The sequence below is a fragment of the Gobio gobio genome (assembly GCF_949357685.1).
Source record: "Gobio gobio genome assembly, chromosome: 14".
Taxonomy (NCBI): Eukaryota; Metazoa; Chordata; class Actinopteri; order Cypriniformes; family Gobionidae; genus Gobio; species Gobio gobio.
In genome coordinates, this window is record NC_137107.1 from 16,125,455 (window position 1) to 16,197,543 (window position 72,089).

The 72,089-nt window shown below is 38.7% G+C and overlaps 1 protein-coding gene and 1 long non-coding RNA gene across 2 annotated transcripts; one reads left to right on the forward strand and one right to left on the reverse strand.

The window, feature by feature from the left end:
* The first annotated feature begins 32,733 nt into the window (after positions 1-32,733).
* On the forward strand, positions 32,734-35,399 carry pou4f4 (POU class 4 homeobox 4). The gene is made up of 2 exons (XM_079834867.1): positions 32,734-33,033; positions 33,412-35,399. Exons 1-2 carry the CDS (start codon positions 32,914-32,916, stop codon positions 34,324-34,326), a joined length of 1,035 nt encoding a protein of 344 aa, XP_079690993.1. The 5' UTR covers positions 32,734-32,913; the 3' UTR covers positions 34,327-35,399.
* A 2,059-nt stretch (positions 35,400-37,458) lies between these two features.
* On the reverse strand, positions 37,459-39,609 carry LOC307137413. Its single transcript, XR_013817906.1, has 2 exons — positions 39,517-39,609; positions 37,459-39,043 (listed from the first exon to the last, which is right to left on the reverse strand). It is a non-coding gene; the product is annotated as an uncharacterized lncRNA (long non-coding RNA).
* Positions 39,610-72,089: the final 32,480 nt, after the last annotated feature.

Here is a 72,089-nt window from a genome sequence, read left to right on the forward strand (position 1 = left end):
GCAATTCCTCCATTGTGATTCAGATCCAGTCTGAGGACTGGTCTGTCACGATGGGTCTGAAGAGGACGCATACTTCCCTGTATCCATCCTTCTGTGTCACAAGAAGTTCCTGAGGTTCGCTTTTTGGGGCAAAGCGTACCAATATCGGGTTCTTCCAGGCGGCCTAGCCCTTTGAGACTCTACACGCAGTAGCGTGTTGACGCCTTCTCAGAGAACTGTGTTCCTGGGAGTCGTATGGGATTCTCTACGTTGTGGGCACAATTGTCTCCCGAACGTATCGAGTCCATACGGGCGGTGGTCTCTAAAATGAAGCTAGGCCACAGCATCACTGTGAAGCAGTTTAAGGTCTGCTGGGGCTCATTGCGGCTGCGTCCAACAGAATATCTCTTGGCCTGCTGCATGAGACCCTTACAGTGGTAGCTGGGAATCAAGGGGTTTTCCTTGGGGGGAAAACCATTCTGTATGATCAGGGTAACGTGCAGATGCCTTCATTCCCTAGTCATATGGAAGAAACCTTGGTTTCTGTCCCAGGGGCCAGTGTTGGGAGCGTTCTGTTGCCGGTAATCAGTTTCAACAGGCGCCTCCCTCACTGGCTGGGACGTGGTTATGGGGAGTAAACCAGGTGGCTTTCCTTGAGGGGAAATCCATTCTGTATGATCAGGGTAACGCGCAGTGGCCTTCGTTCCCTAGTCATATGGAAGAAACCTTGGTTTCTGTCCCAAGGGCCAGTGTTGGGAGCGTTCTGTTGCAGGGAATCCGTTTCAACAGACGCCTCCCTCACTGGCTGGGACGTGGTCATGGCGGCCGCTTTGCGAGAGGTCTGTGGGAGACCAGGCATTTCTCCTGGCACATCTAATGCCTGGAAATGCTGGCGGTCTACAAAGCTCTGAGGAGCTTTTTCCCGGACCTCCGCGGCCACCATGTCCTGATACGGAAGTAAACCAGGTGGCTTTCCTTGAGGGGAAATCCATTCTGTATGATCAGGGTAACGTGCAGTGGCCTTCGTTCCCTAGTCATATGGAAGAAACCTTGGTTTTTGTCCCAAGGGCCAGTATTGGGAGCGTCCTGTTGCCGGGAATCCGTTTCAACAGACGCCTCCCTCCCTGGTTGGGGCACGGCAGGGGGGTTTGAGGTTGCGCCCTCTTTGCAGACTGGCGCATCACATCCTCCTGTGGTCCCAAGGGAAACACTGCATGAAAAGTGGGATTTTCGTCAGTATGTGACACTGTAGATTGCCGTGAAACTTCAGGTTTACGACTGTGCACGGCAATTTGCAGGCAACACCGAAAACTGCCGTAAATTGTCGGAAATTGACGTGGGCCTTGCTTGGCAGTTGTCCCCCCATGACCCCCCCTCCCCTTAATTCTCGGGGAGGCTTTATCATGTAAATGAAGATGCTGTGAGCTACACAAATGCAAATCAGAGTAGCAGCAGGGGGAGTTTTATCTAGGTTCTGAATTTTTTTTACTAAAACAAGTTTAAAGTTTAAGTTAAAATGTTAACTTAAATTTAAGTTAAATGTACTCGTTTTAGTACACATTACTACATTTTTAGGGCAACCAGTTTGCTCCAATTTTTTAAGTAGATTCAACTTGTCCGGGCTCACAGTGTAGATTAATTACTCTGTCATTAGCAATAACCAATGTTATGTAAAAAAAAAAAAAAAATACAGGACAGCAGTTCATGTCTTCAACCTTTAGAGAGGTTATGTGATGCAACAAGACAATGAACCAAAGCACACAAATAAATCAAGTAAAGCATACAGTTTACATACCAACATTAATTTTTCCACCCTGCACTGTGAATGATTTTTTAAATGGCTATTAATCATAAATGTGAAAAGTACAAGTTTGTTTGTTTATAGTTAAGTCAGATTGTGTTTTTCTGTAATTGTCATTTAAATTGAGCTCACACCACATTTTATGAATTATCAATGCAGATTTTCAAGAGGTGGTTTCCTGGACAGGGTTTAAATTATGCCAAGAGTAGGCCTAAATCTAGTTAATCGTGAGTTAAAAAATTGTTGCCTGGAACAAAGATTAAGCACAGATTACTAACACCTGGACTATGAGTCCTGAACTAAAATAAACTGGATTCATTTACAGTTTTATCTAATTGCTTACACACAATTTCTGAAAATATGGCTCCATTTCTTGTAACTCTACACACAAAACATCAGACATCTCTTGCAAAAGCAACACTTTGTGCAAAACTATTTTAACTATTTCCAACAATGTTGTTTTTGCATATAACTACACACAAATATGCACAACTGAGGAATTTACAGTTGAACTGAAATCAACTGAACTGAATCAACACTGAAGTCACTTGAGCTGAATATTGACACTATATTGGCTTGTTAGAGCCGGTTTACAGCAGAATTTGTTTTGAACTTGTTACTGAAGCTGCTATGAAACAATATATTTTGTTGTATGCATATTCTTTCTTTCTCAAACCTTAGTTTTGATTTCTAAGTGATCAATTTATGTATGTGTTTTCACACATGATCATTGGCTGTATGGGTCCTCAGTAAATGAATGTGGCATTTAAATGGCAAAAGTTATTCTTGTCTCTATAACTTATGGCTTCCTAAAGACACGTTTATGGGTAAATAAAATATTAATAATATAAATAAAATGAATATCAAAACATATTTTAAATATAATGAAGTCATTTTATTATAGCACTCATCAGATGTTCCTGGAAACAAAACAGAGACAGAACAGTATAAACAAACTATACAACAAACTAAATACCAAATTACAAAAACATTATTATGTGAAAGTGAATAAAGTTGTGTGTGTTTTCAGTTATAAATATGTGCTGTGTAAATTAGCCTATACTTTTAGAAATTATATATAGCCTAACTTTAAAAAACAAACAATAACCCATATAGATAAATTATAATAATTGTATAATATTAAGCATTTACTTAATATACATTGTAACATTAGGCTACTTTACTCTAGCACAGTAGTCAGTTAAGCAATTAATTAATATCTTATATTAATATGTATGTAGCCTAGGCTATATCTAAAAGTAAGTCTGCTTTAAAAAAAAAATATTACACTTCGACATGTACAGAATGTGCGCGTTAAGAAACACGTTCAAATGTTTTTCTTAACATGTTAAAACTGTGCGTGAAGCGGAAAACAGGGCGTGTTGAAGGTTGAAACGATCATAAGTCACGCGTTTCGTATAAAGAGATTTGGCCCCGGGCGCGTTCCATATCAGAGCCCTAGTCCAATGAGGTGCGAGGTCGAGGTCATGGCCATGACGCGTAGAAGACGAGCTTTAAACTATTTTTTAAATGTTTTTTTGCTGCTTTCCTTTTTCGTGATCAACAATGACAGGACACCGTCTTCAACTCAATCTCTGCATGGACGCGACGAACTTTTTGGACTCATTTTCAGGAGGCTGTCTTCGTCTTCACAACTCTGAGGCAAACTGCAGGCGTTATGAACCACAGCATGGGTAATGTAACGTTACGATTTAAAGAATATGCTTTTATTCAGCTGTATAAGGAAATGGATGTGTTAATAGATCCGAGCTTAAAACTGCACATTTTGTTTACACAGACTATCCTCGCCTCATAACGAAGCCGTGAGCTCTTATCTGCTTGGAGCGATTTCCGCGAGTCCAGATTTAACCGCTGATCATGACGAAATTGTGTGTAAGTAACTTCTAATGTGTTTCTCATTCCTTGTTTAATTTTACCGTGACTGTTTTTATTAATACCAGTCTCATGTAATTGTTTTCCAGCTGCCTGTAAGACGTATTATGAATCGACACGCCGCAGCTTCAGATACAAACAACCTGAAACTGCAAAGTTTAGCTCGGAGTCGATCAAGAAGAAAAAGGGGAAGATTTATTATATTAGATCCGTTTTTTGTCAATGTGAGTATTTTTCAGGTTGCTTATTGTCTTTATGGATTGTATTACAGTTGCTGGAAGCGAGAGTGTGCTGGGTGAGGTGGACGTTTGGAAGTGCGCGACCATTGAACTCATATCTGACGAGGAAGACGGCTTTGTTGACGGGGTGTCTGGATGGATTGTGCGGCCACCGCCCTCTCGCAGCCTGGAGCTCGACGAACTTTACTTTACGAGACATTACTGCTGCACTGTACATAGTTGTGTGTTTAACAATAAAGCTCTCTCTTTGAGTAAACCGCTGTGTTTTATAAATGAAGCCCTTTCTTTGAATGAACAGCTGTATGCTTATAAATGAAGCCCCTTGTTTGAATAAACGGCACGGTCCGTATAATTTTCCCATATATTCCTTGATGGTATGAATACTTCATAGCACAATAACATTAATATAAAACAAATTATTACAACATAAATTATATATTTATTATTATTATTGGGGTTTACATTTATAATGAGCCAGGGGGGCCAATAATGATTGGTTTGCAGTGATCTGCCAACCAATCACGAGGGATTTTTCTTTTTTAAATGTAGTGGCTTCAGCCAATAGTGAGTGAGTAATTTCAAGTCTGGCCGTTGACTCTCTGGTTTCGCTGCTATTCATATGCAAATTAGAGGTGTCGCACCTCCGCGGGCTCTCTCAGCGGGGGCTCTCCACCTACGTCATGGTTCGTTTACGACAATTTGTGGCACAGACGAACGCGACGTTCGCTGCCTCTAAATTGTCGAAAACTGCCGAAAATTAGGGAGATTTCCAGGAGTATACAGGCGTTTACGGGGTCGAAAATCCCACTTTTCATGCAGTGAAACTGTTGTCCATCAGGGCAATGTATGTCCCGGGGGTCCAAAATCAGGGAGCAGACATCCTGCCGAGGCAGGGGCTGAGGCCCGGGGAGTGGCGACTCCATCCAGAGGTGGTGGAGGCCATATGCAAGAGGTTCGGCCCAGTGGAAGTGGATTATTTGTGTCTCGAGAGACGTCCCACTGCCCACTGTGGTTTTCCCTCACGCATCCAGCCCCGCTGGGGTTGGATGCCATGGTTCAGACGTGGCCGAGGCTGTGTCTGTGCGCATTTCCCCCGATTGCTCTGCTCCCGGGAGTCCTGGAGAGGGTCAGGCAACAGGGGGTCAGTCTACTTCTGGTAGCACCCCGTTGGCCGACTCGAGTCTGGTTCTCGGATATCATAGCTCTGCTAGCAGGTCAGCCGTGGGAGATTCCTCTGAGGAGGGATCTCCTATCTCAGGCGGCGGGTACGATATTTTACCCCCGCCCGGAGATTTGGAACCTATGGGTCTGGCTCCTGAGGGGACCAGGTACATAGAGGCTGGCCTATCGGCAGAGGTGATAGAGACCTTGCTCAGTTCTAGGGCTCCGTCTACGAGGAGACTGTACAGCCTCAAGTGGAATGTATTTTCCACTTGGTGCAGGGAGCGTGAGGTGAACCCAGTTAACTGCCCAGTGGCTTCAGTGCTGGAGTTCCTCCAAGATCGCTTCTCTGCAGGGCTTACCCCGTCCACACTCAAGGTGTATGTGGCTGCCATTGCGGCTTTCCACACTCCTATGGGTGATGGGCCTCTGGGTAGGCACCATCTGGTTGTACAATTCCTCTGTGGGGCTCGGAGGATGAGGCCTGCGGCTCATTCCAGAGTCCCAACCTGGGACCTGGCAGTGGTTCTCGAAGGTTTGGCTGAGGCCCCCTTCGAGCCATTGGAGTCGGCCGAACCTAAGAACCTGACCCTTAAGGTGGCTTTTCTCCTCGCCATTACCTCTCTTAGGAGAGTGGGAGATCTCCAGGCCTTGGCGGTAACGCCAACCTGCCTGGAGTTTGCCCCGGGAGGAGTAAAAGCCATCCTACACCCTAGGCCGGGCTACGTGCCTAAGGTGCCATCAAGGGGGGTCAGGTCTTTGGTTCTGCAGGCATTTCATCCTCCGCCTCACGTGACGGCGGAAGAGGGGAGACTTCACCTACTCTGCCCGGTTAGGGCGATCAGAGTTTATTTGGCGAAGTCTGCACAGTGGAGGAGATCACAACATCTGTTGGTGTGTTTTGGTTCACCTAAGAAGGGATTGCCTGCGTCTACTCAGACAATCAGTAATTGGATTGTCCAGGCAATTACCATGGCCTACCAGGTGCGCAGTTTGCCTTCACCTGTGGCCGTGAGGGCTCATTCCACCAGAGGCATGGCCTCTTTGGTGGCCCTTCTTTCGGGGGTCCCCTTGAGGATATCTGCGAGGCGGCCGGGTGGGCTACCCCACACACATTTATCAGGTTCTATAGCCTGGATCTCCCTACAACGCCTGGTGCTAGGGTGCTCCAGTCCTAGCTGTGCCCGGTCTCCGGCTTCACACTAGGGCAGGTGCTACCCTTCGGTGTGGCCTAGTGGGTACTCGTTCCCCAAAGTGTCGTTTCGATGCAGTGCGAGTTCCCTCGAAAGGGAACTGCTCGGGTTATGTATATAACCCTTGTTCCCTGAGAAGGGGAACGAGCACTGCATCCCGACGCCACACCTCGGCGCGCCTGGAGCGCATGCTTCAGAGCGATTACTGCCGACATTAAGTTCCAGCTCCCCTTTTATACTTCCGGGTATGCCGTCACGGTTACGTCATCACGCACGCCAATCGGATTGGCCTAGTTGGCATTCTGGTTTCAGATTCGCTGATGCTAAGGGAGCATCCCCAAAGTGTCGTTTCGATGCAGTGCTCGTTCCCCTTCTCAGGGAACAAGGGTTATATACATAACCCGAGCAGGTTTGTGCAGGAAGTAAGACCGGAATTACTGATGACTCGTTTCAGGAAGTTCCGAATCGGTTCTTTCTTTTCGGAGGCAATAACTCCACTTTGATCTTTAAAAATTTGCAGAGCTTTTACATTCACAAACAGCTTATGTTTTTTTTTTTTGAATCTTTAGTTTTATCATATTTATAAAAGACAGATACGCTGTACCGATTCGTTTGAAAAACAGCCGAGCTCGTTGAGGCATGCAGTGGGCGGAGCTAAAGAGTCACAAGCTCACACACATAATACATCATTTTTGACAACTTTTGATTCACTAGGCGTTCGTGTTGTTTAGATTATATGCACTTACGCGCAAATTGCCAACAAAACACAGATATTTGATGCCGTTTCACTCACCGTCTTCCGCCTGCGGTTCCGACTCATGACCAGAATCTTTTATCTCTGGGACCACTCCATCTTTAAAGTTTCAAAGGATCTGCAAATCCAGCATCGAACTGGGCCTTGTTAATAAAACATTCGTCACCAAAACGCCGGGACCAAACAGACACACTTGCACAATTGACCTATCGGTAAGCCCCGCCCCCCTTAGTTACTGTTGCTAACTCGTACAAACAAACGAAGTTGCTATATCTTACAATGACAGTTGTCAGTGTGAAAACCTTATCCTGAGATGTTTTTGGACACAGAATGTAACGTATATCCTGTCCGAATGATGGCCAAACTTTACTGATGGTTTATCAAGTTATGTCCTTTTTCAGCTGAAAAGAGCTGAACAGACAAAGCATAAGAAGTGCGCATTAACGTCTCATTCACAAACTATCTCTCTCCGTTGCATTACCATTAACATACACAGCAAATTACACAGAAAAACTCATACAACTAACAGTAAACAAACATATACACAGAGTTTATGCCTTTTCGAGGGTGCAGTTAATAACTGGTAAACTTTGTATCTGCAAAACTCCGATAAACTGCGTGCGAGCTCTTCCTTTCACTAACGTTACCCGTAGACTATAATACACGTCAAAATAGGAGTCCTCCTTAGTAGGACAGATAATGTAGACCTTAAACATATCTAAAATTAAATTAATTTACATATAACCAGTTTAATATGGAGAGGCACTGAAATGTAGACCTTCGTGTTTTTGACCTACAGTGTTAACGTTACATGACATGAGAACAGTTAGTTATTACGCTTTGTATGTTAGAAGGGACTTTAATCGTTACTTAAAGGGTTAGTTCACCCAAAAATGAAAATTCTGTCATTAATTACTCACCCTTATGTCGTTCGAGACCCGTAAGACCTCCGTTCATATTCGGAACACAAATGAAGATATTTTTGTTGAAAGCTGATGGCTGAGAAAGGCTTCAGTTAGGCCTCCATTGGCATTCAGTACACTTATACTCCCAAGACCGATAAAAGGCACTTAAAATGTCATTACAAAGTCCATCTCACCACAGTGACTCTACAATAATCTTACGATGCGACGACAATAGTTTTTGTGCGCAAAAAAAAATCAAAATAACACTTTTATCCAGCTTGTTATTGCCTTCCGCGTGTGCCTCCACGACGCATGCGCGAGAATATGACGTAGCGCCGGGGTTTGGGAATCCATGAAATGCACACTCTAACCCCATTTTGAGCACTACGCCGAGACCTAAAGCACGATCAATGTAGAATCCAACAGCTGAGATACGCGCGTCTTCCTCTGATTGTAAACAAATCACTTCTGGGTCATCTGTCCGAACGCCGGATCTGCGTCATATTCTCGCGCATGCGTCGTGGAGGCACACACGGAAGGCAGTAACAAGTTGGAAAAAGGTGTTATTTTGATTTTTTTTGCGCACAAAAACTATTGTCGTCGCATCGTAAGATTATTGTAGAGTCACTGTGGTGAGATGGACTTTGTAACGATGTTTTGAGTGCCTTTTATCCGTCTTGGGAGTATAAGTGTACTGAATGCCAATGGAGGCCTGTCTGAAGCCTTTCTCAGCCATCAGCTTTCAACAAAAATATCTTCATTTGTGTTCCGAATATGAACGGAGGTCTTACGGGTCTCGAACGACGTGAGGGTGAGTAATTAATGACAGAATTTTCATTTTTGGGTGAACTAACCCTTTAACGAGAGAATGACAAACAGAAAATCCTCTCAGGATTCCTGGAATCAGTGCTACAGTACCTCAGGCACGACATTTTAGCATTTTTGTAGCATAAACACCATCAAACCGATGAGAGCTTCGGATTTTCCAATGTTTCTCTATGGCGCTGACACCTAAAGATGTCCGAGTTCCGGTCCCAGCGTAAATGATACTCAACTGCCATTGGCTCATCTGCATTTGAGGGGAGGGGCTTACCGATAGGTCAATTCTGTTGCTGAACAAGGTTATCTATTGTTGATTTCGTGGTCTAAAAACAAAATGACAGCGCACATTGATGGGCGTGCTCTTGCTCTCGCTCTGGTTGACATGCGCCCTTTATGACATCACACAGGGCCATTCTCGAAAAAAAACTTTAGCTATACAGTGATAATAGGAAATTAATGGAAGTGATTTGGCTGTATATCAGCTCTAGAAAAAGTTATTGTCCAGCTAAAGTAAGTTTTTGATTGATTCATTTCCTTTGTAGGAGATCATTAGCTATTTAATTTGGGGCCACTTACACAACACCATTTTCATCCAAAAAAGTAATGCGTTTCAGCCGCTCATCCGCACAGCAACAGCGCCTGGCAGCTAGAGAGCGCAGACCTTGAAACAGGTGTCGAAATAGTTTTTAAATAATACCGCTATCATCCCGTGCAAGCCTAAAAAAAAAGTGAAACTGTGAGAACGGTGACGGCATGCATGTAAGCATTACATGTTTAGTCAACAGGCAAGTACGTTTGAATACGAATGTGCGCAGGTGTGTAATTTTCTTTTCCAAAAAGACTGCTAAATTACTTGTCTGGTATGCATAATAAAGCATTTTTAGTCGTGTCCAATAATTTCGGTAACGTTCCCATCTGTACAGAGGGAAAGTGAAGTAAAGGAAGCCTTCACAGGGAGAGCCTAGTTGACATGGTCTCTGCTGACACTTCAAGGCTGCATTGTGGTCGTGTCTAGGTGTAGGTCCACCATCTGATCTGGACACGGCCTGGATCCGGCAGACTACTGTAAACCTCGGGATAAACAGAGAGCCCATCATTAGTGTAGATGCCATTCTTCTTATGATGTAACAAGTACCGTGTTCCAGGTTCCGGCTGACCTAGTTAATGCAGCCTAACAATCATTTAAATGATTTGAATAATATAAATGGACAGTGTTATATGTGTATCCCAGGTTAAAGATATTTGTTTTTAGTCTAGATTTAAACTGACAGAGTGTGTCTGCTTCCCAAACAATGCTAGGAAGACTGTTCCAGAGTTTAAGTGCTAAATAGGAAAAGGATCTACCGTTAGCAGTTGATTTTGATATTCTAGGTATTATCAGCCTGCCAGAGTTTTGACGTGAAGGACTATAATGCGTTAAGAGCTCATTCAAGTACTGGGGAGCTAAACCATTTAGTGCTTTGTAAGTAATTAGCAAGATTTTAACATTATTGTGATATTTAATAGGGAGCCAATGCAGTGTTGACAGAACCGGGCTAATATTGTCATACTTCCTAGTTCTAGTAAGAACTCGAGCTGCTGCGCTTTGGACCAGCTGGAGTTTTTGTATTAAGCGGTACACTGAAGGAGTGTATTTGGATCAGAAATACTTCATCATATGTACAACTCATTTTTTGAAACTTTGGCCATGTTTAGCAGGAGAACCCAACTCTTTAACAGTCAGAATGCATGAAATAGCATTAGACATCCCCTTTAATATTTTACATTTATAGTATTGCATTCAGCACATATACTCCACCAACAACAAGAACAAAAAAAAAAAAACATGAAAGTGTTCATAACAGAAAAAAAAAGATCTCTCTTATGTTTGCGTGAGGGCCAGACACGAAAGGGGACATTAAATGTGTCACTGTTCTCAGTATTGTCACAGGGGGGCAGAACAAGAGAGTCACTGGAGACCTGGCTCTGGCTTCTCGTGTGCCAGACTCAGAGCTGAACAGAACCCTGGTCTACTGACCCGTTTCCTGACGGTCCAGGGGAATCCGCATTCAATAAAAGAAACCGCTGCAACCTGCCACTAATTAAGCACCAACCTCATTAGTCTCTGCTTTCCTTGTCTTCCTCGACTCCAAAATGTCTCTCTGCTGTTTATTCTCGGAGTTTTATGAGTCAACTCTGTTGTGGTGAGTGGGTAAAGTGGTTAAATTTGATAAATGAGGCAATCTTTAAATATTAATTATGCATTAATTACATTCATAAGACAAAACAAACTCCCGGTTAAAGATTCATGAGGAGCCAGCTTGGCTTACTTCCTATTCTTTTGTCCAATGCAAACACTGTGAGGAACTGAAGGATGCTGTTTTTCAGCAAAATAATACACAGAAAAACAGATTTTGCATGTAAGACTGGCAGCTAAATAAAAGACGTTCATGGCTGAATAAGAGCTGGACAGAGAGAGTTGGACTCCATGCAATATTGTTCCTGCTCTCTGACCTATGACCCCTGTCTTGCTCCTCCATCTTAAATTACAGCACATGGTGCTCTCCGCGACCCCGTGACCTCAGACAGACATAAAGTAATGGTGAACGCATCACAGAGAGAAGTCATGAAACCAGCAACTCAAACATTTTGTACGTGTATCACGTTATATACGGTTTTATAACTACCACTGTCAGACAGAAGACAGAAATCTGAAAAGAAACTCTGCACCTGGTCTTGTAATGTGCCCGTCTATCCCACATCTCTCTCTTGTTCCTGAGTTCAACCGTGCTTCCTACTCTAATAAATATTTCACAGGTGGAAAGTTCAGTAAACAGAGTCATGAAGGGGTGTGAGTTGCTGGAGAGAGGAGTCGCCCTGAGAACATGTTTGGTGTGTGGATCGGCCCTAGCTGCTTGGAACCCCATAGTAAGACACAACCTCCATCCTCTCCCAGCAGTGTCACCTGTTACTCATATTCTCTGTTTTGATACCGAAGAGCTTCATTTTAAATCTCAATTGATGAGCATATTTCTGGTTTAACCCAACCAAATGATTGTTGCTCCTTCATTCACCAGTACTAGAAATTCTTTTTGTTTGCTCAGTTGAAAACTAATATTTCAACATGCTTCGCCATCCGTCTGTTGTCTGATGAGACGATCAAAGGCAGGGCCTTTATGAAAACAGACCTCATAGAAGCTGCTGTTCTGCCTTTTCTTAGCTCATTGTTTTTCTTTTTCTTTAGATGCTACACTCCTTATGAAGCCAGGTCATTACTTGATTAGTTTAGTTTCCTGTGGTTTCATTTCAAAAGTCCTCAAACGCTCAAAGGGGTTTGCATCCTACCGTGTAAATATGTGCTAAGTAATAACAGTTCATATGTTGTGCTAGTATTAATTAATATCTAAAAAAGAATGCATTCTTTCAGTGAAATAAACAATTATATTCAGCACATTACAATGTATTTAATACTACTATTGCAACTAATATTTGACAATATTGGTGAATAAATAATATTGGTAAATATTATAATATATAGATAATTGTAAATAAAATAATTATATTAATACAGTAAACAGTAAATATGATGCAGATGAATATGATGATTATTATGAAAACAATAACAAAGTAATGAGGATAATAATAATTTGTTATTATTATACTAATAATATTATTATACTGATAACTTATTATTATAACAACAATTATTTATTATTATAACAATACAAATAATAACAAGGAAATCAATATTAATAGAGTATCATAATAATATTGTTAAATATCATAAATTATATAGATAATGGTAAATAATAATAATAATAAAAATAGTACATATGATGCTGATGATTATCATTATTATTATTAAAACAATAAAATATTAATGAGGATAACAATAATAATAATAATTATTATTATAAAACTCATTTATTATTATAACAATACAAATAATAACAAGGATAACAATATTAATAGAGTATAATAATATTGGTAAATATCATAAATTATATAGATAACGGTAAATAAAAGTAATAATAACAATAAAAATAGTAAATATGCTGATGATGATTATTATTAAAACAATGAAAATAATAACAAGGGTAACAATATTAATATATAATAATAACAATAATAAGAATAATAATAATAATTGAAATAATAATAAGAATAATAATAATAAGAATGCTTATTATTATTATTATTATTATTATTATTATTATTATTATTATTATTATTATTATTATTATTATTATTATAACAACAAAACAGTAACAAGGATAATAGTAATAGTAATATCCTCATATCTATTTTTTTCACAGTAATTTCACAGTTTCTTGCTAACTGCACTAAAAAAGTGCAGTTGTGGGGGAAAAAAAGCATGATTTTACAGTGAGTTTACCGTATGGAAAAACACAAATTGCTGTAAACAAACAACATCATACGGTCGGCTATTTCTACACTGCATATATACTATGAAGGTACCCAGCATGCAGTGCAGCATAAATAGATTATGCTGTGGAGTTTCTTGATTCGTCCTACTCTACAGAACTGACACTAAATATTCAACTAAATATTCAAATAAATTTTCAACTAAATTACTGATCTGCCGCATTGTCACTATATGACAATTGAAATGAGCTGATGACATCACCGTTTTCTCCAGAGCAACTTTACAGCCGAATCAAATTATGTAGCATTATTTTCTTGTTTAACACCGTGAAGCAGCTTTGAAACAATTGGTATTGTAAAAAGCGCTAAATAAATAAAGGTGACTTGAACTTATTTTTGCTTTTCTTTTATTTTTGTTGTTGTTGTTTTTTTGTATGTCAGGTATTAATGTCTGTGCATCATTAGGTGATGTTTACAAGATAATGGCAAATATAATGCTAAAATAAAATGTTCATATTCATGTAAGAATAGTTTGACTAAAGTACTGCTATTTCATATTGCTTGTCATCATTTTAGCAAAATGTTATTTATTTGTCACACTTCTGACTTGGCTAGAACAGAAATTTGAATATGAATACAGAGATCCAAGATCCCAAGCTAATGGACACCAATCACCATAATGGTGACTTCAGCAGAAAAACAATGAAACAACTTCAACATTTACAGCGATAAAGAACATAATTTCTCACAGTGACATGGTTAAAGACAACATTATAATGTGAAATTACAGTAAAGCAAGAGCAGTAAGTTACTGTCAGCATCATTCTGCTGTTGATTCACATAAATGTGTAAGAAAATGACCCAGCATGCATTGATTTTAAAGTAAATTTCTGACTACAGTAATTTATTGTAAAATAATACTCTTCAATCCTGTAAATTCCTGGCAATTGTTTACAGTGTAGTTCTTTATGTCAGCAAATGATGTGTTAGGTTAGTGATGCACTGGTTGTTAAGCATGGACTTGGGTTCAAATCCCACCCTAATTTATAATTTATTTAATTATCTTAGAAAAATACAACTGAACTCAACAGCCAGCGATCAGCATGTCGCTCATAATTAAGTTTAAATATTATTGAATTGAAAAATTTTTTTGGTTATGTAGAAATCATCAGTTCACGGGTGTAAATTCGGTCAAACTTAATTATCAAAAAATGCGAATAACTTATTTTTGGAAGATGCTTTTAAAATTGCTTCTGTCAGCCCCCATTAATATTCAAATAAACCTTTAAAAACTATTTGCGTCTAACTTGTTTCTAAAATGGGGCACAGCCAAAAATAAAGCCCACGTTCAATTCAACAGGCTCTAATGGGGTGGAAGGAAAAGAGAGAGAGAGAGAGAGAGAGAGAGAGAGAGACGTGTCTGTTTGTGTGTGTGTGCAGGGATATGTGGTTTATGAGGACACAAATGTGTATAACGGCATGAGTATTAAAACGTAGACTTACTATGTCCTCGTAAACCAAATGGCTTAAAAAACATACTAAACAGTGTTTTCTTGAACGTTTTGTGTGATGGGTAGGTTTAGGGGTAGGGATGGTGTAGGGATAGAATATACATTTTGTACAGTACACTCCAAAAAAAAAACAACTCACTGGACAAACTCAATTTAACTGAGGGCAGGATTTCCATTCAATAAATATGTGTAGCCCCAACTCATAAAAAACAGATTCATGCAATAAAATGTAACTGATTTGGTCCAATTTAATTTGATCAAATACAGTTCAAATGAAAATTATAAATTTATAAAATGACTTTTTTTATGCTTGTCAAACTTAAAGACAAGCATAAAAACACATTTTTTGTGTTCAAGATTTACAAAAATGATATAATGAGAATGTACAACATGAATCCATTTTCCAAACCGTGTTTTTGTCTTACCCTGAATCATTACGGTACACTTATAATAAGTGTTTATTTTGGAACTATTTCACTCCGGAACCTCTGCGGAGGAGCAAATGACCTGGGTATTACAACGTAAACTTCATGTGTCCTCGTAAACCAAATGGCTTAAAAAACAGACTACATCATACGCTGGAATGCCAGTCTCTCATGATCGTGCGTACGACAGTTAGCGGAAGTTAGAGCTTACAGTTTGTAAAGTTTTAAATATGGATATTTTTCTTACACATATGCATCGCTTCGCTTCAGAAAGTCTTTATTAACCCCCTGGAGCCATGTGGAGCACTTTTATGATGGATACTTTTATGGACTTAAAAACAGAAACAGCCATTCACTGCCATTATAAAGCTTGGAAGAGCCAGGACATTTTTTAATATAACTCCAATTGTATTCGTCTGAAAGAAGAATGTCATATACACCTAGGATGACTTGAGGGTGAGTAAATCATGGGCTAATTTTCATTTTTGGGTGAACTATCTCTTTAAGTAAACTTCAGTTTTAAATATATTAGGTTGATTGAACACAATCAAATTAAGTTAAGAATCAAATTAAGAAAAAATCTTTTTTTAATTAATTAAACTGCACAAGAGACAAAACAATTTTGAGTGAGTATAAAAACCATTATGTCTATGGCGAGTCACTGTAAACCACACATTCAAGAATGTGTGTGTGTGTGTGCGCGCGATTGTGGTCGGGCCGGTGGGCGCGTGAGGGGGGGCGCTCTGGGTGCAAGCACGGTGACAGCAGTGAGAGCTGTGCTGAAACAGTAGCCGACCCTGGCGGGCCAGCCACACAGGCTGTGAGTGGGCCCTTGCTCCAGGGAGGATAATTGGAGCAGCGCAGGCAACATATGGCCGAGCAGGGCAGCCTGCTGCTGCAGCAGCTGTGGACTGGTGCGAGAGATCAGAGACACATTAAAGCGACTGTTCCCCACCCCTTCCCCCTCGCTCTCCATCTCTTTCTCCTTCTATCTCTCTCTCTGCCTTCCATGACTCTGTACTCCTCCCCCAGCTCTCTTCCTCTCTCTGTAAACGCTTATTTAAATGACAGCTCTTAACCGACCCTCCCTCCCCCAGCCCTACTCGCATGCCCCCAGGCAGCTCTTAATGCAGAGGAACAGGGGAAGAGAAAGAGAGAGAGAGAGAGAGAGAGAGAGAGAGAGAGAGTGGGGTGTGCCGCTAAACTTCTCTTTTCTTCTATCTCCCTCCATCTTGCCTCTGAGACGTAATGAGAGCAAAAGTGGTGGTTTGTTATACCTCTGTGTGTCTGTCTTCACCTAAGAGGCACCATCACAGGAAACAGCAAATGTCATGCAAAATAAATGAGGCTTCTTCTTGACATCATAAACACATCAAACTGGGCGAAGAGGTACAACGTCAGTTAACTGCGCACATAAACTTACACTCATGTTGATTTTGACAGGGGTGACCCAAAGCATCATTTGCCTCAGGTGAAATTCATTGGGAAATGACGAGAAAAGCAGGTTGGCATACATGCCTGACCTCTGACCTTTCAAACAGGTAACTGGTGGAAAGAACGACACCTTTTTGGATTTTTCAGTCAAATAGATTTACATAGAAAAATGTTGAAACATAACATTCAAATGTTAAACAGTATTTAAACATGTTTAAGTAAGATTTCGCTGAGATATTCATACTTCCCATCTTGCTCTGGGAAATTTCACATGAGGTGTATGTGTTCACAAATGCATATACGTTGGGTTTCCATGTTTTATGGGGGCTTTCGATAAACATAATGATTTTTATATTGTACAAACTGTATATTATATCCCCTAACCCTACCCATACCCATCACAGAAAACGTTCTGCATTTTTACATTTCCAAAAAAACACAATTTAGTATGCTTTATAAGCAGTTTTTTCTCATGGGGAAAATCTAATGATTGTATTAGATTTATCTAATTATTTAATAATTGTATTAATTAATAATGAATTATTATTTTAGGAAAACATTCATTTTGTTCTAAAGACTGGATACATTCAAATCGATTAATCGTGATTAATCGCATCCAAAATAAATGTTTGTGTTTACATAATATATATATATGTGTGTGTACTGTGTATAATTATTATGTATATATAAATACACACTCATTGTGTAGCCCCAACTCATAAAAAACAGATTCATGCAATAAAATGTAACTGATTTGGTCCAATTTAATTTGATCAAATACAGTTCAAATGAAAATTATAAATTTATAAAATGACTTTTTTTATGCTTGTCAAACTTAAAGCTGCTGTCCGTAACTTTTTTTGTGTTCAAGATTTACAAAAATTTTATAATGAGAATGTAAAACATGAATCCATTTTCCAAACCGTGTTTTTGTCTTACCCTGAATCATTACGGTACACTTATAATAAGTGTTTATATTGGAACTATTTCACACCTGAACCTCTGTGGAGGAGCAAATGACGTATTACAACGTAATCTTCCTGTGTCCTCGTAAACCAAATGGCTTAAAAAACAGACTACATCATACGCTGGAATGCCAGTCTCTCATGATCGTGCGTACGACAGTTAGCGGAAGTTAGAGATTACAGTTTGTAAAGGTTTAAAAATTTATATTTTTCTTACACATATGCATCCCTTCACTTCAGAAAGTCTTTATTAACCCCCTGGAGCCATGTGGAGCACTTTTATGATGGATACTTTTATGGACTTAAAAACATTTACATAGACAGATGTTGAAACATAACATTCAAATGTTAAACAGTATTTAAACATGTTTAAGTAAGATTTCGCTGAGATATTCATACTTCCCATCTTGCTCTGGGACATTTCACATGAGGTGTATGTGTACACAAATGCATATACGTTGGGTTTCCATGTTTTATGGGGGCTTTCCATAAACATAATGATTTTTATATTGTACAAACTGTATATTATATCCCCTAACCCTACCCATACCCATCACAGAAAACGTTCTGCATTTTTACATTTCCAAAAAAACACAATTTAGTATGCTTTATAAGCAGTTTTTTCTCATGGGGAAAATCTAATGCTTGTATTAGATTTATCTAATTATTTAATAATTGTATTAATTAATAATGAATTATTATTTTAGGAAAACATTCATTTTGTTCTAAAGACTGGATACATTCAAATCGATTAATCGTGATTAATCGCATCCAAAATAAATGTTTGTGTTTACATAATATATATATGTGTGTGTACTGTGTATAATTATAATGTATATATAAATACACACTCATTCAAGTATATATTTAAGAAAAATTTATATATGAAATATTTATATTTATATATAATATCAATTATATAAATATATGTACATGCAAACATATTTTTTAATATATACATGCATGAGTGTGTGTCTGTATATATACAAAATAATTACAGCACACACACATATATTATGTAAACACAAACTTTTATTTTGGATGCGATTAATCGCGATTAATCGATTTGACAGCACTATTAATATAGTACTTTTTCATCTTTTAATTCAAATCATTCACTTTTATTCTGAAGAATTTCAAAGTTGATTGCAAAGCTATAAGTAATATTCATAATATATGCTTGCATCAGCACTTTCTGTGTGTATTGTGCTGGAATTCATCAAGCCGTTGAACACAGTGGCACATTTCTACCCCGAGAGCATTACTTACCCTGTTACCATATCCGCTGTCTCATCATGAAGTATTAACCATGTTTTAGGAGACAGAAACGATGGAACAGAACTATAGACAAGTTACCCTGACTTCTCACGAGCCACTGAGAAAACTGTCCAAAACAGAAAGCAAAAAAAGAACAGTAATTCTTTCTGTGAATGAGAGCATGGGAAAAAAGAACAAAGTCTGATATTTAAATAATTGATAATGAGGTGATGGTTAATAATTTACATGAACAAATCAGAGAAGGTGGTAAGTTATTAATCTTTCAGCTGCACACCTTGGCCCGATGGGCCGATGTTTCCTGAAAACAGACCATAGTGCGTGGGCCGGGCCCAAGGCCGCAGGGTTTAGGAGACCCCTCATTTCCAATACAGACAAACTGCTGAACCAGACTTGTTGAAAACACACCATGATACACCACATTTATTCACACTAACTGAAATTCAGAGCACCATAAAAAGGGAACTATGTCACACATCACTGAACTAATCAATTATAAGAATCACATATGCAAACATAAATGTATGTTTGAGTCGGTGAAGGTTTATCTGGTCGTTTATCTCTAGGGGCGCAAACAAAAATGTAAAGATAATCCTCATTTACTTTATTTCATGCCAATCATTTGGCAGAAAAAAGGATGCACAACAATATATTGGTCGCCATATCAATGTGAATCTTTGTGAATTGGTAAATTAAGCAGATATATTTGATCAATACAAATTATTACTAAATGACCATGGTTATAAATTATTTCTGGTTGGCCTACCTATTTTTTAACATTAATAAAAAACATAAAATCTATTTTTGTCTGCATGCTTTGTTATATTCTTTATACATGTTTATTTATAATTTCATTATTTCAGAGGATCATTGTAGGCCTATTAAATAACTGTGGGATATGAAAGTCAACTGCCTCAAATTAAACACTTTCTACTCAATGAAACTTTAGCGATGGTTGTCCAGTGATGGTTGTAGCAAAGGTTGTCTCTTTATACTGCAGTCACAAATTGCTTGCCTCTAATTGGTCCAGAATGCCTCCTCCAGATTTCTACAGAAAAGCCACTTCCATTCTGAGGGCTCTTCACTGGCTACCTAGCCAATTTAGAATTAATGTTAAAATTCTCTTATTTGTGTACAAATCCCTTCATAACCAAGCTCGCAACTGAACTGCTGCATCCTTTTACCCCCTTAGAATTCCTAAATCGAGCAGTCAGAACCTTCTTTTAGGAGAGATCAGATTGGCACATTCTCTGGCACATTGGCATATATCTTTTCTCCTTGGCTTTTTAACAGGTGTCTTTTTTGTGCTTAGTTGGATTTTTATTGTGGAATTATGTTTAGCTCTGTCTGTTAAGATATTATAATTAAATGTTTTACTGTGGCCTTGTGTCAGACTTGTGGCTGTTTTTAAATGCGCTATATAAATAAAAGAACTTGAACTTGAAAGACCAGTTTTAAAATTGAAAGCAGATTTTTTTGTGTGAAAAGTTTAGGTTTCAGATAGCGATCTGGGCTATGAAGATAAGTGTAAAAAAAGATTGTAATTAATGATACAATTTTGACAAATTTGAGTGAAAATATATTTAATTTCTTAATTTTTACAATTACAATTTGTATTATTATTTACTTTATTATGACCATTTTCAACAGGGTTGGGACAAAATACATGTAACTTAGTTACGTATATAAAATAGAAAATTTAAGTAACAGTATTTCGTTATAGTAACATTTTAAATGGGTGGTAATCAAATTACAGTTACATCCAAAAATTATTTTAGATTACCAAAGTGATTACTTAGAATTTTAATGTCATTTATTTCATTTAAATATTAATTTAAACTGTAATGGGCAATTAATGTAAACAGTTTCATACCCCTTGCAGAACATGCAAAATTGTAATAAAAAAAAGAGGGATAGCTAAAATTGCATGTTACTTTTATTTAGTACTGTCCTGAATTAGCCATTTCACACTGTTTCATGTTTTATGTTAATTCTATGGTAATTGTGACTTTCTATCTCACAATTCTGACTTTTTTCTTGCATTGCGAGATTATATCTCACAATTCTGAGTTTTTTTCTGAATTGTGAGTTTTAAACTCGCAATTACGAATTATAATGTCCAATTATGAGGGACAATTTTTTTTTTTATCAGAATTGCGGCTAAAAAATTAAAAAGGTAATTGCGACTTTGTATCTCACAATTCTGACTTTATAACACGCAATTGTTACTTTATAACTCGCAATTGCAAGATGCAACCTCACAATTGCGAAAAAAAAGGTCACAATTACCTTTTTAATTTGTATATTTAGTGGCGGAAACAAGCTTCCATGAAACACAATGCATTAAGAGAAGGGGGTTAAAACTTTTGAACAGGATGATGTGAACATTTTTCTTATTTGGTTTAGAGATCATATTTTTTTCATTAAGTACTACCCCTGAGAAGCTAATAACTACGTTTCCCAGGAGACAAAATTAGTCAATTTCATTCAATTCAAATATCCTGGTTTCACACCCACAATTCTTAATGGATCGTGTTGCCATCTTGAGCATCAATGTTTTTTTTTCTTTTTTCTTAGATTGTCTGCATTTTTTTGTTTTTTTTGCTTCAAGAAATATGCTGAGGAAAACCGAGTCCTATGTTGTCCGTTTGTGTTATAAAGTATTTAGATTAAGTTACAAAACTTGTATAATCTAACAATACATTTCAAAATACTTTTTAAATCATGTATGTTGTAATCTGTAGTGAAATACATTTTAAAAGTAACCTTCCCAACCCCGATCTTCAATGCCCCAAAATACCTGAAAAAACATCCCTATATAGCCTGTTTTTCTCACTTCATCTCTTCTGATGTAATACATCTGAATCTTTTACCAGGCCTCTGTAACTCTGTATGCAGTGCTCAATACATTTCCATAATGCTTTGGGAGGTCTATGAAGAGGGCTTGAATCATATGTGCATTCATTACTATATGATTAAAAGGCATACAAATATGGTCATTTTCATTGCAGGCTGAGAGGAGTGTGCCGGCAACATATTCATATGTGACGTATTACAGTACAAACATAACAAAGGCCTCCTCTGTTGCAGTTGAGTGAGCAGGAGGTGCATCTGCTTGGTACGCTAGCACTCTCCCAAGCCAGGATCGGATGAACGGATGAGAAAGATGAGAAAGAGAAGCCGAGCACCTGCAGGACTCCGCCCACTGCACCCACTTTCCCTCAACGCTACGGCGTGTTAGAAGTTGCCAAGCACCAGCCATGGCGTTGCCAAGCAGGAGCTGCATTATTTATGATGCTGTGTTGCTCGCTCACAACCATCGCCTATGCAACTTCACTGCTCAGGACGGACACAGGAGCAAAAAACACAGGTTGTACCTCACACACATTTGTTGCCCGAGTTAAAAAGTTCACCACATGCAAGACGAGAGACATCAGTCAAACCCTTCGGCAAGCTAGAAGACAGCGCTCACCTGTTTTGTGTTCGCGTGGCTGGTCTTGCTGCAGTGTTGTTGTTGTTGTTGTCTTCAATAGAGCCGAATCTCCAGGCATCGCCCTCCACGGATGGACTGGGCCTGTGGTTTGGCCTTCCACCCGAAGGCAGCTGGTTCCACGTTGAGTAATCGCTTGTAGCCATGAACCCATCAGAGTATTGACCGCTTACTGATGAATGAACGTCCTCCAACTGGCACTGTGCAGACTGCAATAGTCCTTTGAGAAGGTTAGGGTCAGCCATGAATACATATCAGAGGCAATGTCCAAGCAAAGCATCCCAGGGCAGAAATGAAGTATAAAACAGTGGCAGGAGCAAGCCACCGCTTTGAAAGGCAGACAGGAGAGTGTGTGCATGGGGAAGAGCATGGCTGGAAGTTTATATGTGTTCTCCCTGAACCAGGGGACTGAATAAATAATACAATAGATATTCCTCTGATGAAGTCTCGCAGCGGCATTCATAATTATTTCATTGTTGTGGTAATGAGAGCGGTGTCCCGCTGCATGGTGCACTGTCAGGTACGAGTGCTGTGCCTGCATCAGGGCTACTGCTGCATTTACACCGGACCTGTTCACTATTGCTGATGTCAATAACAGGTTGAAAACAGACACTAAAAAAGACATAGACTAAAGGTAAATGCAACCAACCACAGCATTTGTTGGGTACAGGTTGAGGTTAAAGGGTGAAAGCTGAAGGAACCTCTAGAATGTGTGTGGTATCTGGTGTGAGAAAGTGATATGGAGAGTCTTTGTACTGGTGACACGAATGCCAGACTGCTTGGGATTCATTGTAAAGTCAGGCTCAAGTCCACAGGGGAGGATCTTGGAAAAGAAGGTCAGGACACTTGTGTGCATCCATTTTCCTTTCAATTCATGAAGACAAGTGTGCACCAACCTTGGAGACTTGGAGAAGTTTTATTTTGTGCTGACAATGACATCTTAATCTTAGGATGCATAAACAGAATCAAACTGACCCGACCCGATTTTTTTCTTCTTCTATAATATCATTACATTTATGACATGTTTATTTGCCACAGGTTCAGAAAAAATAAAACTTCTTTATCACTACCCGACATCTTTGTAAAGAATCCATGAATTACTCAAAGTTATGGTTTGTGACAATGTTAGTTTCATGTTGAACTTTATGAGCCCTATCATATACCCGGCGCAATGCAATGCCAGGCGTGACACAAGTGTTTTTTGATAGTGTCAGCCGGACGCAGTTATCATTTTCACGTCCAGCGCCACATTGCACTCGTGCCCAACTGTTCACCCATGGACGTGCCGGTCTGAAAAGGAGGTGTGTTCAGGCCCATTTTTGGCGGGTTGCTATTTTGAGGCAACCGAAAATGACTGCGCCATTGACCAACACAAACCTAGTCTATAGTCAATAGCGCAGTAATTTATTTGTGTTATTTTTAGGGCTTGTTAGTAATATGCGCATATAAGCGGGTGCACAACGCATGTAAACTCTGCTTATTACACACACAGGGGCGTGCAACAGCACACAAACATTTTTAAGTATTAAAGATAAAAAGATTTCTCTGGAGAAGCTTGCAGTCTTTCTGCTCGCAAATTCCGGCATGTAAATAGCGAATCCGCCATGGTGCAAGCACAACTGGCTTTTAAAGGGAATGGGAGATGAGACTGATTGGTTTATTGCACATTACGCCCAAAACACACCCAAGACTCATTAATACCCCTTTTCCACCAAGGCAGAGCTAGAGCTAGATCGGAGCCAGAGCCTAGTTTCAAATCGGTTCTTTGTGTTTCCACACCCAAAGCACCAGCTCCGAGCCAGGAAAAGTGGTTCTTAAGTAGCACCAAAACATTGCTGGGCTAGAACAGGGCTAGAAGTAAGAACCGATTACGTCAGGCGCTGGGGGCGGGGTCAACAAGATGAACTCAAACTTGAGATCCGCCATGGTTGAAATAGCAGCTAATGGAGTTCACAGCTGCTGCTCGTTTGTAATTTCCGTCTATACAAATTACGGCGAACTGCATGAATGCGTTGGATTCGCTGTGTTTTCGTTGTGTTTTGATGCCGATGTAGGATCGTAAAGCCATGTGAATCAATAGTAACGCAATGCTTGCATTGTTGATGGAAGGCTTGTTCGCAGTGGTGCTGTTCAGACCGATCGCCGTATGACAACGAGTCCAGCGAGAGCATACGACTCCTTATGCTTTCGATTCACTCACACGTTTTTTTTATATCATACGTGGATCGGTGTGATCGGCTGTTTCTTCAGCATGGTTATGAGTCATATTGAAAGCCAGGCCATGTTGAGGAGCCATAACGTCCAAAAGCCGTCTTCATATGTGCTGTTAAATTGTGCTTCAGATGGAGTCTCGAAGAAGGAATCTCAAAGTCTCCCTGAGGGAGAGGCTTCTGGTTTGTGAAAGCATGACACAGGGACCCTTAATACCCCAGATCAGACAGGACATGTAAGGAAAAGCCTGGGGTTTTGAGGAGAGGGTGCTCTCCGTCGCTTAATCCTGTTAGCACTGCGAGGAGGAGGGTGGGGAGCACAATGGGACCCCATCCTGCAGCAGCTGGGGTCCCGAGCGTTCCTACCCGATGCAAACCTACCCCCTGTTCCCCAGAGGCTTTCAAAATCTGCTCTTCAATGTTCCTCATGGTGTTGAGCTGCTCACCAGGCCACCTGCAAAGACCCTCAATGCCATTACCTCTACTCAGTGGACTAGGACGATTAGGCATCAACTGCCCATATCAGTCGAGAGAAGTGTAAGTCTCTGCAAAATACCAAATCTAAACACCATGGTTTGCACTAAGGTTAATTACGAGAGGGGTCAGAATTACAAAGATCTCAATTCCATTATAATAATTAATATGATAATTTATTGTCAGAAATGTGGGTTTCATTTTATTTTGATGGTCCATTTAACACATTCTGTTGACTATATACACCTACTATGGATACTATGTTGCACCTACTGTACATGTCTACTAATTCTCTAATATAGAGTATTAGTAGACTGGGAGGGTTAGGGTTAGAATAAGTTGACCTGCACTTGCAAAGTTACTTATCGTCAGTATAATGTCTGTTGTAGGTCACAATAAAGAGTTAGCAGATATTAATTTTGAAATCTAATGAGAGTTGGTTGACATGTAGTTGCAGAGTTACTTATAGTCAACAGAATGTTCAAAAGGGACCACCAAAATAATGTTTATTGGTAGTAATTCATTACTCAGGACATGATTAGGATCAGCATCAACATTGCTGGCCATTCTTCATATATTACAAAGATAGAATGAAACATTGAGTTTCCAAAGAGTTTGGCCAACAATCTTTGAGCAAATAATTTTTTGATGGAACAACTTTGTCTTTGAAGGCACAATATGTAATTTTCACCGCCAGAGGTCAATTATTCAAAACAAAGACGTAGCTGTTAATGAATGGATTCATGGGAGTTGTCATCTTCACGATCTGACAGACTCGGGCAGAAATCTTGTTCATGGATGAGCCAATGATCGGAAGCCGTGAGTGGAATGAGGCTGCTGGAGCGAATGCTAATGAGAGACACCTGTGATACACACCAGTCTCAACTCTCTGCAGTCAGCCGCTAATGCTCTTTTCGTTGCGTATGAGGGGTAATGCAGCACTGGTTTACATGATTAAAAAACAATAAATCTAAATACATTTGAGTGTGTTGAAAGTTATGTTATAACATTACTTTGTGCGTTCGTTCGCTCTGTGGTTGGTATGAGACACTTGTGGCACTTTGCAGTAATCTGGATCGATATTCATTTTAAAATAAATTGTAAAGTATCAAAACAGTTGCTCACCTGTCTAATTAAACACATAATATATATTAAAGTGTCTTTAGTGATTCCATGGTTTCTAAGAAATCGAAGGTAACGCAGATATGTCATTGACAGAAGACGCAATGACACGATCCGTGACCTGGTTAAAATATCTGATTTCTCTGGATTTAAACATTGTTGGAAACATTTGGGATAATGTACACAAATTAACACAATTTATAACATTGTTTTTGTGTTTTTAGGATATTTTAATCCAAAAATCTTACATATTGTGCCGTTAAAGTGTACCATGTAGTATACTGTAAAACACTTGTGACAAACACAAAAATAATTTGCCTGCCTGCCCCAACTGATATGATGGAAAAAAGTCCCAAAACTTATAAAGGGAATCCTGTGATACTTTCTCTAATGGGAGAAAATGACATGACATGCATGCATAGATAAACAAATGTACATGTCATCTCGTATCCACCAGCGCTTTTAATAGTACTCTTTTGCCCTTTCTTGCTCTCTTTATTTCCTCATTTCTTGAATCATTACTCACATCATTCCTGCACGTCTGCAACATCCCTTACACACTCTCTGCTACAAGCAACACCAAACAAACCAACAATTAACACAGCCATCCTTTGAAGTGTCCGACACACCGAGTTAAAGCAGCAGCTCCATTTGAAGAGTCTAATAAGGGCAGATGAAGCAGAGGAATGGGGCCAGGGCTTAGAGGAACGCATGCTGAAGCAGAGGGAGCAGGAGAACAGGGAGGGTGGTAGGGTGACTGGCGGCCTCTACTTAGATAGATACACCCACAATGAAAAAAAAAAAATCAATGAGAGAGCATCAGTCGGCATTTCGGTCAAAGCTCTGAACGGCATGCATAAACACACTTGGCCTCAAGCAAAGACATTAATATTTCAATAAATAAAGAAGAAAGGAGATCCAAGACAAATGTTTCAGCTTTTGGCCTTCTTCCTCTTTTCATAGCTTCTTATTTGGCACGGAACGAGCGGCTGACGGTTATGTAAAAGTCACACAACACATCTGTCTCAATATGTCACACTTGTCCTTCGGAAAACAGTTCCTGGTACTCATAAAAAGATCCTTTTCTTTTTTTGTATTGCTCTCTAAAGCACTACGGACTAAAACTACACTGAGATTTACATATCATGAATATGCCTTCACTATCATATTTACAGCATTTTGCTTGTTTATTTTTTCCCTCCTTTGTTTTACTGTTGTAGAACAAAAAAAAAACATGAGTGACACCAAGTTTTATTGTATGCAAATGTAAAATTACATGCGCAGTTGAATATTAAGCTAATGCTATTGCTGTAGCTGTGTCCTCAGAGGTTTGATTCAGAAGAGAGCGACAAGACACTGTGAGCAAACTCTCTGCGCTGCCTTTCAACCGTTGTCATCATAACACATGCATGTTGGAGAAAACCAACCTATAACTAGTTTTAAAAACATTGTTCAAGTCATTCCCGTCAATACCATCACATTGTTTTTACCTGACTAAGGTCCCAGGGGCCTTGGCTAAAGGGGGGTCTTGAAGCACAGCACCCAGCATGCCGAAGAACAAGTAAACAGGCCTGTACTTAGCTTTTACACGCCAATTCAAGAGCACAAGCTCTTTATGTTCAACTGCTGTAGGGCTCTTCTGCATAATTCATAACCACTCAGTTAATCTATTGATCCAGACTTAGTGCGGCCCATCCCGTTTGGATGGCGAACGGCAGGTAACGGCGGAATGGTGCAAAGAGAATTACGGGGTGCCAAGGACATGATGCGTAACGTAGTATGTGCACACAGGAGGGAATCCGAGAAAGAAATCGGGGAAAGGAGGTATGAATAGCGACTACACCAAACAACTTGACAATGCCTAGAAAAGGTTAGCAAGACACACTGGTTGTATCTTTAAAGAATGGAAAGTGAAAACAAGCATCAGTGCTGAAGGGTAAATAGTTTGATTTAATTTAGAACAGCGATAACAGACAGAAATCCCAGAGGAGAAAAACACCTGGACCTGAGGATTTGTTCTCTAAGTGTGGAACAGAAAAATACAAATCTTCCCACCAACGCTTCACATCCCATCCAGGTCAGCTTACCATCTGTGTCGACCGCCATTCATTTTTAATGTCTTTTTGGCCACTGCCCCATCAGGTAATGAAGTTTTCCTGTTCACATTCTGTCCCATCTTTCTGCTTACTTTCCTCTCGGACTGGCAATGTATGAGTCTCCCCACCCGGCCCTCTTTTTTTTTTTTTCACCAAAATCACTTAAATCAAGAGCTCTTTCAGCCTCAGTGGACGGAACCAAACAGCAAACCTCAACAACGACCATGCACAGCTCTCCGGGGCGTGTGCTTGCTTCTATTTTCTTTTATTTCCCAGCTGAGTATCTTGCACGACCCTTTGAGGATAAGTTGTTCCAGCATCCAGGTACCCAAAAGCTTCAAGTCAAATGACAAGCAAAAGGACATCTTCTGCAGAGCTTCGGAGTGAGGAATTACCCCGTTTCGCTAACTTTCTACCTTTAATTTGTGCTGGCAGACAATAAAATATTTACCAGGAACCCTAAAGGCAATTACATTAAAGTGTGTGCTTAGACACCCCTTCCCTTCGGCAGCCCCACAGTGTGAACCCGCTGATTTGGTGAATGGTCACATATCTACAATGTTAGATTTTACACGCTATCAATAATTCACAAATCATGAAATGGGGGAGGCTTGAGGGGGCAAGAATGGAAAAAAGAAAGCGAAGAGAAGGAGGAAAGCAAGGTACATGCGCTCGTGTGCACACTGAGGAGTTTGTCCATTTGCTTAACGTACCAGAAATATTTACTTGTGGTGATGTCTTGCTTTCACTCTCTCTTCAGAGCTCTGGCACCACACCCAAACTCCCCATGCATTTGCAAAAACTAAAAGTCTGGCTGTGCTAATGTACAGTAAAATTGAGTGATTAGTCAGAGGTGGCAGAAAAAAAACAAAAAACATTTCAAAGTGTAAACACAAGAAGGATAAAAAGTGGTAGTTCACCCAAAATGAAAATTCTGTCATAATTTAGTCACATAGCCTAGAAATCTAGATGCATCCTAGCGACAGAATTTATTTTGCCGCGAGTGTAGTCTAGCAACTCTCGGTAGACCTGAGAGCTGTAAAAACCAAACTCTGGTCAGGCCAATCACAGCGTGTGTAGAGTCGGTGGGCGGGCTTAACATAATGACGGCACGTCACGGCAGAGTTGAGGAGGTTCAGCGTGCTACTCGTAAACAAAGAAGCTGACGCACAGCCGTCTTTTGAATCGGCTTTGGCTGCGACTCTGGAAGACTTGAAGTTGAGCTTTTCTTTGAGAAAAGAACAAAGAACAGCACTGAAGTCATTCTTAAGAAAAGAAGATATGTTTGAAGTTTTGCCGACCGGATACGGCGAAAGTCTATCAACTAACGTTAGCTCGGCTTCACCTTCTTCTTCGCTCTGGTTGGTTGTGGCGCTCATGGCGCTATCCAATTGTGTGCAGAGGGAATTTGAAAGACAACCGTTTATCCCGCCCCTCGGATTGAGCCCTGTCAATGGTGAGTTTCCAGACCCAACATCTTGATGTGGGTCTGGCTTGTCAGGCTACACACCCTCATCATTTTTCACAAAAGGAGAAATTTAAAAACAAAACAAAAAAGTGTTTGTTTTTTGTCCATACAATGAAAGTCATTGGGTTCATTGTTGTTTTGGACCCAAATGACTTTCATTCTTCAAACATGTGTTTTCTGCAGAAGAATGACATGAGGGTGAGTAAATAATGACAGAATATGCAGTTATGCAGCCCCATACGCAACAAACTGTGATGCACTGTGAATTCTGACACCTTTCTATCAGAACCAGCATTAACTCCTTGAGCAATTTGAGTATCAGTAGCGTGTTTGGTCCCCATGTGCATCAATGAGCAATGTCGCCGACCTTGTGACCCTGTCGCCGGTTCACCACTGTTCCTTCCTTGGACCACTTTTGATAGATACTGACCACTGCAGACCGGGAATACCCCACAAGAGCTGCAGTTTTGGAGATGCTCTGACCCAGTCGTCTAGCCATAACAATTTGGCCCTTGTCAAACTCGCTCAAAAAAAAAGAATGAAAGAATGGCCAAATGTGCTCCAGGGGGACGTGGAGTGATATAAGGGGGAACCTGCAATTGACATCATTATCAATGGTTCTATATTGTTTACCCAATTTGGTTCAAACAACAGATTTTGGGACTAACAAGTTAATTTCTCCAAAGATGTATCATACAATGTTAAGCAGTGAGTTTAGTTGTTGTAAGCGAAACACACCCCAGGTCTGTGCTTTTCCTATTTTCTGTGAACTATACATGACAGAAAATAACAGTCTCAACACCTCAACTTATCATCTGCAGTAGGAATCCTAACAGCCAACACCACCAATTCCCCATTTCAACATTAATATTCATTGAGGAAAATGTTCCATTAGCAATAATCAAGCACTTCCCCAGGCTTGTTTGCAGAAAACTCATCAGGAAAATGACTGTGACTCTGAGTCGTCAGTCTGAGAGACAAGGAAGGAATGACACGAAAAGAGGGAACGGCTCAATAGATTCAACAAGTATGGCTTGTATCATCTCGGATGCATGTCTGTCTCTCTATCTACATGTATATGCTCACTCTTTGAGCCCTCTTCCCTTTTCCAGACTGCCTCTCTCTCTGTTCTGTCACTTTTGCTGTGCCTCTCTGTCCGTCCCACAGCATTTGGAGTCCCCAGTGACAGTGGTTGCTGGGGGAGAGATGGCAGCATTGATGCATATTTGATGAGCGGGTGCCAAGGCCTTGCCGGAGAGCAAGGCACGAGGGGACGATGTTGCTATCTACGTCTGCATCTCAGGTTTCCGAGTCACACTAGCAGAGACTCCTTCTCCCATTGTGGGCCTTTATTGTCCATGTCTGGGGTTTCAGCACCAATTAGAGTGATAGATATGTAGGCTCTATACAAGCCAATCCAGAGCAGCTTGCATGCACTACCAACAAAACCTGTGCAACACACAACCCACTTTGAAGAGGTGCTGATCAAATAGTCAAGTTCCAGTAATGAAGTTCCCAAGTTAGCAGCATCACTGCATGAATGGTAATGTGATCTATTCACTGAACCAAGACTTTTTATCTACTGGTAGCATTCTTTTAAACACAATTTTCATTAAAGGTAGGGTAGGCAATTTCTGAGATGCTAGCAATAGCGAGGCAGTTTTGAAAGCATAAGATCCTACCCTCCCTTCAGAGCAACTTCAAAGCCACGCCTCCTCCAAAACACTTGGAACGCGACGGAAGATAGCGTTAAATTACCTCATGTACCTCAAAGCACATAATATTACAATAATAATGAACGTAATCAACTTAAAGCTCTGACTTGTACTATCTGACTGCTGCAAATTCATTTCGGCATTGCATCAGAAACGCATAATTCCGAGTCCGAGGACGTGAACAGCTCCGAGTATAAACGTCAGGGGTCGCCATCTCATAATTACGGTAATTACGATATGGCGTGAAATAAGCACAAGTTTTGGTTCAGGAGAAACTTTTGTTTGCGGCGCTTGGTGATTGTCTGTCTACAACTCTGCGGACCGAATGCAGTGATTGGACGAAAATGTTTTGGTTCTGAGATTTCCACAGAAGATGTATGATATATAAATAGACCACTTCTATTATTGACGTGAAGAAGGTTTTAACCAGTATACAAAAAGTGTTTGTGAAATTAACTAAATCATTAATTCATGCAAATGGATGGTGGTACTAGCATTTCATTTGTCAGACTGATGTATTTGATTGACTGCTCTCATTTGTTTGACCTGTGTGTTTTTTTTTAATCAATATTTAATTGTACATGGGCTCTTATCATCCAAGCCTGTTTATGCTCTATTTGAGAATCCATATTGTGGTGCATACCACAAAGTAAATGAACAATAATTAATTCATGTACCAAATTGTTAAGGCTGGCCACATGAAGAAAAGAAAAATACACCACTTGCTTCACACAACACAACAACAATTCTCATAATTAAGATAAATATTTAGCGCTTGTATATTAGTCATTAATTCACTTTAGAAAAATTATATAATCAAATTTGAGTTTCATATTTCAAATCCAGTCATATTGATTTATTTGACAGGTGTGTTTTTTTATCCACAATTACATTTAGATTAAGAATTACATGTCATCAGTCTGTGTTCCCTGATCACATGATAAACAATGATTAAATGTTTAATATAAAACAAGTTTAATAAAAATTACAAAATGTGCTATAATACAAATGTAAAAAAGGGACAAATGTATTTTTAAAAAACTGAGTATTAATCTGCTATTTTCATTCAATTTGAATCTTTAAACAATGATTAATAGGATCATAACAATCCTTAGATATGGTGATAGACATTTAAACCAAGAGCATGTGTACATAAAGACCGCAGTGTTCGATAGGCTACAGCCAATCTAGCGCGACCTGTCAAAATCACAGCACCAATGAAAACACAGCATGATAGTCTAAGAGCCACACCTTCTCTTTGCTCCAGCGCACATGATGGGGAATGGGACCAGAAACCCCAGAGGCGTGTTCACATCCCAAACTTACCAATAACATTTGAGAGTACTGCAATAGTAGTTGGGCGGGACCCGTACCTATCTGGGCGTGGCTAAAGGAGACAGCGTTATATTTTAGGTGCCTGCGTAAATTCCTACCGTATCACAGACACTGACAGCTCGCGCCTGGCTACAGCTCAGCCAGAAAAGAAGACTTCGCAGGCATACCTTTTCAGTTTTTATCATCCAGATTATCGCTGAGTTCCGAGGTAGACACTGTACTGGGGAAAAAAGGAGATAAACGAGGAAGACGAGAAACGACCCTCTCTCACCTCTGCCAAAATGATGTCCATGAATAGCAAACAGCCGTTTAGTATGCATCCGATTTTGCATGAGCCTAAATACACACCTCTACATTCCAGCTCTGAAGCTATCCGGCGAGCATGTTTGCCCACGCCCTCGGTAAGTTAAATATTTCTTCTGTTATTTGCGATTCATTATCACCTCAGTCATGTGCATTGAAACCGTGGTAAAAACTTTTCTTTCTCGAAGTGCATCAGTTTTTATCAAGTCTGTCGCCAAAATAACTAATTGCACTTGTTTAACATAGAATCATATAAGTTACCTGGCAACACAAGAGCAGCACTTAATTGAATAGCCATTTTAATGCGCTTTAGATGATATGATAAAAGTGACCCCTTTTGGTCCCTTAAACTTTTTATAACACTGTTCACCAAAATAAATACATAAATGCAGGTTGCATAATCTGGTTCCTCAAAAATGATTTGGAAACTTAAAATTGACTTTGCCATTGATTTATGCTTGCTCTCTGTCACATAGCTGCAGGGTAACATCTTTGCCGGCTTTGATGAGACCTTGCTCCAGAGAGCCGAGGCGCTGGCGGCGGTGGACATCGCTCAAAAGAGTCATCCGTTCAAGCCAGATGCCACCTACCACACCATGACCACCATGACGAGTATGACCTGCACGCCCACGTCCTCTTCTGGGCACCTTCATCACCCGTCTGTGCTGACTTCTCACCACCACCATCATCCCCACCACCAGCCGACGCAGGGCCTGGAGGGCGACCTGCTCGACCACCTCACCCCCGGCATCTCTATCGGAGGCATGCCGGGCTCCGACGTTTGCTCCACCGCTTCCCACCCGCATTCACACATGTCAGCAATTAACCACATGCAGCATCACCACCCGCAAAGTATGAACATGCACCACCACAGCCTGGGCTCGCACACCTCTCTGGGTGTCGGTGGAGACTCCGAGCCTGATCCACGGGAGCTGGAGTCTTTCGCCGAGCGCTTCAAGCAGAGGCGGATCAAACTCGGGGTCACGCAAGCCGACGTGGGTTCGGCGTTAGCCAATCTTAAAATCCCCGGGGTCGGCTGCCTGAGCCAGAGTACTATCTGTCGGTTCGAGTCTCTCACTTTGTCCCACAATAACATGGTAGCCCTCAAGCCTATCCTGGAAGCGTGGTTAGAGGAGGCAGAACGGGCTCAGAGAGAGAAAATGGCCAAACCGGAGATTTTTAACGGCGGGGACAAAAAGAGAAAACGCACTTCGATCGCTGCTCCAGAGAAGCGGTCGCTGGAGGCTTACTTTGCCGTCCAGCCAAGACCCTCGTCGGAGAAAATCGCAGCCATTGCCGAGAAACTGGACCTGAAAAAAAACGTGGTCCGCGTGTGGTTTTGTAATCAAAGGCAAAAGCAGAAACGGATGAAGTTTTCAGCTACGCACTAGTCCAGAATAATGTATTTAAATAAACTCAGCCACCAGAGCCGACAAAACTCTTCGAGGGTGAGGCGAAGCGCTTCCCACGCAGGAATTGGGAGCTGGGCGTCAACATCCAGAGACAGAAACTGTACCAAAAGTTTGTCATGGCAATATGTCAAGAACAACACGCTCTGGAAGACCAACATCAACTAAACGTTGCAATTATTGTACAAATCGAGAATTGAATAATAATGATTATTCTCTTAACTCAAAACAACTTTTTTATATTCATCTGTGTACATATCTGTGAATACACTGCACCTCTTTGTGTGAAGAACGAATCAAAAATCTGTTTTTTTTAAGGATGGAAAGAAAGAAAGCTAAAACGCTGTTGTGCAAAAGATGTCCCATTCTAGAAACCTTAGTGTTATTCTATATGCTCCAGAAGAAATTCATCAAGGTTCTGCTGTGATACATTGCATGGTTTACAAGGCGTTAAGTGTTCATTTACCGTTTAATTCCATTCATTTTGATGTATTGCAATAAGAGAGAACACGCACAGGCGAACACACGTACACACGGACATCCATAATATACTTTTCTGTGTCTACCTCATGGTTCCTGACGTCTTGGCACATTCATGGTCATTTTTGGAAATAGGGCATACAACTAGATTTTTATAGTTTTCATTTTTGACACATTTTGGGTAAATTTAGATAGAAAACACGAAGCGTTGTGTGTTGCATCTAATTTCACTTCAGCGATGCTTTGACAATCAAATTATTTAATAATTATTTTGTGACTACCCCCTTCTACTGTACGTCTTAATCTAAATTATTATTATTATTATTATTATTACACTAAGTTTGTAGATGGGAACATTTCATTACATATTCAGAGATTCATTGCACTTTGTAGATATGATTCCGATTTCTTATTTGTTTTGCCTATTTATATTTCTACTTCATTGATATTGTCGTTTACTTATTTATTTGAGCTTAATTTATTTTGAATACCCCACATGGTTCATTTGTGAAAGTGTGCTTAACTGTGTCTGTGTACGCGACAGAAATTTCAATAAACCATGCACGTCTTACCTCAGTTACTGCAGTGTGTTATGTCCATGAACTTGCTTTATTATTGAGTCTTCTTTATTTATTTTGCTTAACATAACAAGACTTATTAGGGAGAGTGAATTCAGGTTAATTAGGACACTTTTTCAAAGTCATCTAAATGGCAAAAAGTGTCTCAATCCCCCTGATTTTATGTCGTTCTCTAAATAAGAGGGCATACATTCAATGATATAATAAGCTTATTTTGTCCCTTAATAATTTCATGCTTATTTTAAATCAAAATCTCTAACCTTCATAATGATGCATATTATAATCGTTTCTGTTGTTACTGTCATTTTTCCTCATAATACGCGCTTATCTGGTTTGATCAACTCTTGATCGATTGTCGCAATAATAACTAACGAATGAACTCGTTTTGTCTCTCGTCTGAATGTTTAGCCAAATATGGCGAATTTCCTATAGTTTCTACACAGTGTTAGCCGAGATGATTAAACGAATTAAAACAAACATTTAAAGTTTTACAAGCACGATTAAATACATAATTTATGTATGAGGAACCTCCGAATGTTATTACGTTATCTTTCGCACGTTACTCTATTACATTGTTTAGTATTAATTTTTATCAAATCGTCACTGAAAAGAGGAAAACAATTTCGCTTATTTCAGGAGTTGTCTCTCTTTGGCGTTCAGCAGGTGGTTTTGAGCCCGTAAATCTCGTTATTTATGAATAATAAATATGAAGTGTTATGATACTATTGATTTTGCAAGTGTTTGTTAAGAGGAAGATATCCTATTGCTGAACGGATGTACAACAAGAGTTCTCGTCCTTTCCCCCGTGGAGTTTAGTAGCATAAACTCAATCATTATCCTCAAATAAACAGGAATGTAATTCCTAATTCCAAAAAGTAAAAAAAAAAAAAAAAAAAAGTCAGTCCGAATCAGTCTTAAACACAAACGTGGCAAAGAACAACCAAATATATTTTAATTATTATATGTTATGTGTAATAGAAATAATATATAATGTTATAACACACACACACACACACACACACACACACACACACACACACACACACACACACACACACACACACACACACACACACACACACACACACACACACACACACACACACACACACAAATAACTTATATATGAAAAGTACTATAAATAACTAAAAATATAGGCTATACGAATATTTCGAGTATATGCTAAATAATGAATCTATATAATAAGACACCTAACGCAAAAAGATTTGAGATTCTTCCCAATAGATAATTCATCCCATATGGCTTTGGTTTACTGAATTCGTGTGTGTAGGTGCATGAGGTAAAGCCCATTCCCACGACACTGTGCGTCAATTGTTTGATTTGAATAATTCACATACGGGAGGTCATCGTTTCTTTTTGTGTTTCCTGCTGAATCCAAAAGGCAAGAGACAAGTTACGCAAATCAGATTCGTTCCGCCTCATGTAGTTAAGGACTGAAGGCAGTGGAAAACTTGAGATATTTAAACGCATTTATAGTGCATAATACATTATTACAACGAGAACGATTGCAACTACAATATTGTATCAGTATTTGGAGTGTTTTCATCACCGTTTGTGAAAGGAAATGATACTACAGATGCATCAATTTCTTGCAATGTGCGAGACAATTCCCAGCAAACATTATGACGTTTAATGACCGTTGAAAAGACGTCCCTCCGACACGTCCCGTCATGGTTGAAAAATAGTTCCAAAATGAAAGTTGAACGGACGTCTTCGACGTCATCTGGCCGTGAATACCACGTCTTTTCTGCGCGCCCCTGGACGTCTAAATGCGTCGTCTTCTGGATGTTTAAATGTGTCGTCTTCTGGATGTTTAAATGTGTTGCTGCATAATTTAAGTGTGTATATAAAATAATCACACACCCATTGTGTAACATCGTAAAATGCAATCAATTATGTCTTGGTTTTCACATTTTGACAGGTTCTAAAAAGGTTCAAAATCGGTCCAGTCAGACCTGAACGTCCATGAAACGTTTTAATCACGTGTACATCACAAACAAGAACACATTTGTGGACATAAGCAAAAAGAAGCATGTTCTGATTTAGCAAAACATTTTATTTTTTTGAACAGCCACAGATTTTCTTCTTTCATTAATGTTTAACATCCATTAACCAAACTAAAATAACAATTACAAAATACTGAATTATCATTATATAAAGGGATAGTTCACCCAAAAATTAAAATTAATTTACTCACCCTCACGTTTCAAACCTATACATTCCACATTTCTATGTTCTGCTGAACACAAAGATGTTTTAAAATTCTTTTGTAACCAAGCAGGTCTCGCCTCCCATTAACTACCATTGTAGGGAAAAATGATTATGGTAGTTAATGGGAGGTGAGAACTACTTGGTTACAAACATTCTTCAAGGGTCTTTTCTGACCCCAATGGACGTTTGCTCAAATAAAAAGTTCCCTTTGTGCAAATGGCATGAGACTTTGTACGGTTGTCAACACTCTCTAAATCTACAAATAAAAACAATTAATTGGATTGATATCTGTTTTTATGTTCGTGTGACAAAAAAAAGTCACACTCAGGCTGCTTAGAACAAATTTCATCCTCAAAAACAACAGAACATGCATACAGAAATGAAGTGGCACACTTCCAACAATGCATAAAACATCCACAATGCAAAATGATCATGCTCAAACACACACATACAGGAATATTTGTTCAATTTGTTATTGCTGTTCAGTTCATAGCATTTTGATGTTCATGTTGTGTATTGTTTACTCAATATGTAATAACTTAATTTCTGTAAATTTTTGTTCTGTTACAGTTAGTAACTGAAGTGTACATTCAATTTGTAGAATTATAAGAAAATCAGATGTTTGAAATAAAATGATAAATTCTAAAGACTCTGGTTTGATTCTAATCATAATGTAACATTGAAAAAAAATTCAGTACAAAAAAAATACTAAACTTTGACTAAATTAATTAATTTTAATTGTTATAATTGTGATTTCATAACATTTAGATATGAATCCAACTGTAAGATACTTGTGAAAAATGTATTTCAGTCAGTCACATAGTAAGCAAATAGTGGAGCTTTGCAGCCATTTACTGGTAAAAGTCTTTTTTTTATTATTATTATTATAAAACTGTATTTTCCAAAGGATGGGCAAAAATCTTACACTAAACAATGTCAAATTATCCATGTTATCCCCACGAATGAAAGTTAGAATTTTGGGTCTTTTATAAAGTGAATTTTACATAAACTGATTTTGTGTTTTAATTTATTTATATAAATTTAACAATTATTATAAATTCTCCAAAAACTGCACAGATGTTGAGTAAAAACATTAATAAACATAGTTTATAAAATTACATTTTGTTGCCTGGGGTCTGTGGAGTCCCTCTTAATTCCCAAATTAAGAGGGTTAAACAAGGGTTAGACATCTTTTTGTTCAGCAGAACATAGAAAGGTATACAGGTTTGAAACACGAGGGTGAGTAAATGACAACAATTTTCATTTTTGGGGGAACTATCCCTTAAACACATTAAAGTAGTTATTTTGTTTGTAATTTTTTGTAACCATCACCAACAGCTCTTCCTGGAGAGTGATTCAGGTGTTCTGCTATTGCTGCATCAATCTCAGAGTCCACCTATTCACAGCATCTGAGGGAAGAGAATATATTTATTTTTAAAATAATAGGAAAAATTTGAGGTAAATGACATGCACTTATTTTCAAAATGTATTGCAAAAATGATCTCACAGCTCAATAAAAAATAAATAAAAACATGCAACAAGATGAATGAATCATGAGTTAAACATAAGAAAAATGTAATCAACATGCATTACATTTTATTTTACTCTATAAAAGATGTTCTGCTCTAAATGGGTGTTAGTGGGGGATGGAAGCATTACTTTCTGAAAGAAACTCTCAAAAGGCTACATTAATAGGTTACAGTAATAACTTGTGCTGTATAATTAAACGTGTTTAAGTTGAAAGTAACGTTTAGCCTACTAGCTAATTAGCCAAAACTCAAGTAATTCTCTGTTGACAACGTGGGCCTCATTTCTTTCGGTTCCTTCATGTTAAACAAGTAAAACTCAAGTAAATTTATCAAATACTACAAAATGTACTTACCCAACAGTAGATTTTTAATAATATATCAAACTCTCTCCGCAAGTCCTCTTCTCCTCGTGGTTGTAATGTAGACAGGAACTGGAGAACGGAACGCTATCTCGCGAGATAATCTATAATATCGCGGGATTTTGAAATATCGCTAGATTTATTAATATCTTTTGTTACTACATCTTGGCAGCACAGTTCAAGTCAGACTTAATGGTTATAGGATATATTACTGTTTTACATATGCATAGGCTACATTCCATAAAAATAATAACAACGAATACATAAAACGGGTTGAAATAATGACTAAAATGCAGTGGGTTCACAATCACTTAACCACACAGAGCACTTTGTGATTTTAAATATATTTAGCCTATATTCAAAATAAATTAAATATAGGCTAAATCTTGTATTTCATAAAGGTTTTTTTTATGGGTCTTGACTGGACGTGTACGGGACGTCAGTGGACGTCTATTCACAACCTCTTAAAAACTACTTGGGGCACTTAAATTAATTATTGCAGTATTAACCATGCAAGGTGTAAGCAGCTTCTGCATATTTCACAATGATTTCATAGAGGGTCATCATGGACTATAAATGCACGTGTAAAAGACGTCACCATAGTGACGTCCTCTTACGACGGATTCACAACAGGGTATATATTGAACTACACATAGCTAAAAGTCAAAGTAACTATTATACATGCAACCGGAGAGAACTGTAGACAGGTACAAATGTATCTGAGTGCATTTTTAAGAATGTTCTGTGTTACATACTTTTACCGATTTATGCCGTCCTACCGCGACTATTTTTGGCCAGGGACACGACGTTGCCGTCGGACCAATGTTTGCTGGGTTGGTATATCGTGCTCAAATGTGCCTACGATCGAGGATTTGCATATCTCTCACCAAATCATCTACATAATTCATCAACCGCGGAAGCCACGGAACATATAGACGTCAAATTCAAGGCGATATTTTCAATGTGGCACTGGTTACTTTATTTTGTAAAATGCAGCAGGAGTGAAAAAATATGTGTAAGTGTATATAATTCCGCTCTTAGATTTACATTCCTCCCCATGGTTCCGTACAGTCTTGTGTTTTCCATGGAGCGGAAAGCGCATTTTCATAAATAGACCTTGGCCAAGCGCTGCGTATAAAATTTTAATGAAGCCAGAGTCTTGAGTGCTGCTCGACTGAGGGCCTTGGAGAATCAGCTCTCTGGTACATGACTATGGCTCCCTCTTTCCTCACAAACATTGCAGCAACAAGGCCCGTTCGACCGGCTCAGTCCATTGCGCGGCTAAAGAAACTAGTCGCGTAAATTCGAGAATTACTGCAGCAACGTTTCATTTATTTCAGCCCAGACTTGCAGTCGACTTTAAGCGCGGTAAATAAACTTCCCTCAGTGTTTCCATCCGCGTTGCGCGCTCCCTATGTTTTGATCCGCGTGTGCGCGCTTTACGGTCAGATCACACCTCCGGCACTGGAAGCTCTAAATCAGTACAATGCAATATTTATCAAGCGCGTTAATATATAAGCCCAATACAGCGTTCAAGATATCAGAGTTCCCACACTGAGAGAAGCACTAAAGCTGTTTTTGACTGCCAATCATTGTGGATTTGTAGGCTTCTTAAAAATAACCAAAATGCGAAACTGAAAGACAATGAAGGTGCCAAGGAGAGCAACTCAAATTGACCCTGACAAGGTGAACAAGGGAATCTTTGTAACACTTACTGCGGATTAAATTAAATAAATAGCCTACATATATAGGATAACGGTGTAATATGATCACTCGCGAGCATGCCACATGACAGACTGGAATTATGCATATTCGACAATAATTAAAACATGGGTGTTGTAATTAAGAATCTTGTATGCTTAATCAAGCCTAATGAATGACAGAGCTGGGGATGATCAAACGACATATTTGGCACTGAGACAAACTGACTGACAGACCATCAAATCAATCGAAGCAGATAACAAACAATATCTAACTACCCATGTGATTTGGCTCTTGTCCAGCTTGAATAAGAACGCTGTCACTGGTAAAAAAATTAATTATCTGCTTCATGCTATTTAGATGTTACAGTCTTCATTAAAAATCTATTAATGGTCACACCTGCCTGACATTAGTGTTCATGTAGTGTCATTACATTCAATTTAGTTGCAGAACGACTTCTAAATACACTTTGTGGTAACACTTTATTTTACAGTGTCATTGGTACATATGTTACATACTTACCATAGTAATAACAGTAATTATATGCACCTAACCCTTAACCCTATTCCTACCCTAACCCTGTAGTAACATGTAGTTAATTATTGTTAGCCTACAGTACTTAAATATATACTGTAACACTGTAACAATGACACCTTAAAATAAAGTGTAACCCTTTATTTGAAGGTATCTTTGTAAACACTGTAATTATACATTTAAGTACTGAGTAATACTAATTTACTAAATGTACATACTACAAGGTTAGATTTTGGATTGGTTTAGGGTTAGTTGCATCTAAGTATGCATACATGAAAGTTATTACTATAGTAACTACATGTAACATATGTAAGTAAAGTGTTACCAACTCAAATACCATTACAGATTAAACGCATTTGCTATATGGGGATATTCTTGTAAATGTTTGATGGATTTGGATAGGTCATGATTCGATTTATGAAAGAGTCTTTCTTTGGAATGCCATGACTTTCTCGGATGAGGACTTTGTGTCTCTTCATTCATGCAAAAACCAAATTTCGATTTTTATGTCAGGCTTCCCTCTGCTAAATGGAATGCAAATCAACTATTCTGAGACAATGAAGGATCAATCACTATATTAACCTAAATCCATGAACCATGTTGTTTGAATATGATGTGACATGACGTTTTATTTCACAAAAATTAAAGATACATTTACAGCATACGGCTAAACAAAAGAACAAAAAGGGATCCAGTTAAGACAAAAGTAGTCTAAATAATAAAACGTAATGCAATAAAATGCCTCATTGGTTAAGATTTACATTTACGCCTTCATTGACCCATGATGGAGATTGAAGACGTCCACGAGAACACTCTAAAATCCGAAAGCCTGCATTATACGAGTGCTCAAGACAGAGTTAAAGCGTGGGAAGCATGATTTTTTAATGACGATATATGCGGCTCCTCCATGCAGGACGCTTCTCCTCGAGAGCGAGCGCGTGCTCATTCCAACACGCGGTAGAACAGCGGAAGGCAACGAGGGAGGCTGTGTACGTCTGTCACAAAGAGAAAATAAATAAAAATGATATTGTTATGTGTTGAAGTCAACTCGGCATATTTTAATTAATAAAATGTGTACCTTACAATTGCTTAAACCGCTTTGGATAAGATGTAAATGTAAATTTAAGGACACAGAGACGTCTTGGTAATTCGGTCAAATAAGCGGCAATCAACAGAGAAAAAAAGTACAAAATAATAATAAAAATTGTTATACTGTGATTATGAAGATACGATACACACATTACATAGGCCTATATATAGCTATAGCAAAAGCTTTCATTATAAGTTAGTGAAAATATTCTTTTAAATATTGTTTTCCCTACGTCACTAACAATTTATTAATTTAGGTAAATATAACTTATACTTAATGCTTACATATGACATTTAGTTATCTTTACTGCTGTAATATTACCGCTCTAAACAAAACGAAAAAATCTAACAAAAATAAATCCATTTAAGACGCATGTAAGTAAACAATAAAACGTATTCGGGACCTTCAGGACCACGGACAGCACCCAACAGAAGTTCATTACACAACGCAGTGCTGAACAAGTCTAAATTATATATTTTTTTAACGAATATTGTCAAAACAAACATCTCAAGGTAACATTAATCTATTAAATACATCATTTGTACTCAGCTAAATGCATTTTGTATAAAAACAAGACGTGTGTAGTGTCCTTAATAAATATAAAATCAGGAATATATACTTTATATATATAGCCTACACACATTTTTACAAAATAATATACATTTAAGATAATGCTGGTGTATGTATTATTGGCCTTCTGTTCTCCCAAATGTCACTAAATCAAAAGGAGATCAGTTATTAGATCTATACGTCCATGCTGATGAAATAATTCCACTTCATATGTAAATCAAAACAGATGAAATGAGTTTCTCACATTTAATTCAAAGAAATATGTTCAAAGTAATGCGTATAAGCTTCTAATCATGTCCCATACATAATTTATTCTAAACTGACAAGATACCCTAACACGGTCCGGTACTACAAAATAAAATCCCGTTTGTAGCCGGACACCAGTTAAATAGATTCGTTTAGCTGAGGTACAAAATTAATGAAATTAAATACACTGACGGTGGATATTTTTGAAGATGCACCTCAAGTACATGCTTCGCAATTCATTTATCAAAGACAGTAAATAAAGTGTAAAGTGTTTAAAAATTTGATATTTTAAATATTTAAGGTTGCCATTTAATATAAACTTTGACCTGTGCTAAGTCTATAATTATAGGCTAGTGTACATAAAAAAATAAACAAAAAATATTTGATCAGTCTTCTGACTGACGAGGAGTGAGGGTTAGTCGGCGGCTGAGTGCTGTGTGCGCGGACCACAATTCTCTGCCCTACATTTCAGCACTTCCCTGTAGACAGGCCTCATGTCCGCCTGCTGCAGAACCCCGGCTTGAAGTGCAACGTTTTTTTGTATCGGCAATGAATAATGCAAGGCATGAAGGCCAGCGAGTATACATTTAAATACCAATTTGCTTAACCAGTGTTTTCACCCTCCGCCAGCTCCACTCAGCCCAGTCATGGGGAGTTCGTGCTAGTAATTAAGAGCGAGGAAGGCAAACACCTTCACACGAGGAATGTGATCATTAACGCAAGTTTGCTTCAGCAGTGTTCTTAGATTTACAGTATTCAAGTGCAGCAGCTTGTTTGTAACCCTAAGATAAACATATTATTTTCCTCAATTTTTTTTTATTATTTTTATGTTTATGATATGCATTTAGGTATAACAAAGAACATGTTAGCCCAATAGTGCTGTCACTACTATCACGACAACCTTTTAGGGAACAAACGAGATTTAATAAATAAATAAATTATTAAAAAATATATATAGAGAGGTCCCATCTCTTTCAGGCAGAGTGACAGTGGCGATTAAAATGTAATTCATTTTAAGCACAAACTGCAGTTTTAATTAAGCAAATATTTATTTATTTATTAATTTATTTAGTGTGTAAAATGTAAATTGACTGCAATGTTTTCGGGTAAAGACATCGGGTAAAGTATATCCACAATAAGAGACTTGAATCTTGATTTCTTATGGAATTCCTAAATGGAATTCTTATTCCAGGAAATTTGATAAATGTAATAACAAGTGAAACAGTGTGACGACGTTCTTTTAATTCAAGATTTAAAGCAGCCACTGATCATTATGATACCTGGTGATGAAGAATTAGCCTACCCTCCTCCTCCTCCTCCTCCTCACCCTCTTCTCCTTTGCATCGACCTTAATATACTGTGAAAAGTCTGTAATATGGGCGTTAGAATAAATTAGCTATAAATACAAATACTCAACCATTCTGTAACACTGTCAAGCAATCAGGCCAAAATAAAGAAATAAATAAAACACTGCAATCACGCGTACGTTTTTGATCAGGACGCATGATCAATGTAAACTCTGCTCCATTCTTTCTCTCGCTCGACAGATAGGCGCAGCCAAATGTGCCATACAGAGTAAACACAGCCAGTCGTCCCTAACCAATTGTTATTCATAGAACGAATAAATATTTAATTCCTTCTAAGGATACCTTTTGTTAACAGAATTACCAACAAGCGTTCCACAATGAATTCACATTTTACCCGCGGCATTGTGGGGCCAGTGTGTGCTTATACCTGTCGGTGCGAGGACAATATGCAATAATAACCAACCAAGTTTTGGGGGTTCAGTGTAGCTCTGGCGGTGCCGGTATTTCAGGAGGACGCTTAGCTGTTGGCCGCGTTGTCCCAAACAGACACCCTGCTCTCTTTGTATTCACCCAGGCTATGAATAATGAATTGATGAGAGCTAATAAGTGCATCAACAGTCAGATTAATGAGCACGCTATCTATTAATGAAAATCAGCGATGACTAAAAGATTGGACGATCTCTGTAATTACTCGAGCTCTGGGCATGTTTGGAGAGGAAATCAGGAGCTTCAATGTTTGCAAAAAAAAATAAAAAAATATGTAGCTAGTTGGACACCAGATTTTAACTTGCCTTCACATAAAGTTTTCACAAATGAATGCTTGGATTGAGAATTATTGAAGGACGCAAAGTGGATATCAATGACATGCAGACCCTTTAAAGATTTGACTGGACAGGATTCAGTTCATTTCAGTAGCTTAAGTGTATTTGCTCGGACAGCCACTAGAGATTTACTCAACGACCTGTTGAGGCCACGGAGAGTGCGAAAGTCTGTTGGTTTGCCATGAAAATTTAAACAGCCCTTGGCACACCTTTTCAGGATTTTTTGGGCACAGAAAAAATTCACCCTTTTGAAAAGAACAGGATTCGGCTACATGCATGATGGGTATCAGACGTGAGGAAACCCTCCTTCAAATTTCCTGTAACCTAGGCCTATATCAATATGCAATAGAGTTGAAATTTAGCGTTAATTGTCGCGAACCAGATTCGTTTTTCTTTCCCGTTGCGTGCCAAACTCTGAAGGAGATCAATCTATTAAACATGTATTAGACTCAACGAATCACACGCATTGCCTTCGGTCAGTTTGTGACTTCTAGACAGGGAGCTGACTTTTCATGGAATTTCTGCCAGGTATTTTCATCTTAATGTACAAAAAGTGTAAATTTTAGCGCCTCTGGAACGCGAGCTGACCTTATAGTCTACATTAATAATAGAATGATACATAGCCTGTCTACACTATATGTTTCGTCAATTTATCGCCCGAAACTGATTCGTTCCGTAACACACTACTCTGCCAAAGGTTACCTGGTTTTATATTTCCGGGGTTGAACACGGAAGTATAGCAGGATAAACTTATTTAGAGGTGCATGGGAGACAATAACAATCCGTTAGATTTCGTTCTGTCATTTAACATTCATGTTTAAACAAAGTTTTTAAACTTTTTTACTGCAAGTCTTACTTAAAAATTTTACTTTCCTACCATAAATCGTTTTTTTTTGCTAGATTTTTTTTGTCCTGTGGGCTAAATCCTTTATATTTTAGCCTACACAGAGACTTGCAACTTGTAGGCTACTGTCACCTAAGGTGGAGGTGATGTATGATATATAGATTTCACCCCTTTAACTCATTCTTAATTGTTTAAACTGATGGTATTACACCTCACCCCGTGTTGCACTCCCTGTTTTACACTCCTACCCCAGGTTTCACAGACAAGGCTTTAGCCTAGTCCCAGACTGAAATACATGTTTGAGCTGTTTTAACCGAAGCAACTTGCACTGACAGATCTTAAAACATGTCAGTGCCATTGTTTTGTCTCAAGATGATGATAATGTGTTTTTCTAAGGCACATTAAAAAAAGCTACTTAAATGCCCTAATTGAACTAAGGCTTAATCCTGGCTTAATCTAAGCCCTGTCTGTGAAACCCAGCCGTAGTCTCCCCAACACTCTCTATTGAATTCAACGCCTCATATAAAAATACATATCCCAACAGAATCAGGTAAAACAATGTTCATTTTTTTATAGGCTAATGGATTAGTTGAGATATTACCTGGAACATCATGCTGGTATAGCCAAAATTGTACAGAAATGAATCGCCCCAATTAAACCTAGGAATACCGCTGGTCACAGTGGCTTTAAATTATCAGTGAAAGCAGGACCTCCATTACGAGAGCAGAGGGTGCGTATTATGGTGGATTTAATATGAATGGATTTTATTAGCTTGACACTAGCATATTCATGAGAGTCTTCTAATGGAATAAAAAAAAACCGAGAACTAATGCTCAGTGACAGTACTGATAGATGGAGTCGCCATATATTTCATTGGCTAATGTTGAGTCAATACCGTTTCAGTGTTAGTGTGACAATAACATGCTATCTATCTATCTATCTATCTATCTATCTATCTATCTATCTATCTATCTATCTATCTATCTATCTATCTATCTATCTATCTATCTATCTATCTATCTATCTATCTATCTATCTATCTATCTATCTATCTATCTATCTATCTATCTATCTAATGTCTGTCTTTTTTAATGACTATTATAATTAATCATCAACTGTGTGATCATTCCACCTCTAAATCACACTTGTACACTGTGAAGTGTAATTAAAAACAACAACAATTCTCTAGTGTCTTTTGCTCTCAATGTGTACTTAAATAACCTAAGACTAAAGGTAAAGGTTTCTGAAAATGTACAGGATGTGGAGAGAGAGAGAGCAGGAGATGTCTGTATGAGTTGTACCTTTGCTAAGCCATGAGATGGGGCTGCTGAAAAATACACATCCTTTTTGATCATCATGAGTCCCTGAGTGCACTAATGCATCTGACTATTAGCATGTTTTCCCGGATGCCACAGGCTAACGCCCTGCCTTGCCTTTGACATGTCAAAACTGATAACAGTCAGAGCTGGTCCTGCTAGTTTGAGTGTGTTGGCACTGTACACTTCACGAGCTCCCACACTAAGGAAGATCCATTTACCAAGTGCATAAAATGTGAGGAAAATTCCATCACAAAAATCCTGATGGAACAGGAGAGAAACATATCATGATCTGGATTGCACAAAGAATGAATTTACTCTGAAATATACCACGTTAACATATATGTCTCTTTTAAATGTAATATTTTGTTGTAAAAATCCATTTGTATGAGGTCAAAGACAGGCAGCGCTCATTCAGAAAATGAGGGGAAGAAGGGATAGATTTCCTTCTGCTTCATGATGTTATGCAAGATTTATATTTGCTGAGAGTCAGCTACATTTTCAGTAAATATTTAAGGTCTCTTTGCTGGAGTGATCCGTTTTTACAAAATGCTTATTCAGATTCAATAAAAGCAGTCAAAATGTTACTAGATTTATAGTTTCTGGTCCAAAATTTAATGGGAAATAGCATATTTTCTTAGCGATAGATGCTATTTACACTAAGTGACAATCGCAGCATTTTCTTAGCGATGCTATTTGCACTAAGTGACAATCGCAGCATTTTCTTAGCGATGCTATTTGCACTAAGTGAAAATAGCGATAAATTCTATTTAAAATAATGTACAAGTAGCAGTTCTTTGCAATATGTGTAAATAGTAATTAGATGCTATTTATACTTTATTTTGGCAGATACATACTGTTTGCACCTCAGTATTGTTGTACATTAACAGGACGAAATAATAGCATTGAGTGTAAATTATTATATTTATAAAAATTATTAAATTGATGCCTCCTTAATGGGGCAATAAAAGCCATACCTACACCTACCCCTAACCCTATCCGTTAAATACTCTTATATTAGTAAACATTTAGTTAGGCACTTTATTTCCACTTTTAGAAAATTTTCTTCATTTTTATTGAAAGTTAATGCCTTTCCGATGTGATATGTGATAGGAAAAGGGAGAAGAGCGAGCTCTGCAAACGGTGGATTCGAACCCGGGTTGATCGCGTCAAAACAAATGCTTCCTCACAACCAATTCGTACGTATTTGTACGAGGTGGCTAATTTGTATGAATTCGTACGACCTCACTCATATGAATTTGTACGATTTGTCTAGGTTTTTGTTTTTAGTGGCGGGGTTAGGGGTAGATTCATTCGTACAACATTATACGAATTGGGCAACTCCTCAAATACGTACGATTAAGCATACAACATACAACTTCGCACAAGTGAGGTCGTACAAATTCGTATGAATTAGCCATCTCGTAAAATACGTACGAATTGCCGTGAGATTGGGTTGGTCAAAACCTAGTTCCATGAGCCTTTGCTTTACTGACTACGCCAAAGAAGACATTGAAATATGCGCATCTTTTTGTAATCTTGTGTGGCCCAACCAGGCATTTTTGGGCGGAGCTAGTGTAAATAGCATTTTCCAACCAGGTGTGCTATTTGCACATAGCAAATAAAAGTTAATATAATGAATCCATGTATGATGTCTGAATGTGTTGTGATGTGAACGGTCTGCTTTACATTTCTCATTTGTATTGCATGTAAACACTGGTCCTAGACAAAGTGAAAAAAAAGACCCTACAGGTCTGATAGCGGGTGAACAGCCAAGCAATGAAAGAGGGAGCATCTGGCCCTGTGAACACCCATCAGGCTTTCAAGCTTTGTTACTCCACAACAACGGTCAAGATGTAGGGTGTACAGGAGCGGAGAGAAGAAAGCGAGGACTGCAAGCCTCAGAGAAGGTGGTGAGCAAGTCATGGAGGCTTCAGAGAAAACGAAGTGCGAGACTATGAGTGAACCGAATAAAAATTCCCTTTACCTTCCCCTTGTACTCCCAGCCCCATTATTTCTCCTGAGTTACTTTCTTCTGAAATCACCCTGAGGCTGAGCACTCTCCTGGGTGGCTAGCCTGAAGCCAGCCTTGTTTTTCACATACTGGTAATAATTTCACTGGTGGAGAATGAAGGCTTTTAAAAGATCACCCCCCCCCCACCCCATAGCCAGAGTCTGTTCATTGCAGCTTCACACGCTTCAGTCTGCTTCGCACGTGCCTTCAGATGTGAACCCGCACACCCTGTTCTGACCAACTCTACCCTCGCTCCAGCTCTCATTCAGAACGTGATCAGTCGCTCCCTGAGATGCTCCTTGGAAGCCCTTCATCAGAACCATGGCTGCTTTGTCCAAAAAGAGAAACCAAGACAGGCAGTCAGGGGGGTTGATCTTGGGTCTTCAGTGGATTCATGCATTTTGTAAAGATACAGCGCAGTCTGCTGTCCAATTTGAAGCTGCCGCCTTCCGTATGCGGTTTTATGCCTCTGCCTGCATATCAAGTCTTTTCTCCTGACATGATTTTTTAATCTTGCCTTATCCACCATCCACTGCAATCTAGGCAGAGGGAGTTTGAATCCTGCAAACTGGAGTGTTCTGTAATGGGCTCAGTGCCAATGGCTAATAAAGTGGAACAGTGGCTCAGTGCTGCCTTAAGTTAAAGAACTTCCAACCTACGCTGACACTTTCATGCTCATTGGGTGTTGTTAAACAGCTTCAAGACTGAAAATGACATTAATGTAAATGTCACTAAACCTGTAATTGGTTTCATTGGTAAGTTATAAATTAGTTTCCTTCGCCTCTTCTACGGAACATCAGGTAACGAAGGCCTGCTGAGCTTGAAACGTGAGTATTTTTGGCATCCTAGAGCGGATCAACATTAGGGACAAGCATTGGGGGACTGATCACTTTCAAGACACACAGTCGACTGAGCGATTTGTGTCACACAAATGCGTATTGATCTTCCTGCATGTTCCACGACACTAGCTAGCAGCACGGACAGGTATCTGCTGCTGTCCTGCCACGGAAAGAAAGATCTTTTATTTAGCTGCTGCTGCAACCCGCTCCCGCTCATGAATTATGCAGTCGCAGGCCCCTGTAACAAGCTCCAGCTCAACTCTACACCTTGTGTGTGGCTTAAAATATAGATAAAAGCTGAACAGTGAGCTACAAACGTAGTGTTTTTTCCCCTCTCTACTCAGGACAGAAGAAAGCCGGTGGAGGGAGAGGTCCATGGCAATTAGAGGAGGCTCGAGCACAACACATCTGATTCACTTCTCTACCCCGTTTGCTTCAGAGGGAGTAAATACGTTCACTGAATGAATCAAACGAAATCAACAACAGCAGGGGGAAGCGATTTAGTCTGATGTTGCAAGTGTGCGTATTGTACATGCCGGTGATATGACTCGATTCATGTTATGCAACAGCTGCTGAGTATCGGCTACACAGAAAAGTAGTGTGAGGTTTAAGTAAACATGCTGTGCCTAAAAGGATATAATACATTTGGCAAATGAATAATGCCAGAACAGGGGAGGCCTGAACCTTGTTTCTTTGATTTTGTGGTTTGGAAACACTGACAGTCCCATTTAGGTGGGTACTGGTTTTTTTTAACACCACCAGAGGCTACGCAGTGTTGTTCGCTAAAAGCACATTCCAGAGACATGATTGCTTGTGACATATTATGAAAAAGATTACATTTTTCAACTTAAACAAGTATGATATGTACTTCTGGTTATGACACTTCGGGCTTGATCATGATAGCTGACACTGTTAGGGCAAGCTGATTATCCAATTCTTATATTCAAGCCAAGCTGTATGATGATACAAACCCTGTATCTGTGACATTGCCTTTACAATCAGAGATCACCATTGTAGAACTTAATCAATATACTGTAGCAGAACATAGACTTGAACTCTAATCACACAGATAAAGTTAAGTGCAGTGTTGGGGGTAACGCATTACAAGTAACTTGACTTAAGTAATCAGATTACTTTTTTCAAGTAACTAACGTATTACTTTTAAATTTACAACAAAAAATTACTTAGTTTTGTTCAATTTTTCAACACATTATGGGCCCTATTTTAACAATCTGAGAACATGGTCTGAAGCGCATGGCGCAGATGCACTTTTGCTAGTTTAACAATGGAAAAAAACGTTCGTAAAAATGGTCCAAAAGGGTTGTACCTATGGTCTCTTAATGAGTCATGGGTGTGTTTTGGGTGTAACGTGCAATAAACCAATCAGAGTCTCATCTCAGAGTCTCATCTCCCATTCCCTTTAAAAGCCAATTGTGCTTGCACCATGGCGGATTCGCTATTTACAAGGTGGAATTTGTGAGCGGAAAGACTGACCGCTTCTCCAGAGAGGAGAATTTAAATATTTGTAATATTTAAAAATGTTTGTGTGCTGCTGCGCAACCCTGTGTGTGTAATAAGCAGAGTGTACACGTTGTGCACCCGCATATAGGTGCATATTACAAACGTCCCCATTATATAACACACAAAAAAAACTGCGCTATTGACTTTAGACCAGATTTCTGTTGGTCAATGGTGCAGTCGTCTTCAGTTGCCTCAAAATAGCAATGTGCCAACAATGCACCTGAAACACCTCGTTTTCAGACCAGCACACCCATGCATTTGCTATTTAAACAACGTGCCGCTGGGCGTGAAAATAATAACTGCGTCCGGCTGAAACTAACAAAAACACACGTCGTATTGCGCCTAGTGTATGATAGGGCCCATTATCGGTTCCCATGTTGAAGGTAGAGAGGTCCAGATGATGAAGCATGATGATTATTGTAGTTCTAGACTAAATGTGAACATGCATTTACTAATAAAAACAGTGAAATGCAAACATTACGCAAAACTGCAATAATTAAATGCTAAATTACGCAAATATAGCCTACTTTATGTATTTAATCTGCTGACCCTCAATTATCCAATTCAGCCATACTAATAAGCAAAAATGAATTTAGTCAAACATCACATTTGTGTTTAATTTCTTCTCCTTCATACTGTTCTTCTGCAATCCAGAATGGCAGCACAGCTGAAAGGTTTGTTTGAGCTGCGCCCTCTACAGATGTGAATATGCATTTCCTTCAAAGACACGCAGTGAAAAATTAGCGCTGAAAAGGCATGGACAGGGTTATTTTTGCGGCTGACCTTATTGCACATGCCTTTTTTGGAGTTTCTCTTTCAGACGTAAAATTTATGAGAGGAGAGTATAAAATTAAACATGCAAGGTGATTTACTAAGGTTTGCGCTCGTCAATATACTGGTGTTTGCCCCATTATTTACCGCCCAAAAAATGCATGTCTTAAACCAGATGCTAACTGGTAGATTGCATTGGTCATTATGGAAATGATCTGACTGTGTCTGTGTTCATTAATGTGCGAGTCAATAGATCACGCGCAGAACTTCCCACTCCCATCGGCGCTTTTGTGAAAGTGCGCTCTTACGCTAATTTGCCATGTTTAGTTAATCTGGCCCTTGACAGGGTGAAAGGGCATTAACATTTTCCAAAAATAGAACTTTTTTGTTATTAAACAAACAAGCAAGCCCAGCCCAGGTGAGAAAAAGTAATGCAAAAGTAACAAAAAGCATTACTTTCCTAAAAAAACTAAGTAATGCAATTAGTTACTTTTTAGGGAGTAACGCAATATTGTAATGCATTACTTTTAAAAGTAACTTTCCCCAACACTGGTTACCTGAGGCCCAGATTTCAAAAAAGTCTAGCACCAGTTATAGGTGCTCAATAAATTCTGTTAATCTGCAAATGTTAATGCAGAATGCTTTTTTGTATAAAAATTATTGTTTCAAGGAACAAGTTAAAAATCTGTTGTAATCAACAGAATGACACAGATGCCATCAGTAGGGCTATCAATATTTAACCTGCAACATCCCTTTGAGCAAGTGAGTAATCTACTTTGAGCTGTTGAATTCTAGTGAATAACTAAAATAAACTCACAGACTCAGTTTGACCTATTTGTAGTATAAGTTATGTACAGGGTACCTGAAAAAGTAGAAGTCTTCTTATAACTTCAGTGCAGAAGATTTTCTTTGCTACACGCTTCCTTCAACTTGATAAACAGCACTGGGATCTTCTCTTCGTAAATGAACTCTGCAGATGAATAATGCATTGCTAAGCAATTAATTCACATTGATGACTCATTTATTTATTGATTACCCCCTGTGTAATAATGGAGAGGGTTAAACGTCAATCAGACAATATCAGAGGCCCTCACAAGCACATCAGAGGAAGTCATTAATTTATTACGGAAATAAACTGTAGGGGCAAACCTACCAAATCTACTAGGGAAATGTTAATTACATCCATACAAATTAAATATACTTTTTACTGGAAGTACGCATAAAGGGAACATATAGCATTCTATATGATCATAGGAACAAGTAATGCATGTTAAAGTGAGCATATACTTTGATCAGGCATAACATTATGACCTAATTGTGTTTGTCCTCCTTTTGCTGCCAAAACAGCCCTGACCCGTTGAAGCATGGACTCCACTAGACCCCTGAAGGTGTGCTGTGGTATCTGGCATCAAGATGTTAGCAGCAGATCCTTTAAGTCATGAGGTTGGGCCTCCATGGATCGGACTTGTTTGTTCAACACATCCCACACATGCTTGTTTGGATTGAGATCTGGCGAATTTGGAGGCCAAGTCAACACTTCAAACTCACTGTTGTGCTCCTCAACCATTCCTGAACCATTTTTGCTTTGTGGCAGGACGCATTATCTGCTGAAAGAGGCCACAGCCAGAAGGGAATAGGTTTCCCAGCAGAACATTGCCCAAAGCATCACACTGCCTTTGCCGGCTTGCCTTCTTCACATAGTGCATCCTGGTGCCATGTATTCCCCAGGTAACGCACACGCATCCAGCCATCCACATGACATAAAATACAACATGATTCATCAGACCCACCTTCTTTCATTGCTCTGTGGTCCAGTTCTGATGCTCATGTGCCCACTGTTGGCGCTTTCGGTGGTGGACAGGGGTCAGCATGGGCACACTGACTGGTCTGCGGCTATGCAGCCCCATACGCAACAAACTGTGATGCACTGTGTATTCGGACACCTTTCTATCAGAATCAGCATTAACTTGAGCAATTTGAGATACAGAAGCTTGTCCGTTTGCTTGGACCACACGGGCCAGCCTTCGCTCCCCACGTGCATAAATGAGCCTTGGCCGCACATGAGCCTGTCACCGGTTCATCACTGTTCCTTCCTTGGGCCACTTTTGATAGATACTGACCACTGTAGGAACACCCCACAAGAGCTGCAGTTTTGGAGATGCTCTGACCCAGTCGTCTAGCCATCACAATTTGGCCCTTGACAAACTCGCTCAAATTCTTAAGCTTGCCCATTTTTCCTGCTTCTAACACATCAACTTTGAGGACAAAATGTTCACTTGCTGCCTTATATATCCCACCCACTAACAGGTGCCGTGATGAAGAGATAATCAGTGTTATTCACTTCACCTGTCAGAATGTTATGCCTGATCGGTGAATGTGCTTTTAATGTTAATGCTATAGAATCCGTGACGGATTTCTTCCTGCAAACTGCACACTTAACAAAGATTTTTAAGGGGTGGTTCCATGTTTTTTTTTCTAGGCTTGGTTGTGTTTATGGGGCGCAGTATAACATGTCTTTATACTTCTTTTTTTTTAAAACGCCGTATTTTTCTTATATTTTACCTTTATTCCACACCGCTGTCTCCACTGTCCTTTGAACGGCTTGTTTGCTTCCTGCTTCTGTGAAGCCCATCCCTCCGAAAAACGCAATGGTCTTGGATTGGTTAGATGGCCAAATGTAGTTTGTAGTTCTGCAACAGCTCTCTCTCTTTCGTAATGACTGCGACGTGGCCTCGCCCACTTTGCTGCGTGTTCGCGGGGGCAGTGTTTATGTTAATAGCAAGGGAACCCGGGAAGAAGCTTGTTGTAGTCCAAACCGGCCGTTTTTGTAGGCAATAAACTTCCACAACTTTAAAAGACAATATCTCCGTTTGCATTGAACTTTCAGCACTGTAACTTTGCAGATACTGTTTATGCTCAAGCAGCAACATTACACACTAACTAAAGTTTAAAAAGTGAAATCACATAAAACCACCCCTTTAACAGGAGCAAGCAAATTATAGAAATGCTCTGCTTTTTTAACTTTTTTTTTTCCTCATTATAAAGCAATATAGTGTTATGTCTCAAGAACAATTTGATGCAAAACTTTAGGATTGTGTGCTAAAAAAGAGAATTTTGAATAAACCACCAGATCTTTAAGGGCTCTCGGTCCATCTTTCTCTCCAAGAGTGAACACTATGCCATTTCGACCTCCTCCAGCACTGATTTTCACATATAATTATAACAATCCAGTGCTAGAAAAAGGCATGTTCAAACGCAGACTGACATCAGTCGATCAGCATGGCAGCAGACTTCCAGCAAGATGCTCTCAATCAAATGCTAATCTGAAATCAGTCCTACCAGCTTCCACTCCAACCTGATTGTGTCATACAAAACAAAACTGATCTAAGGGTTGTCACTTGGGCAAACTCGTAAAGCACTTAAAGCATTTCAAAACAGCCAGAAATTGTCCAGATGTGGAGCTGCACCGCTGGGACGGCGACCATACACCAATCTGTCACATTGACAGTAGAGCATATAAGCGGGTTCAACAAGGCAAGTCCCAGATCCTCTCCCTGTGGGCAGAGAAGACAGCTCTGATGCACTGAATCCATTAGTGTGGGCTTTATGGGCAGGAGCACAGCAGCCACTGGCTTCAAAGTGTAAACTAATATTATTACTGCACTTTTTCACACATTAATAGACGAGTTTAATAGAGCATATGGATTTAATGATCTTTTTATGAACTTTTTGAAGCGTCAAAGTGGTAGTTGCATGGACTGTCAATTTCATTAAGATATCTTCATTTGAGTTTCATTTGGGCACTTGTTGTGTTTATTGCCTCTTAAAGATTAATCTCTTGTTGAATTCCTCAATTATAATTTGCTTTGGATGTTTTAAATAGTACTATTAAGGTATATGTACAATATGTAATTTTCTGTCAATGAATGTATCCAAACAGATGCTCCTGTCTTATAAAACACACAGTATTTTAAAGCGTCTTTGGAAATCGAGGGTAACGCGGGTATAATGTCATTGATAGAAGGTCCGTGTCCTGGTTAAAATTTCTTATGTTTTTGGATTTAAACATTCTTGGAAACATTTGGGATAATGTATGTACACAAGTCATAAAAATATAAAACATTGTTGTGGTTTTTGGATATTTAAATCCAAAAATCTTACCTGTTTTTTATTTTTATTTAAGTTTTAGCTTTAGCTTTAGTTTAGTTGTATTTATTTATTTTATTTCCAGTTAGTAATTTTATTTTAGTTTATGCATTTCTCATTTTTGTTTAGTTTAAGTTTTTCACCTAATAGTCATTTTTATTTTACTTCAGCTTTATTTCAATTACCAAAAATGTTTGAATAGCTTTATTTTTAAGACACTAGTCGTATAGTATCAGTTGTCCAATTAAAGCTGATTTATTGTACATTGAGCGGGTCCCTAAATAGGGGTGGCCATTTTGAAGTCACATGACCAGCCTACTACACTGAAAAAATGATTCGTTGAATTTACTAAATTTTTTTAGCGTAAGTGGTCGCAATCAATATATTTTATCTAAATTTAAACAAAAACACATGCAATTCCCATGAAACCAATTAAAAAAAAAAAATTAAAATAAAAAAACTAAATTTAAATTATTTAAACGAGCACAAATTAATTATGCTTAATTTAATCGGGCCATAATCATTTTTTTCAGTGTACTTCTCATTTTACCTCCCTTTAATCTGACACATTACCTTTAGAATAAATAAATCTTAAATAACTGTGAATAATCCATTTTTACAATGGCTTCAGAAAAAGAAAATTTTAACATTATGCTGCATCCACAACACTATAGGTGCCACTATAAAAATAAGACTGTTATGTCAGACAGTGAAGCATAAAACATTATAAAAGTTTATAACCTTTAAAAGTAAGATGTTTTGTTCAATATGACAACACCTTAAGTCCCTTGGTTACAGTTACCTCTGGCTTTGCTTTCAGGGTCAACTCTTGTGTTGCTTTCAGTTTTCATTATATGTCTATTCACTGATAGATTTGCTTTGTCCATCAACACACTTTCCACAGCCACACACGCATGTAAACAAAGACATACTTTTTTTTTTTTTTTGACCACTCCGCACTGTGTGGTCTGGAGTGGAGGCACGACCAGCCCAGTCACCTGAAGCAACACTGCTTGCGCTGAATTATTAATCGCTAATATCATTATGTAGTCACTACTTGTCATAACAATCTAGGCAGGCAGAGAGAAACTCAATCTGCTGTGGCCCATACAGACAATGCCTATTAATTATTGATACAGACTAATTGGCTACAGGATTTGTGGGGCACAGTTACTTTTGTTCCTCTCACTACTTGTGCTGCTCCTTCAAGAAACAATATTATCAGAGGCCGACCTCCCCATCGCCCCCATGTCAGCAAATTAGCTGCCGTGTCGTTCCCCTCTCCTCCTCCCAACTGTCTTTCTTCTTATGCTTTTTCTCGGATTTATGATTCATTCTTCAAACTTCAGCCACTGTGGATGTGCAGGTCTGATATATGATGCAGACAAAATGTGTGTGTGTGTGCGTGTGTGTGTGTGTGTGTGTGGGGGGGGGGGGGGGGGGGGGGTATTTTTTTTGTCCTCTTGAATTGGCTAACCTGGCTAATTCTTACCTACTATGATAAGGTTGTATTTAACCAATATAATTTTATTTAAAACATTTTGGTGACTTTCAAAGATGGTAAAGTAGAAGCGGGAGGAACAGGATTGGGAAATATTGAGCCAAATTAAAATGTTTGCTGTCCAATTCAATGTGTTAGCATTGTTACTTCAATATTTTAATTTTTATTAAACACCAAACTGCCATATATATACTGCTATATTTAGACACCGGTTTAACTCTTTCCCTGCTATTGAGAAGTTGACTCGTCATTCATGAGAAAACGCTTCCCTGCCATGGACGAGTTTTTACGGCTTTCCGTGTTTTCTCTATAATACGCTAGGGGGGCGCTAGTACAAAGCTCCTGAACGAGTACAGTATTATGCATAATTTTAAGGCTTAATATAATTAAAACGGATGAGTTATAAACTGGTTATTCACCCCCCTCACAGTTGTCATGAAGGGTAAAATTAGCTGTATAAACCAAAACCACTTTTTGTACCAGGCTGTGAAAAAAAAATTCTGCTATAAAGTTGGCCATTTTAACATGGGGGAGATACAGGTTTGACTCCCTTTTAGAGCATGTCTCTAGCGGCCAGTCGATGAATTGCAGTTAAAGTCACTTCCGCGTTGGATTCAAGAGAGACCGCGGGAGGTTGCCGCTTGAAGAAGATCAATGCATATGAATCAAAACGGCCTAATGTTACCAAGTAAAATGTCGACCCAGGAAATGGTTAGGACTGTGCAAGCTTTGGGGGTGTTAATGGACTCGATCTACTCCATCTGTGTTTTGATCATTGATCTGAATCCGATCCAGGAGTCCAGGAGAATTTTTTTTGCTTTTTTATGAAATTTACCCACATTCAAGTGTTGATAATAATATTAAAAAAGAATGCATGAAGCTCGAATAAAACCTTTTTGTTTAAAAGCAGAGGGTCTGTACTTTCTTTTGATATATTGCATGTTCAGATATTCATACAACAAAATATTCATGGGGCCATACAATTTTAGTGAAAATTACCAAAAATGCTGGCAGTGGCTGGTAACTTAAAAAAAGAAAAAGAAGAAGAAGCAGGGAAAGAGATATATGCTCTGATTTTTTTTTTTTTTTTTTTTTTTTGTAAATTATATGCAGAACCAAAGTTAATGATCTTGGACACCATGATTACCAGGCCCTACACAGGATTGTCTTAAACAGCACTTACAGTAAATACATAATGAAAAACTCTTTCATTTTTTTAAATTAAAGTTAAGACAGGTGTGTAACTTAACAAAACTTAACCAATTCCAAAAAAAAACAACAACTCCACTTCCTCATCTTCAAAGACACAAGATATTGACCTTCTGGCCTCCTCAGCAGAAAAAAAATAAAATATTCTACACAATACTCGCTTTCCTCCACATGTTGTTCAACGAACCACCAGACATGACCAGCCTGGCCAATCAGACACACAGACCCTTCAGGAATGATCCTGTGACAGTGTGAAGGAGATAGATTTAATATTATAGAAAGATATAAAATCAGCCAGTGAAACACTTTATAGCATTTCCTTGTATTAATCCTCTCAATAGCTCAAATATTTCTCAGACTTCAAAAATGTGTCATAGCTGCCCCTGTCACGAAAGAGACAGAATAAAACAACAGGTATGGTTAGTAACGGGAATGTGTCTGCCTCGTCTACTTGTGATCAATTAACCAAAACGCATCTTAAAGGAGTAGTTCACTTTAAAATGAAAAATATCCCATGATTTACTCACCCTCAAGGCATCCTAGGTGTATTTGACCTTCTTCTTTCTAATGAACACAATCAGAGTTATATTAAAAAATATATCCTAAAGCTTCCAAGCCTTACAATGGCAATGAACAGGGCTCATGAGTTTGAAGCTCAAAAAAGTGTATCCATTCATCATAAACATACTCCACACGGCTCCAGGGGGTTAATAAAGGCCACCTGAAGCAAAATGATGGGATTTTGTAAGAAAAATATCCATATTTAAACCTTTTTAAAGTAAAATATCTAGCAATCTAGCAAATACCAGACCGCCTTTTTATATTAACGCATCGCTTTGCTTCAGAAAGACTTTATTAACCCCCTGGAGCCATGTGGAGTATGTTTACGAAGGATGGATGCACTTTTTTGAGCTTCAAACTCATGAGCCCTGTTCACTGCCATTATAAAGCTTGGAAACATCAGGATATGTATTAACATAACTCCGATTGTGTTCATCAGAAAGATGAAAGTCATTTACACCTAGGATGTCTTGAGGGTGAGTAAATCATGGGGTAATTTTCATTTTTAAGTGAACTAATCCTTTAATACCAGGTGTAAACGGGGTCTAAAACGTTTTTGAGCTTGTCCACTTCCAGAGGTAGTCAAAAATGCATTCGACTGGATTGCTTTTGTAGTCTAGACACACATGTGGTTGAATGTGTTCGAACAGCCACAAAATACCACCAACTCTACGCCTATACTGACCTAATAGGCTACGCAAACATTATGGGAAGCGCTAACCAGACAGGATTTTGTCAGCTGAAGACCCAAGTTTGGTATGAAGACAAAAAATTGTACCAAGCACAATGTTCTCTCACAATTCCTGATTTCTAACACACTCACAGCAGCTGATACAGATCTTGCGGCTGTCAGAGGAGAAACAAAAGCTGATGCTCTCCGTATGATTTTCCTTTGTCTCTGGGTGCGTTTAAATGTAATTTGTGCAAGCTACTATGTTTTTTTTGATCCAATCAAAGAAATCAGGACAGAAGTGGTTGAAAGTGGACAAAAGAGACGGATAAGGTGCAAAACGGGTATGTCTGCCTTGTCTACTTGTGATCCGAACGACCAAAACGCATCTTAATACCAGGTAAACAGGACCACAGATGCGCCAGCAGAGCAAATACTGTACCAGGCACAGCAAGTTCACTGTCCGTGATGCTCGAAATAGAAAAAATATAATAATTGCGGGAGGGGTTTAAATGAATGCATCTCTGAAGGGAAATTAAGCTCTAATGTAAGTTCTGCCAGGAAGATTCAATGTTACATCACTTATCACAATCAGACCAAACCAATCATGTCCTAATACTTGGAGTATAAAAGATCGGTACTTACACATGTCTGAGTTCGCCGATGCTGACGCCAACATTTACCGTCATCTTCCCCACCACCACCAGGATGGTCCCTGCCTATACCTCCCAGGAGGTCGGCTGCGCCCCTGCCTTCATCTCCAGGCAGGAAATGCAGAGTCTGTTATCCCCGAGACGGGAGCTACGGACGGGGCCTACGCCAAAGAACTCTAAATATAATACTTGCTGTTCTGTTAATACATTTGTTACTTCATTGTACTTCATCTGCCCCCCCGAGTCTTTCTGGTAGAACTGACTGTCTTCAGAAAAGTTTTTTTTTAAAGAAAATTTATTTTCTTCTTATTTTCTTCCTCTTACCTCAGTATAAAGCAGTGCTTCCATAAGTGCCACCTACTGTCAGAGAGTGAATTAGCATTCTCATTCAGTCTGTCTGCTATTTTTATTTTGTGCAGGTGTCTTATAGCATAATTTCACTAATCTAAAGTCAGACCATTCTGTTTTTGCTTTAAATCTTGAAATTATACAATCTAATTTAAATAAAAAACAACTCCTCATGCTACATGTGTGTAGCATCTTTGTTTGAATCATGATTAAATGCAGTGGTTGCCTCTAGTTTCAAATGGTTACAGATATGTTTTTGTTTAAGGCCAGTACCTGTTATTGGAATCGGCCATGAAAAATCATGATCGGTGCATCACTACGTGATATCAAAATCCTATATGGAAGGCTATTTACTCACTGCCATGAATACTGACATCAAATCAGGTCAGAGTTAAACTGTGTGCTTGACGCACAGTTTGCGGTCACCAGCGGATCAGAGCCCTCCTGCTGAGTGACTGCCTTCAAAAAGCCGCCAATAGATGAAGAACTCAGGCCTCAGATGTTGAGAAGCAGGAGCTGACGTGGGAAAAACGCCAAGGCGACGTCTCCCTGAAACCCTGGGTTAAGCAGTCTCCAAGTACTGGATCATAATACAGTGAAATGCAGCCTGATATATGGCAGTTACAATATTTAAACACTGTCGGCAAAATGGGACACAGTGCATTTATAATGAATCAAATCTTTCTGAAAAATTTAAGCTTTGTACAGTAGTATCATCACCCAAGACTTCGGATCTCATCTTATCATTGTCTTGCCTTTACAGGTTCTTGAACTTGAACGCTTGTGTGAAATACAAAGGAACCAGCTTAAGTAGATTAAAACAACAAAAAAGAAATCAAAGACATTTCCAGAGTAAAACATTAAATAAAAATAAAGCTCAACTGACACCATTTGTGACATAATGGTGATCACCATAAAATGTAATTTTAATACATTTTTTTTTAAACAGCAAAAATCGATCAGTGAGGTATTTAAAATGGAAAGTTAAAATGCGAATTGTTTCAAAATTGTAGCCAAGAAGTAAACTATACACGTGTTATAATTATTTTAGTGTAAACAAAAACCTTACTAACCTTTTCTGTGTAAAGTTATGTAAAAATGTACAACTTGATTGCCCTGACAACATATTTCCTGAAACTACCGTAAAATGTTATTTAAGAACAATCTTAAAATCGGAAATAAAAATTCTAAAAAAAAAAAAATATATATATATATATTATATATATATATATATATATATATATATATATATATATATATATATATATATATATATATATATATATATATATATATATATATATATATATATATATATATATATATATTATAACTCTTAAAAAATTTAGAATTTACATTCCTGTTTTTAAACCCTCCAAAATTGGCTCCATTCAAATCTAGTGCCTCAATGTAACCTTGAACGAGTCAAAATTATATTTTGTAATAATCAACATTACGCCAAAAATGCTGTCAATTGACCTTAACTTGCATTGAACCTGGAATATTCCTAAAATAACATAAAAAAAATGCATATCTCCAGAAGACTTGTTTTGTGGCATGTAATGTTTGTGTTCATGTCGGAGGTCATGCAGGTCAGCGACATTTGATATGATATTGCTGAAACAATGTCTATTGCTCTGATCTCTGATGTAGCAAAGACTCCTTCCACGGGACGTCCTGTTGTGCACCGATACCCTGCCCCCTTTTGGGGGCAAAAAACACAAAACAATATTCACAATCACTTCTCTTCCCAACCAGAATAAGCAAACATAAGGGACCCCCTCCAAATGATGTGCAAATTCCACCCTCTGGTCCCCCAATGGAATAGTCATGTCACAATAAAAAGCCTTTCCTCCTGCTAATCTGCTTTTTAGAGCTCCGTCACAAATGCTAATTTCCATAATCGAGTCGACAGGTGTGGAAAGGGTGAAAGAGCACAGGCTAAGGTAGAGAAGAGAAAGGTGAAAACAGAGTCAGGGGACGAGCTAAGGTGGGGTTAGAGGAAATGGATGTGGTGGTGGAAAGAGAGCGCTCTATTTTCGCTCTTTTCCCCCCCTGCTCCTGAAGGATCATGGGTTTTGGGCACAAGGGCTTGATTAGAGCTGACAGTCACACCTGCCACCTCCTTTCCGTCAGTATGCAATTACCACTCAGGTCCTGGTCCCAAGGAAGTGGTCACATTAAAAAGCCCAGACCAGCCTAGTCTCGCTCTCTTTTTTTGCATACGGTGTGTCACTCAAAGAGCAACGTGGCTCACATTAGAGCTGAGGGCACGGACCCAAACGGAGCCTGCATTAGCGGACGCATGCAGAGTGAGTTCACGGACGGCACTCTCATTCCATCATGTGCTTTCTCGGCCCGCTAATTGAGGTCCTTTTAGATTCTCTACAAAGGCCTATCTTGGAGTGCAGGGCACAGGAGAAAGATCATACATTTCTCGGCAAGGACTGCATCTGCATGTGTCTGGGTCACTAAAGCGTTGGAGTTAAACCCTCTATCTCATGCTACTGTAAAACAAAGCAAAATGATCCAGAAGAGACAAACACAGGCCTCAGGTTCCTCTTGAACGACACAACAAATCATAAACATGTCCACTCATAATTGATTTGATATATCACAAACAATAAGAACACATTTTACATTATTTATATGGCCTGCGGTCATTCCTTGCTATACACTGTAAACCCTTATGCTCAAAATAATTATTTAATTTGAGTAGGGTAAACTTAAATTAAACGTATTTCAATTAATTTAACTTTTATGAGTATTTAAAACTTTCTTTTTCTTTTGAGTTAAAAAAACTGACACATTAAAGGTGCACTGTGTAAATTTTAGTGGCATCTAGTGGTGAGGTTGTGAATTGCAACCGTCCACCGCTCACCCCTCCTGGTATGGTGGCCGACACAGGACAAAGATGTCATCGTCTGAGACAGCAGAGAGTAGCGCTCTGTAGAGCAGTTTGTCCCTTTAGGGCTACTGTAGAAACATGGTGGCGCAAAATGGTGACTTCACTGTTTGGGGACCTGCGGTGTATGTAGATTGAAATGGCTCATTCTAAGGTAATAAAACCATAACGGTTCATTATGTAAGGTATACCACTGAAAACATAGTTATGTATATTATATTGCATTTCTGTCAATAGGTTAATAAATAGATATGTCAATAATAAATTTAACTGAAACTGAAACTGGGCTGAAGTTTCTATTTCCCAGCATGCTTTGCCATGACACAAAGGGGAGAATAAATGCTAAAATTAAGAGTTATAGTTTTTGTGCAAGATTAATGTTAAGACATTTAGTCGTGTTTAATGTTTTGCTATTTTAATTTAGAAGAGTTTCTGTTACAGTATGTTGGGTTTTTTTTGGGGGGTTAACATCATGGTGACGAGTGGAGTATGAGCTTGGTTTGAGAAGAGATATGAAATTGTCAATATTAGCATTTGCTATGCTATGATAATGCTATCAAAGCATTGTGTTGCCAATTAGCAATATAACGTTTACTAAATTAGCTAGTTAAACCTAGCTAAATTACCACTACTAAAAATATTTAAATTGAGATTATATGATAATTTTAAGTTAAATGTATGATTTTGCTGAAGTTATGAAGTTAAGAGTAATTAAAATGTGTACAAAATAATAATCTGCAAATTCTGGCTACTTAAACGTAGAATTTCTTAACTTGTAACTTTTTTTTTGTTGTGAGTTTTGCACTGTGGGTTTAAAGTGTATTTAAAAGTGAAACAAAGAATAAATGGAATCACACACTTGACAAGAACCACCAGAACTTAACTAGAACATTGGTATCATTTAAATCTCCATTGCATTAAGAGCGCTATGTCTGCAAAGCACACTCTGATCAGCAGACGGTTCCTAGAGCACAAATGCGTCCTTGACAGTGTTTATGCCCAATGTCCACATCGTGCGTCCTTGACTCGAGCATAGAAGGGTGGCCCTCTCTTTGGGACGCTGTGCCAACTCCAAGCGTTCTCTCATCTACCATCTCCAAACATTATTTTCCCTCCCCGCTCAAGAGGAAACTCAAAGGAACCGGAGGCCTTTCCCAGCGGGACACATTAACAAGCCCATCTAGTTAAATTGAGCTCCTGCATTACCTAATGTGTTCGCCAACTCCAGGGGTAGGAGACAGCGCATCCATAATTGATCACATGTGCATCTTTTTTTCTAAGGCAGCTCTGCCTGACAGAAAGGGTAGCTTTGTTGTAAGCAAGCCAAGTTAAAGAGATGTTTATTAGAGCTTTTTTTCCCTTTATCTTCTCATATGCCTTTTATAAAGCAAGGTTTGCAGGGATCGATCGCCGTTCTGTCAGAGCGCTGGGTGCCATATCACTCATCCCTGTGAATGGCAGTCTGCTTCATCTCTTGTGCTTGTAGGAGCGCATTTAAATTTCACAAAAGTCATTGGAGATTTGATGAAGTTTTTCCCTCCACCACAGCTACACAACCCACAGCCCCAACTGATAAAGCCAAGGTCAGAGAAAAGCCTTTGCATGTTTCACTATGAAGGATGTTTGGCCCCTTTACACCTCACTAAAATAGACCTGATTTCAAGTTGTTCTAGAAAGAATCAGAACAATTATCAAGATGTCTTTTCATTTAAAAAACAATTGTATTGTGAACAAATACAGATTAATCGGCCAGAAAATATATTATACAAAACATTTTAAACTCAACAGATATGAAAAGCCTGTAAAATTGGAGTCTCTGCCTAAGACGGGACCACCCACACTACTGTATGTGATGCACATTTTCCAGCTGTAAATTTGGAAGACGTTTTTTCCCCCTCAGTCTGCTTGGAAACTGCGTTTAAGATGATACAATAACATCTTAGAATTGGATTTGCTAAAGTTTGCCAGGTTAGTGCCATCAATGTTTGAAAGAATTTAATTTGAAAGCTGTTTGTGAATTTCGAAAAAAGTCGAAAGTGCACGATAAATAAAGTTATTGTCTCCCAAAAGAAAGAATCGACTCTGAACCATCTATACGAGTCATCTGTAATTCGGATCTCACTGCGTGATGGTTCTATGTCACTAGAAACACATTTGTTTAATGGCAGTCTATGTTGTACCTTGTCTGCCCGCAAACAACTTTTTTTCAAATGTCATTTTACTGATGACTGCTTCTCAAATCTTGGAGTTCAACATGGGATTCGCAAAATGCTTGCTCTTGAATGCTGTGTCAATACCAGTTTATTTGGACCAGCTTGCTGCTCACAATCACAACCCATAAGTATGAATAATTATTGATGTATATATTTTCTACCGGGTGTTCAAAATATGTTGTTTTTGTGTTTTATATTGTGTACGTTTCCGGCTAACCAGCTAACTCACGTTATTACTGTCTCACTGAAATACATCTGCTAATCAGCTGTGGGCCACTATTACCTAACACTGTGTCTATTAATGCAGATTGTCTGACGTTCTTACTACTTTGAGTAAAGATAAAGGATAGAGCAAGATTTGTTTTACAAACGTTAACAAACAGTCATTCACGTTAGTGCTGGGCTAACCTACGTGCAGTTATTGATACAGTTCCCGCTTGTGCACCACAATAAATTAGAAATACACACATTGGTTTGTTGATGGTCTTGTTAATGATGATGGTGAGGAATTACAGTTTTAACAAATGTACCTCAAACTTAGTATCACTGAGAAACGTCCTGCTCAAGTCGTCCTTGCGATGGAGGGTCAGGTTGAATAACTAGTTCTTCTAATGTTTCATCATCGGATTCGGATTGATATGAAAAAATCGACACCATCGTTGCTGTCTTTACAGTGTGTACAATCACTGACCTTCAGTTATGGTAATCATGCGCTGTAAGCGGTAAACCAATCACAACAGACTGGCCATCTGGCCAATCAGAGCAGAGTAGGCTCACAGGAAAAAAGGGATTTAAAGAGACTGATTCATCTGATGAGTCATTTGAGAATCATTGAAAATTGTGGTGATGTGCTAGCCTGGCTCCGCCCTCCTACGTACTTCCGCTCAATATTAACTTTCCTTCAGTACTCCGTCTGGGACTGCGGTATATTCTTAGGTTTTCTCAGATCAAATTTTAATCGGTCCAATCAGCGAACAGAGGGAGTGGCTGAGAACGATGACGTTGATGTTGTGTGCTAGTTTGAGTTGTAGTTCAGTAATGGCGGCGGAGAAAGATGCGAGCGAAGCCATTCATTCCGTTGTGGCACCGCTGCCGGACTCTGGAGCAAGAACAATCTTTGCTGAGTTTTGTTGGTGGCCATGATGTTGTGGCCCTCTTCCCCACGGGGTTCGGGAAACATTTGATTTTCCAGCTGGCTCCGTTAGTGGTAAAGGAGTTGGCTGAAGCCCTATTCGGACGGTAATTGTTTCTCGTGGGGTCGTAAGGTATTGTCATCATTTACAGTGGTGATTTTATTGCCGTCCGTCTCCCACCACCCGCGTAAAAATCCCCAGCCAAATTACCAACTGCTTTTGACAAACACCAAGGTTGTGTGGTAATTTAATTGCTGTCCGAATCTACATCTCTGAGTTTTCAAGAATAGATCACTTCAAAATTCACTATTTATATCCTTTTTGACCACTGCAGAGCACCGTACGGTTGCGCTTCGCTGTAATTTGGATGCATTTCTGGATGCATTTCACCGCTCAAAAAAGACAAAAAAAGAAAAGCACGTAAACATTTGAAATGGGCCGTTATTTACGGCAGCATTTATTCTTCTCATACCAAGCATATGACATTTTATTTACAGCATACAATCATGTTACGGACCATGTGAGCAGCGCGTTCCCGATCACAAAACTCTCCCCTCCACTGTGAATAAATCACAATCCGAATGCACGAGTTTTAGGTTTTATCACTAAGGTGGCGTGTACATTTATTTTTACAGACTTCCATGTGAGAAACAAAAGGCGAACGGCACATGAAATACATCATGACCAAACGTTAGCGATTGGTTATGGCAGATCCAGAGTGGCTCTGGGAAGATCCAATAGTTTTAAACTTCAACAGAGTACCCGCCTTCAAGGAAGTAAACACTTGTCAATGGAGAGTGGCCAGACTCTCTATACAAATGAAATGTACGAGAGTCTGGTAAGACCAGGCTAGTGATGTGCAATGTATATTACAAGAAAATTAAACTCTTTTTGACCTTTGATGTATGTAAACCTGTTGTTGGAGACCTCTAAAATAAAATCAGGAGCCTTTAAAATAGCATAATAGCTGAATTTTAAAATAAACCTACCCGTATTGGTAAAAAGAAAGAAAGAAAGAAATACAATTGTCAAACAGGTCCTCTTTTCCTAAGTTGGCAGATCTTGACCAAAAGAAGTGATTCAAAACAAATGTTATGCTACACAGTCAGGTCTATCTACCAGAGTGTAATAAAATGTTTAATGTTCTCATGCCATGTATGTAATACCTTGTTTGGTCAGTTATAAGCGATTTGTGGATCTTAGTTCATTATTAACCTCATTCTTTGTTGTCTACTGACATAAATCTGCATTTCTTTTTCACTTGTTTGCCTTTTTAGGTTATAAGTAGCTTAGCTATTGGATAAATCATGAAAGCTTATTGCCAAAATTACACTCCAAGCCAAACAAGATGCATACGTTTGTATCGTGCACAGATTCTACTCTTTTTATAAGAAAGCCTTACTCACACAATTATGTTCACTGACCTGGCAGAATATTTCTCTATAGCTTGTTCATGGATATCCGGAGTGTCCCCCTCACTCCTGAAAGTTTCTCACATTTACCTAGTGGCTGATATACAGGAGAGTACTTAAAGGAGTAGTTCACCCTAAAAGGAAAATTCTGTCATCATTTATTCAACCTCAAGTTGTTCCAAACCTGTATAAATTTCTTTCTTCTGCTGAACACGAAAGAAGATATTTGGGTATATGTGTAACCAAACAGTTTATGGACCACACTGACTTCTAAAGCAGGAAAAAAAAAAATACTATGGAAGTCAATGGTGCTCATCAAATGTTTGGTTATAGACATTCTTCAAAATATCTTCTTTTGTGTTCAGCAGAACAAAGAAATTCATACAGGTTTACATACAACTTGATGTCACATAAATTATGACAATTAAAATTTTTGAGTGAACTATCCCTTTTACTGTTTAGCACTGGAGTCAGTGGGCTATATATAACATGCTAGAACAATGCTGTTGTTATATATTTATTATTGATTAGCTAAAAAAATCTTTGCAACATATATACACATTTCAATACTTAAAATCTAAGATAAAATCAGTGGTTAGCCATTTTGTTGTTGCTTTAAAATATATATATATATATTTTTTTTTACTGCACTATTTTTTTACACACATAGAAATAAGTGCAAACTCTTATGTGCAGAACTATAAAATGCAGCATATTTGTAGTACTCTGTGGTCTCTATCCACATTGTGAAAAATTCATACAATCTTCAACAGAATTATAAATAACATTCACATTCACACCTTGTGTCTGTCTTTGCCTTATTGATCACATTTGACAATGAACAGAGAAAATATAAGGGGAGATGAAATACTTATAGAAAAATGTATGAGAAAAAAAATGCTAAAAAAAGCAACATTTATAATACCACTGCTAGATATTACTGCTGATTTAACTTTATTATTATTAATACAATTTACATGTAATCATTTAGCAGACGTTTTTATCCCAAGCAACTTACAAATGAGGAGAAGAATAGATATCAAACCAACAATAAGGCAACAATATGCAAGTGCTTTGACTAGTCCCAGTTAGGCTAGCACAGTACACATAGTTTATATATATATATATATATATATATATATATATATATATATATATATATATATATATATATATATATATATATATATATATATATATATATATATATATATATATATATATATATAAACAAACAAATAAATAAATAAATACATATAATAGAATAATAGAATAGTAAATGTTAGTATTAATGGGTCAAGTGTCAAAAAAAGATGCGTCTTTAACTGTTTCTTGACTTGACTAACAGTTAAAGTTTTGGAGATTTTGGTCTTTCCTATGTTTAGGAGCTGGAGTTTATTGGGATGTCCTGATTTTGCAGAGATAGACACGTTCCTTGGTCAACATATTTTGTTGATCCTGGAACAACATTCCTGTACTCCCAACCCTATCTCTACCCCTAAATCTAACCCCATAAGTTATCCCTAAAATCAGAGAGGAAATGATAGGTGAATTTCAATGATGTAGAAGCACATAACCCTGGTTGTAAGCCTAAACTTCACATAAACTGTAAACTTGTCCCTCAAATCTGATGGAATGCTGTTCCAGGATCAATAAGGAGGTTGACCCAGGAGCATGTGTGAAATCAGGTTCTGCAGTACATTGTCTATATAACGATGGCTAGAGTGCCAAAAAGGGACTTTGATTCCAGTACAGTACTGCAGAAATTTAGGAAATATTGGTATTTATGTCTAATTTCACTCTTCTTCTAATTTTATCATCTTATTTGCATTTCCATACTTTAATCTGACACACTGATCAGGATCGGCTAAAGTTCCTTCAGGGTGATGTGATCTGGAAAATCCATATTCATGGTGTGGAGTCCTTACCTCTTAAACTTCAGATCCAAAAATAAGTAAAAGCCATGCTTATAGAGTTGCACGAAGACGAATCAGAGCAGAGTGGAGTTCAATGCATCTGAGTCTTGGCCTGTCTGAGGAGTAGAGGAGCAGCGAGAACATTTGCGGCGGGGCTCTATTGATTAGTTAGCACAGTCTTGTCTAAGCCTATTCCGGCTAAACGGGGAATTAAAGCTAACTGTCACATTTCTTGTGCAGAAAACTCATTTATAATTCAGTGCATTCCCCGGTTGTCCCCTGCACCACATGCAGCGGCCGGCCTCCCTCCTCACTCGTCCCGTCTC

Bases quoted from the DNA above. Each gene is read 5' to 3' on its own strand.
- pou4f4 (XM_079834867.1), top strand. From the start codon at position 32,914: ATGATGTCCATGAATAGCAAACAGCCGTTTAGTATGCATCCGATTTTG. The intron at 33,034-33,411 runs GTAAGTTAAATA...TCTGTCACATAG, and splicing joins CATGTTTGCCCACGCCCTCG to CTGCAGGGTAACATCTTTGC.